The sequence below is a fragment of the Salmo trutta genome, chromosome 10 (genome assembly GCF_901001165.1).
Source record: "Salmo trutta chromosome 10, fSalTru1.1, whole genome shotgun sequence".
Taxonomy (NCBI): Eukaryota; Metazoa; Chordata; class Actinopteri; order Salmoniformes; family Salmonidae; genus Salmo; species Salmo trutta.
The window spans coordinates 9,913,178-9,984,115 of record NC_042966.1 but is presented as its reverse complement, the minus strand read 5'-3'; the positions used below and the strand labels follow the sequence as shown (position 1 = coordinate 9,984,115).

The following is a 70,938-nucleotide window of genomic DNA, read 5'->3' as shown; positions in this document are numbered from 1 at the left end:
CAATGCAGTTTAGCAAACTCCAGGCGTTTACATTTGTTGGTTGCTCTCACAAGCCCTTTTTTTCTGGCAAACCTTCCTAAGAGCCTATTGACATGGAGGTGGCATCTAATTGTAGATTTAGAGACTTGGTGACCCCAAGATGCGACCAAATTTGTAATTCTCCATCTGTGGCCCCTGAATTTTTCTTTGCCTCCAGAACGATCTTCCTCATTGTACGTGGGGACAAGATAAACCTGCCTGTTAGAGGAAGCAAGTGTACCACAGTGGTTTTCAACTTCTTAATTATTTCCCTAATAGTGGTAAGTGGTATATTCATTTTTTAGGCTTTAGGTATTTTTTGAACCCATTGCCAATGCCAACATTTATCTATTTTCATTTGTGAGTTCTTTGCCTTTCCCCATGTTGATGGATGACAAATAGATTTTACACGTGTTACCTAATTTGTATACCCCAGTGAAACAGGAAGCAATGGAAGGCCTCAATACTGTTCCTTAAACTGAAATAAACTTAATGCAGATTAAATTTTGTCAGATTTTATTGCTAAGACACTTTAGGGTTGGCAAAAATGTTGACCCTTATCTTTTTATTTATTTTTATTCTTAAACAATCTCTTTATCTGTGCATTTTAATTTTAATAAAATAATAACATTTTCCAACATTTTTGAGCATACAATATAGCTCAGTATTTGTATTATTTATTTTATACTGTCTTTTTTTGCTAATCTTTATCAAGGGTGCCAATAATTTTGGAGGTGACTGTATATACTGTACATCATGTGAGCATCAGACCGGGTTTCAAATACATGTGTATTTGAGTATTTATTATTAAATACTTATTTTCTGTGTATTTTATAATTTTCAAATAATGTGGCTCTATTGGAAGTATTTTCTAATAATTTCCGATATATAGCCTACTATTTTGAAAGTATTTTCAAATACTTTTACCTAGGGTAAATGTATGGGAGTGTATTTGAGACAGGGTATTTCAGTATTTTCAAATACTTTCCAATTATATTTCCAAATACATTCCAATATCCAACAATTTTTTTATGAGAAATATCTAAGTACTTACTTCCAAATGTATTTCAAGTAATTGAAAAAGCATTTGAACCAAGTCTGGTGAGCATATACTGTACCATAGACAAACAGTCTTGTGGCAGCCAGTGTGACAGCAAAAGTTTGCTTGTTATATTCTGGGTGACAGGTCACCTCTCTCTCAGTGGCTGGTTAAAACGATCTGGTGCCACCTCCACTGAGCAAAACCGTGTCTGCACACATTGATAGGATTTTGTGCAAAGAGAAGGACCACAGCGCAAGTAAACACAGATCTGTGCTGTGTGGTCCCTACATCTACCCTGGAGGACACACATATATGTACTCCATGTTTAACTCAGCAAATATACATCTGTGACTGAGTGCCCAAAGTCTCACTCTCTCTCCATAAACTGCCTCAGGTATAAAGGCAGGAGACAGGCCTTTCTCAGATAATCTATGTTTTGGGTTCTAGTGCCCTCTAATGGTAAAGAATGCTCATTCTAACAAGTTGGAACCATAAACTTGCAACACAGCATTGGAGTTTTGATGACACATAGATCCCAAATGGATTATGTCATTGAATTCTACAATGAGCAATAAAACGTTGACCAATGTACTTTTTTAAATTTTCATCTCATAAAAGAGGAGGTTCCATACAGATGCAGTTGGTAGTGTTTTACTGAGCGCTGAGTACTGAGTGAAACACATGGTCTGGCTCATCTGTCATTTTCACCAAAAAGATAAACCCCTAAAAGCAATATTATTATATTATTCACCCCTCCACATCAAGCGTTTCTGCTCCACAAATGAGAGGACAAAAAAAATAATAAACTGTGAGAGGAAAGTGATGCCACATCACAGACTTTGAATGAATTAATTGGAGACTATTCAATCTCTAAAACAAAGAGATTGAATAGCTCACAGTTATGGGAGGACAGCAGCAAGGTAAGATAACCATGATTTTGAAATTCACCTCTATTTAAAATAAATTGATTGTAGCCAAGCCTACATATTCCATCTTCCTCTTAATATGAGACAAAAAAAATCATTCTATATTTTTATGGTGCTTTAAGAAGAAAAGTCTTGATCCAAATATACCTATTTAATAGCAAAACATGTGTCATAACCTGTACAATCAGTCAATACTAGGATACATTACTGAATCCTAAATCTCCTATTTTGAAATGGCCTATGAAACATATTACCCAATAAATTATAGTAAATTAGCCTATTTGCATAAAATAATAAATAGTGAATTAAAAACAGATGTTTTACCATGCAAGCAAAAAGGAAGACTGTTTACAATGTTGTTAAATTCGTACCTCTTCTCAAAACATGACACCTAGTAAGCCTAGACATATAATTTTGACCACTATGGCTTAGACAGGCAGCCCAATTATGATCTTTTTTTTTATCACTAATTGGTCTTTTGACCCATCAGATCAGCTCTGCAAAAAATCTGTTTTGAAAAGATCTGATGCGATCGGTGAAAAAACGATTAGTGGGGAAAAAAAGATCATAACTGAGCTGCATGTTTAAACGCAGCCAATTAGGCTATGCTTATAATGTAGGCAGACTACGTTTACAGTACTAATATTAGTATAAGACCTTGTACTCAACGACATACTTATATTACAGAGGTAGGGGCTACCTGAACTCAAAGCAGTGCTTGCAAAAATGTTCAAATATTTGTCTCTCTTGGGTTCTGATTATTAAAAACAGTTCTGAAATAACTGCCTAAATGTAATTTGGAAATTGAGAGATAAAAGATACGTCAGGCGAGTAAAACTGGTGTGGTATTTCATCCTTTTGTTTTTTGACGGGTTCCTATGGGGAAGAGATCTGAGACCCCTATTGTGTTTGGCACATGCTCGTAAGCACCGGAGTGCATCCGGATGCAGCATATGAGCACCTTTTAATATGCTATCTGTCGTGTATTATTAATGCGGTACACAGGACGGGTTTTCAAACACACTTTCTAAAATAACGTATCAAGGTGCCATGCAGATGTAGCCTACTACAAAGAAAACGCTATGCTCCTGCGAAAATGGAACTTGTTTTCCACTCCCAGATATGTCTCGCACCTGCTCAAATATGTTTACCCCCATTAAATTATGTAACCTATTCCAAGAATTCCGTTGTGAATAACTTTTTTTCAATAGAAAGCATTTCCCTTTCATTTCTAATATCCAATAATCTTTTTTCTTGTGACACTGAACGTTTTGTCCCTCTTTTCTAACGGCAGGTTATGCTATTCAACTGCTTAGTATCGGGCAGCCTATCATTGATCAGGCCAGGGCTACTGTATTCAAAGTATACAACGAATTATCATTTTTATTTCATTAGGGGGAAGAATTGACGTGGTATTTTCAGCAGATATGGGCCTATTGGAAATCAGAACATGGGTCCGAAATGAACTATAAATAAATTCTATAAAACAAACATTCGGCCTAGGTAAGGTGGGTATTCCTCAGAGGCTATTCAGAATTTGAGTGCAAAATACACCCTTGTGTACCAATTGAATCTAATCAGCCTAATATGGATGTCCCCCTTAATCGTGCGTGTGTGTGTGTTTGTGTGTGGCCTATGGGGGGGGGGGGGGGGGGGGGGGGGGGTGACGACACCTCAAAGCTATGATTATCCTGAGTGGCTTGGTTCAGTATTGTTACCTGCTGGGACAGCGGCACAGCCCCTCTAAATAAATTGCAAGTGGCCTTGGGCAATAAGAAGGGCCCTCCTTTGTTCTGCCGCACTATCGAATTAGGAAAATGTGCAGGCAGTCAATCAGACTCATAAGCCTTCACACAACAATGGGGCTGACCTTTGTCAATTTTGTATTTTTTTATTCATGTATTTCATTATCACAAGAAGTCTGCTGGCTGGTCAGGGGCGACGCGATCAATAATTGATAGCGAGCGCAACGGCTGATTTCCCGCCTCTCCTTTGGCGCACTTGTCACTAACTGTTGTCAGAACACATTTGCTTTGAAGACAACTTTGGGGAAGAAAGAAATGGCATCACATGTGATTATACATTTAGGGATTGGTGAAAGTTAGAGATGTGAGGTGTATTGTAAGAGGAGAGATAAAGAGAATTTGAACTTTTTGGTCATGTGTAGGCTAGGCCTAAAAAACGTTGCACGGATCAAACGGCGAAACGTTGTTCTTTATAGGCGACTGAAAGCTTTGGGGCATGGGAGACATGTCACATCAAAACTATAGAGTTTAGAGATGGGGAAACACTTTCAGAGTCCATTTAGGATCTATTCCCACAGGTGAAATTGATGTGAATGTTTGGATAGGAAGAAGTGGGTTTACTATTCAGTTAGCCTGAACCTTGTACCATGGACTAGGCTGTGTTTGGATTGTAGACTAGGCCTTTCCAAGTAGTCTACATGGTTATTTCAGGAAAATTGCATTGTAAGCCTATAATAAAGCTTAGGCCTAAGTCTACCCCCCCCCCCCCCCAAAAAAAACAACACATTGGCTAAAATGTCCACCTATGTGTTGTTTTGGACGAAATCCTCAGGTGAGAAAAGTTAAGCAAAGTCACACTGAGGGGAAAAACAACATGTGAACTACTTTAAATTAAATGACAGCTGCATACATTTGCTCAGCCCCCTCTCCATCTCCTCCTCTGTTCTGTTCTTCCAGTACCATTTCCTCTTTTAATTATCCCCAAGCAAAAAGATGGAGCACATCAGACGCATCGGTAAATCCCGGCTCTGGCACGAGCTCATAGCAGTTCCTGCGTCCGCGTCTGGCAATTCCGATAGAGAGCGCGCGCTGGCAGTGACAGAGAGAGAGAGAGAGGCAGCCTGGAGATTTTTTAACGGAAGAATGGGGAGGATGATCTCTTAGCAAAACAGGTCTTCGCTCTCTTTCCGACGTGGGCGGCTTTGGCTAGCACTGTCTGATCACGCTGCGTTTTCAACACCAGATTAGCGAATTCTGAAGAGAAGACTCCATCAAATTCATACAGCCCCCTTGTTTACACCTCAGCAGAGTCAGCACGGTAGCGTTTTTTTGTTTTTTAAATTACTGCTTAGAAAGGGCCACATTGGAGGCCTACTTAAGTGGTCCTATCTCTGCCTGCAATATTTTGTGGACAGGCTATTGTGATGATTTTTGACAGGGAGTTAAATACATCATGATTTGTAATTTGAAGCCAAATTCATTTTTTTTGTGCAATTCAATGTCTCTTTGTTTTTACTAATCTGTTTTGCAGGATGTTATATGCTCACTTTAATTAGGTATCGACTATGTGGTAAGGCTCTTTCTTTCCCAAGCCTGTAAGATTAAAAAAATTAAGAGTTAACCAGCATTAGGCTGATGTCTGTCAACATTTTGATTTCTCAGAACTGCAGGGTGCAAATCAATCTCCAAGGCCCCTTTCTGACTGTCAGTGGACTAATAGTGTTGTCATCTCCTCTGTGATTAAACATATTGCACTATATGCATGGGCCTCCCGAGTGGCGCAGCGGTCTACAGACGGCTGTATCACAACCGGCCGTGATTGGGAGTCCCATCGGGCGGCGCACAATTGGCCCGGCGTCGTCCGGGTTAGGGGAGGGTTTGGCCGAGGTAGGCCGTCATTGTAAATAAGAATTTGTTCTTAACTGACTTGCCTAGTTAAATAAAGGTTAAATAATAAATATATATGTGATCCTTGGATAAGATAGAGATGCAGATCAACCCTTCCCCCCCCCCTTTCCTCAATGGAAAAACTTCAAATGTGATACTATTGGCTATGCACAGTGTTGTAACAATGTGCAAATAGTTGAACTACAAAAGGGAAGATAAATAAACAGATAAAGATTGGGTATACCCAATGGTGTTTGTGCTTTACTGGTTGCCCTTTTCTTGTGGCAACAGGTAACACATATTGCTGCTGTGATGGCACACTGTGATATTTCAAATAAAATGAAATAACATTTGATTGATAACATGCACGTGTTTAGCAGATGTTATTGCGGGTATAGCGAATTGCTTGTGTTCCTAGCTCCAACAGTGCAGTAATATCTAACAAGAATATCAAAACATTTCACAACAATACACCCAAATCTAAGTAAATGAATGGAATTAATATTTGGATGAGCAGCATAGACTAAGATACAGTAGAATAGTTTAGAATACAGTATATACTGTACATATGACATGAGTAATGCAAAATATGTAAACATTATTAAAGTGACTAGTGTTCCATTATTAAAGTGGCCAGTGATTTCAAGTCTATGTATATAGGGCAGCAGTCTCTAATGTGCTAGTGATGGCTATTTAACAGTCTGATGGCCTTGAGATTGAAAAACAGCTTCTGTCTCTCAGTCCCAGCGTTGATGCACTGACCTCGCCTTCGGGATGACAGCAGGGTGAACAGGCATTAGTTCAGATGGTTGTTGTCCTTGATTATCTTTTTGGCCTTCCAGTGACATCCGGTGCAGTTGCCGTACCAGGTGGTCATACAGCCCGACAGGATGCTCTCAATTGTGCATCGGTAAACGTTTGTGAGGGTTTTAGGTGCCAAGCCACATTTCTTTAGCCTCCTGAGGATGAAGAGGCACTGTCGCACCTTATTCACCACACTGTCTGTGTGGGTGGACCATTTCAGTTTGTCAGTGTTGTGTATGCCGAGGAACTTGAAGCTTTCCACCTTCTCCACTGCGGTCCTGTCAATGTGGATAGGGGGGTGCTACCTCTGCTGTTTCCTGAAGTCCACAATCAGCTCCTTTGTTTTGTTGATGTTGAGTGACCACACTTCCAGGGCCCACACCTACTCCCTGTAGGATGTATTTAACCTAATATATAAGGGAATTTATTGAAATTTGATTTGTTTTTGAATTCTTTGTGGAACTGTGTAATTGGAGGGAAACGTGTCTCTAATATGGTCAAATATTTGTCAGGAGGTTAGGAAGTGCAGCTCATTTTTGCGGGCATTGGGCACATAATCTGTCTTCTCTCGAGAGCCAAGTCTGCCTACGGCTGCCTCTCTCAATACCAAGGCTATGCTCACGAGTTTGTAAATAGTCAAAGCTTTCCTTAATTTTGGGTCAGTCACAGTGGTCAGGTATTTTGACACTGTCTCTCTCTGTTTAGGGCCAAATAGCATTCCAGTTTACACAGTTTTTATTAATTCTTTAATGTGTGAGGTAATTCTCTTTTTGTTTTCTCATGATTTGGTTGGGTCTAATTGTGTTGTTGTCCTGGGGCTCTGTGGATTCCCAGAACAGATTCCCAGAACCATCTTGCTGAGGGGACCCTTCTCTAGGTATATCTCTCTATAGGTTATGGCTTCGTTATGGAAGGTTTGGGAATCGCTGGTTGTAGAATTTAACAGCTCTTTTCTGGATTGCGGGTATCTTCCCAATTTTGCTCTGCGTGTATTATTTGGTGTTTTACGATGTACACAGAGAATGTTTTTGCAGAATTCTGCATGTAGTCTCAATTTGGTGTTTGTCCCATTTTGTGAATTCTTGGTTGGTGAGTGGACCCCAGACCTCACAACCATAGAGGGTAATGAATTATATAACTGATTGAAGTCTTTTTCCAGATCCCAATTTTACGTTCCTTTTGAAGGCCATTCTTGCCTTGTCTCTCAGATCATTCACAGCTTTGTTGAAGTTACCTGTGGTGCTGATGTTTAGGCCAAGGTAGGTATAGTTTTTTTGTGTGCTCTAGTGCAATGGTGTCTAGATGGAATTTGTATTTGTGGTCCTGGGAACTGGACCTTTTTTTGGAACACCATTACTTTGTCTTACTGAGATTCACTGTCAGGGGCTAGGTCTGACAGAATCTGTGCAGAAGATCTGCTGTAGGTGCTGCTGTAAGCCCTCCTTGAATGGGCACAGAAGCACCAGATCATCAGCAAACAGTAGTTATTTGAGTTCAGATTCTAGTAGGGTGAGGCCAGGTGCTGCAGACGGTTCTATTGCCCTCACCAATTCGTTGATACAGTGCCAGTCAAACGTTTGAACACACCTACTCATTCAAGGGTTTTTCTTTATTTTTACTATTTTCTACATTGTAGAATAATTGTGAAGACGTCGAAACTATGAAATAACACATATGGAATCATGTAGGAACCAAATAAGTGTTAAACAAATCAAAATATATGTTATATTTTAGATTCTTCAAAGTAGCCACCCTTTGCCTTGATGACAGCTTTGCACACTCTTGGCATTCTCTCAACCAGATTCATGAGGTAGTTACCTGGAATGCATTTCAATTAACAGGTGTGCCTTGTTAAAATTTTATTTGTGGAATTTCTTTCCTTCTTAATGCGTTTGAGCCAATCAGTTGTATTGTGACAAGCTAGGGGTGGAATACAGAAGATAGGCCTATTTGGTAAAAGACCAAGTCCATATTATGGCAAGAACAGCTCAAATAAGCAAAGAGAAACGACAGTCCATCATTACTTTAAGACAAGCCTAGTTAAATAAAGGTTACATTTAAAATAATATATATTTAAATGAAGGTCAGTCAATACGGAAAATGTCAAGAACTTTGAAAGTTTCTTCAAGTGCAATCACAAAAACCAGCAAGGGCTATGATGAAACTGGCTCTCATGAGGACCGCCACAGGAAAGGAAGACCCAGAGTTACCTCTGCTGCAGATGATAAGTTCATTAGAGTCACCTGCTACTAAATGACACCAACAAGAAGAAGAGACTTGCTTGGGCCAAGAAACACAACCAATGGACATTAGACCAGTGGAAATCTGTCCTTTGGTCTGATGAGTCCAAATTTGAGATTTTTGGTTCCAGCCGCCGTGTCTTTGTGAGACGCAGAGTAGGTGAACGGATGATCTCCGCATGTGTAGTTCCCACCGTGAAGCAAGAGGAGGAGGTGTGATGGTGCTTTGCTGTTGACAATGTCAGTGATTTATTTAGAATTCAAGGCACACTTAACCAGCATGGCTACCACAGCATTCTGCTGCGATACGCTCTCCCATCTGGTTTGCACTTAGTGGTACTATCATTTAATTTTGAACAGGACAATGACCCAACACACCTCCAGGCTGTGTAATGGCTATTTGACCAAGAAGGAGGGTGATGGAGTGCTTCTTCAGATGACCTGGCCTGGCCTCCACAATCACCCGACCTCAACCCAATTCAGAAGGTTTGGGATGAGTCGGACTGCAGAGTGAAGGAAAAGCAGCCAACAAGTGCTCAGCATATCAAGACTGTTGGAAAAGCATTCCTCATGAAGCTGGTTGAGAGAATGCCAAGAGTGTGCAAAGCTGTCAACACATCCGCCACGCTGATCCTCAACACGGGGGCCCCTCAGGGGTGCATGCTCAGTCTCTTCCTGTACTCCCTGTTCACTCATGACTGCACGGCCAGGCACGACTCCAACACCATCATTAAGTTTGCTGATGACACAACAGTGGTGGGCCTGATCACCGACAACGATGAGACGGCCTATAGGGAGGAGGTCAGAGACCTGACTGTGTGGTGCAAGGACAACAACCTCTCCCTCAATGTGATCAAGACAAAGGAGATGATTGTGGACTACAGGAAAAGGAGGACCAGGCACACCCCCATTCTCATCGACGGGGCAGTAGTGGAGCAGGTTGAGAGCATCAAGTTCCTTGGCGTCCACATCACCAACAAACTAACATGGTCAAAGCACACCAAGACAGTCAAAACCTATTCCCCCTCAGGAGACGGAAAATATTTGGTATGGCAACTGCTCGGCCTCCGGACGCAAGGCACTACAGAGGGTAGTGCGTACGGCCCAGTACATAACCGGGGCCAATCTTCCTGCCATCCAGGACCTCTATACTAGGCGGTGTCAGAGGAAGGCCTGAAGAATTGTCATAGACTCCAGCCACCCTAGTCATATGCTGTTCTCTGCTACCGCACAGCAAGTGGTACTGGTGCGCCAAGTCTAGGTCCAAGAGGCTTCTAAACAGCTTCTACCACCAAGCCATAAGACTCCTGAACAGCTAATCAAATGGCTACCCAGACTATTTGCATTGCCTCCCCACTGCTGCTGCTACTCTCTGTTATTATCTATGCATAGCCACTTTAATAACTCTACCAACATGTACATAATTACCTTGACACCGGTGCCCCCGCACATTGACTCTGTACCGGTACCCCCTGTATATAGCCCCGCTATTGTTATTTAATGCTGCTCTTTAATTATTTGTTATTCTTATCTCTTACTTTTTTTTTTAGGTATTTTCTTAAAACTGCATTGTTGGTTAAGGGCTTGTAAGTAAACATTTCACTGTAAGGTACACCTTGATGCCTCTTAAATCACTCTTATTCACCCCCAAAGCCAACTCCTCCTTTGGTCGTCTCTCCTTCCAGTTCTCTGCTGCCAATGACTGGAACGAACTACAAAAATCTCTGAAACTGGAAACACTTATCTCCCTCACTAGCTTTAAGCACCAGCTATCAGAGCAGCTCCCAGATCACTGCACCTGTACATAGCCCATCTATAATTTAGCCCAAACTACTACCTCTTCCCCTACTGTATTTATTTATTTTATTTATTTTGCTCCTTTGCACCATATTATTTATATTTTAACTTTGAACTTTCTTCAAACTACAAATCTACCATTCCAGTGTTTTACTTGCTATACTTTATTTACTTTGCCACCATGGCCTTTTTTGCCTTTACCTCCCTTATCTCACATCATTTGCTCACATTGTATATAGTGTTATTTTATTCTACTGCATCATTGATTGTATGTTGTTTTACTCCTTGTGTAACTCTGTGTTTTTGTATGTTGTCAAACTGCTTTGCTTTATCTTGGCCAGGTCGCAATTGTAAATGAGAACTTGTTCTCAACTTGCCTACCTGGTTAAATAAAGGTGAAATAAAATAAATAAAAATCAAATTTTATTGGTGCACCGAGTATGAGCACTGAATACGTGCCCATTCCCAAAAATGCAGAATAAAAAAAGTACAACAAATATTTGCTAAATAAAAAGGAAATAGTAAGACAAAAACCTTAACGAGGGGGATGGAGGCTATATAAGGTGTGGCCAGGGTTTGTTTGTAGGGGTGTCGACTGTTTGGGCACCAGAGTTTATCCACTCTGTGGTGTTGAGGCCTGGGTCTGAGGTGGTTGTTCTACTGGCTTCTCTGGGGGAGTCGTCTCCTCCTCCTCCCAGAGAAAGCAGGCAGTGGCATATGATGTTGCTTTCCCTTCAGGTTGGGGAGGAGAAGTCTTGTAGTGCTGCTAAAGATGATCATTTGAGAACCTCTGAAGTTAGGTTCCCCTTTGCAAAACACAGGGGCACACAGATGCTGAAATCAGAACTAATGAGTGGAAATGTTGGAAACAGTCCCTGATGGTAAAAATGTTGACAACAACAAAGATGGTGGTGGTTGACTTGCTATGATGATGGGTATGATAATAAATATTCAGACCTATTAGGTTTCAGGAAAGTACTGGATGATGATAGTGGTGGTAACGACAATGATGAAGATGCAGTCCAAAAGCTTTATCAAAAAAACGAAGATGATTGTAACGAGAATGATGAAGAGTCGGTTTAAGACAGTCCTATTATACACCCAAGACCTCAATTTGGTCACATTTTCTACTCTATGTTGCCCAAAAATGTTTAAAAAAACCCACAAAGAAGCCAAACCATCTGATAAATCAGATACAATTACACTGCACGATGTGATAAAAGTATATCAATGAGCTACTTAAGTTGTGGAAAAAGAGAGCTGCTTGAAACATTAAATCTATTGAAGCCTATGGGAATTTCAAGGCAATGATTGATCAAAAAAAGAAAGCTTATCAACATGAGTCACATTTGGTTAGAGAAACTACCAGAGTAGCAGGTTTTTGCCCGGGAACAGAATGGCTGTTGTGTTTCAGAAAGCATTGTCTTTCTGCAGAGTTGAAGCAGAAAGAAGCATACAATTTTAGAGAGAGGACATGGGCTCTTTATCCTCATGAAAGGTTAAAGGATGAGACTGACCTTTCTAGCATCAGCTGGGCTTTGGGAACAGAACACACAAGGGCAACTCTTTCTGGCCTTTTCCCTTCCGCTCTGGGGTATGTTTTACAAGCCAAAGACAGAAGTCCAAAGCACTATTGCTTTTCACATAGACTCAGACACACAACTATGCCCTCCTTTTGACACACACACACACACACACACCACAGAACACTGTTATCTGTACATGGCATCATAGTAGGTCTGCAGGCTATGGAAGCAAAAAGAGAACATATCACTCTAGATTACATCAACACAAGAGCTTGATTCAATCAATACCATCAGAATCACTTACACACACACAGGTCTATGAACAGAACACAACCAAGACTTTGTGACCTGCGATCAGGGAGAGGGAAAACATGAACCCACACTGAAATAAACTCTGATAAACCATTTGCATTTTCATAACATTCTATTATCAACGTTCAATAATCTTTTTCATATCAACCCCACATATTTGTGGAAGATATGGCTTTGTTTTGTTTACTAGAGAGTGCATGAACCGTCTCACCTCCTGTAAACGTTAAAAATTCTGTTGTTCACACTACATACCTAAAGGCCTTTTGTGTGATGTTTCAATGGGTGCATCACTAGGCCATGGCTGAACAAGGGTCTGTGTACAGAAAACATAGAATGGGGCAGCCATAGGGGGTGGATGTTATATATTGTATAGGTAAACTAGCACTTGCGGGAAAAAGATTAGCCTATGGTTTGAGAGACAATGGGAATGGGCAGTGACGTTTAAAAAGGTAACATCTAGTCACTACGACGCAACAGAGCACTCTTGTCAGTAGAAGAGTATAAAAGGCCCTATGACCCTGTTGAAGGCTACGGTGCCAACATCAAGCCCTCCAACCATGGGAAAGGTATGAGCGAACACACATTTCGGTTACTTGTTTGATGACTGCTGATAAAATTATGTAGAGCAACAAATGCTATTAAGGCGTATAGTGAAGCGATTTGGCAAGTAAGCTACGCATACAGTTTATGAAGCTGTCAAAGATTTGTCAAAGATTTGAGTTGTGGAACTAATACCAGTACATGAAAGGACTTGATGCGAGGGACTTTTTCCCCCAAAATTGTATTACTTGGATTATATAAAAAGAAATCCCATCTATACTCCATAGGATAAACCAGGAACGAAAAGAAATGGTCAATTAATCTTAAGGATCGGGAAAAAGGGAACAGGTAACCTCTTTTGATAATGAGGGTAGTTAAGAAGGATCGGACCCTTTTTTTCAATTTTTGCCTAAAATGACATACCCAAATCTAACTGCCTGTAGCTCAGGACCTGAAGCAAGGATATGCATATTATTGATACCATTTGAAAGGAAACACTTTGAAGTTTGTGGAAATATGAAATTAATGTAGGAGAATATAACACATTATATCTAGTAAAAGATAATACAAAACAAAAAAACATGCATTTTCAGAAAAATAATTTTTCTGTCAGCTTTGAAATGCAAGAGAAATGCAATAATATCCCTTACAGGCTGACTACACCGCTCGCATCGCATGCGCGAGCGTTGCAAAATAAATGTTGAAATCTATATTATTTTATTACTGCACCCACACTGCTCGCGCGTGTCAACGAGCGTCTGCATTGTCAAGGGCAAAAATAGAAGTCAGTTCTATTTCTGACGCAGATTGCGCTGCAAGGCCTGCCTCTCCCATCTCCTCATTGGTTTATAGAAGCAGGTACCCATGTGCCATCTCCTCATTGGTTATACCCACGTGGGTGACTGAAAGACGAACGAGGTCGGGGGCGGTAATGCACCTAATTAATGAAAGTTGACAATCGCAATATAAAGTCAAGAGAAGAAAAAGCCTAGGAGGAGAGATGACTAGAAACGATTCGGTTGACCGTTTTATGTGTGGATTAATTGTCGGAGTAGAGGACCTTGTGCATTTCAGGTAAAATAAAAACTCAATGTTTATATCCCAGGACAAATTAGCTAGCAACAGCAAGCTAGCTAAATAGGACAAATTAGCTAGCAAGTGCAAGCTAACTAGCTAAATTGGCATAAAGGTTTAATGCTTTTCGACCTGTCCCCAAATTAATGTAATTGGTTCAGAGTTTGTTTTGATATTTTAACCTGCGTGTCGTGATCGCGTTTAGTGTGGGGGGACAAAATAAATGTATGCACGATGGCGCACGCGTGCAGCCGGTTTGGGTTCCGTGTTAGGGGTTTAGGTGCAATTTAGATTTCGGCCACTAGATGGCAGCAGTGTGTGTGCAAAGTTTTAGACTGTTCCAGTGAAGCATTGCAGTACTGCACAATATTTTCTAAATCTGCCCAAATGTGCCAAATTGGTCAATTGATTCATTTTCAAGTATAGAGAACATACAAAAATGATATGGTCATACAAAAATGATATGGTACAAAGTTTAAGTTTACACACTCCCAGGAATGTCCTACATGATGGATAATTAGCTTACCTACAGAAAAAACACTAACCTTCACACATCTAGATATGGGGGGGTGGGTGTGGGGCCAGAGACAGCAGGGGTTCAAACTGTAGAACCCAGTTCCTACATTTGAATATAAAAATTGATTTTATCAAACAAAACTATGCTACCTTTTATCTCTGGGACCCTCAGGATGACAAATCAGAGCAAGATTACTGAATGTAAGTACATTTACCGTCAGAGGTGAATGTATCAAACCAGTTGCCGTGATAAAATGTTTTGGTTGTTGTGCACTCTCCTCAAACGACAGCATGGCAATTTTGTCACTGTAATAACTACTGTAAATTGGACAGTGCAGTTAGATTAACAAGAATGTAAGCTTTCTGCCCATATAAGACATGTCTATGTTCTGGAAAGTTTGCTGTTACTTACAACGTCATTCTTGTCACATTAGCGCATGTTAGAAACAACTGTCCCAGTATAGGGACACTGATCCCGTAGATCCTTAGATGCAGGGACCCTACCTTTTTTGGCTCAAGAGCACCACTTTCAAAACTACTGGCTGAAATGATACAAAAGTTTGAGAGTGCATCTTTAAAATATTAATGGACAAAAAACTGCTCTCAAATCTCTGATTTGGGGCACTAACCTATGGAGACCATACTAGTACTAGTATAGTAATGTTGGTTTCTAATTTAAACTCAACTGTTGTGCCTTGCATTAACTTTCTCAAAAGTTCAAATAAAGTTGTCTGCGCCACTTACATAGTTTACAGAATATATAAAAGGTGCAGTGAAATGCGTTCCCTATTGGCCGATCAACACCACATCCATGAATACTGCTTTCAGTCAAGTCATTCGCCTTTTACTATCATCATCCTTGACTCAGTCTACCGTAAATTCCGGATGATAAGCCGCAACTTTCTTCCCAGGCTTTGAACCTCGTGGCTTAAACAATGACGCGGCTAATATATGTATTTTTCCCGCTTTCAAATAATAAATAAAAATATTTATACACATTCTGTGACGTGCTCAGTTTTTTGGCGGCATGAAGCTTTCATTAGACCAATGAAATTGCCGAACGGGTTAAGGTCAAACAGCTTTTTTGTTTACTGTTTAGATTAAATCGAGCGCTCTCAAACTTCCCATCATTCTGATTATGGTAGTCATTTTGTCACCCTCATCATGGCAAAGACACTGAGAAATGCATATGATGCAGCTTTCAAGTTGAAGGCGATTGATCTGGCTGTTGGAAAAGGAAATAGAGCTGCTGCACGGGAGCTTGGTCTTAATGAGTCGATGATAAGACGTTGGAAACAGCAGCGTGAGGAAGACAACTAAAGCTTACTGCTAATTTAAATTTTTTTGTTACAAGCCGTGTTACGTTAAAGCCTATTTATTTTTGTTACAAGCCGTGTTTCGTTAAAGCCTGTGTAAAGTTCATTTGGTTCAATGTACCGGTAGGCACCTGCGGCTTATAGACATGTGTGGCTTATTTATGTTCAAAATAATATATATTTTTTAATTCAGTGGGCGCGGCTTATATTCAGGTGCGCTTAATAGTCCGGAAATTACGGTAAATAACTCTCTATATAAACAATTTCATTCATTTCTGTTCTCCATAGATTATTTTTTACGAAGGCCACAACTTCCAGGGCCGCCACTATGAGTGCAACAGCGATTGTGCCGACACCTTCAGGCACTTCAACTCCTGTAACTCTATCAGGGTGACCGGCGGTCACTGGGTGGCCTACGAGAAGCCCAACTTCAATGGCTACCAGTACATCCTGAACCAGGGCGAGTACCCAGACTACCACCACTGGATGGGCTTCAACAACTGCATCCGTTCCTGCCAGATGTTCCCCCCCGTAAGTCAATCAAACTGATAGGGTTAACCCTGCCACACATCAAACAGTGCTTTAGAAATCAGCATCAATCACCAGCCCCTTGATGTCATTGATAGATAAGGAGAGGAGTCAAAGCATGAAAGTCTCCGTGGCGAAGTCCACAAGGAGATCCAGTCATTTTTTAAAGGAATGAGGCCCCCCCCAAAGACTTTTATTCATTGTCATTCCATTCATCATCGCTCAGTGTTTTTGGCAGTTAAGAAAAATATATTATGCTGCTGTTTTGAATAGTTTGACTGAAAATCTGTAGAAATGTATGTATGTTTACCTCTGCTTAGATCACCCAGTGTACAAAACTCTACTACTCCCTTCTTGTCCTCTCTATCCCCTCCGTTCTGTCTCTTCCGCCTTGTCCTCTCTATCCCCTCCGTTCTGTCTCTTCCGCCAACAGTACAGAGGAGCCTACAGGATGAGGATCTACAACAGGCCCGAGATGTCTGGTCACATGATGGAGTTCATGGACGACTGCCCCAATGTGTACGAGCGTTTCCGCCACCGTGACATCTTCTCCTCCAATGTCATGGAAGGTTACTGGGTGTTCTATGAGCACCCCAACTACAGGGGTCGTCAGTACTTCCTCCGCCCCGGCGGGTACAGGGCTTGCAGCGATTGGGGCTGCCACAACCCCATGGTGGGCTCCTTCAGGAGAATGAGGAGTGGCCTGTGAGCTTCTCACCTCTGGACTGTAACAAAGTGATTAAACGTGCTGGTTTTTAAACATGGCTTCTCTGTGTGGTTTTCTTTCTATCTCAAATCATTGGAAAAACCAATAGCAATGTTACCTTGTGTGTTAATAATTAAGTGTCAGCAATTGGCAAGTTTTGGATAAACTGTATGGTTATTAGACAGGGAAATTAGATGCCCTAAAAGTTGGCTGCACCCTCATTAAAGGTTTTCTGCACAAATCAGTTGTGAACAAGCATGCCATAAGCACAACCAAATTACTATACAAAATATACTGTTAAGTATATTATTGATTAACTAACTGATTGACTGAATTAACTGCAAATCAGAAACTCATTGCAACACGCTCAAATCTATTCAAAAGCTGTTTAGGAGGCCATAGTCATTTTCTCCCTCTGGCTGTCTGTCTATACATTGCTAGCCTCCATGCCAATAAAGGCAGATGTGGCAACTCTTATTGTGGGACTTTGGGAAAGTGCAGTTATAGTATTTTCCAGAGAGAGAGAGAGAGAGAGAGAGAGAGAGCTTTTGACAGAGACAAAGAGCTGCTGCTGTGGGCCAGTCCTATAGTTTTCTGTAGTCTGTAGAGCACATTGTGCTGACACGACAAAGCTTTGTGCCACATTTTCAAAGCCCTGATCCCCGCAGTGTCTATAAAGAGGTCCAGTAACGCTCACTACCCAGTCCGGGCCGAACTAAACACAGTCACAATGGGAAAGGTAAGTATGAACACACTATGCGTTTCACAGGGAAATACAGGAATGAGGCTCATTTAACTATTTTCTATGATAAACACCATCAGAATACATGTTTCATATTTGGATTTGCCAGATACTATTATAAATAACTAATTAGCTTGCAATTCATGCAGAAATTAATGGCCATTAATGATAATGGATGGGGATTTTAGGAGATGTTGAATAGAATGTTTCAAAGGCTCAAAGCTCATGTGCAAGTATGAGTGGACAGGACAAAGGAGGGCCGCACAAATGCCTCAAAGGCAGCAATGTCAAATGGCACACTATCCCCCACATAATGCATTTTTAGTCAGGACAAAAGACCTAAGAATATCATTATCAATCATTATTAATAATAATCAACTATATGGGCAAAATAGTGTTTGTTTACTTGGTTGAATCATAACGTTACTGGGGTGAGAGTTGGCACACCTGATTTCTGTTTCTGCTAATTGCACACTGCGGCCTAGCTCTCGAAAACCCTTCTCCATCCGTAGGGTTTTCAGCGGTTACATTCGCCCAACGTTGGCACCGTGTCAACTTCAATTCCGACGTTGTTTAGCGTTCAGAAACGTCAATAATCATCGCTTTCAAACCTTTTCGAAATATATATGCTGCCATGCCCCTTATCTTTCACATCTGCGAGAAATTCTTTTCTAATAATAAAGATACACTCACTGTAGCAGTTTAGCACAGATCCACAAGCTGTGTGCGCCTCCAGCTGATGAACTACAATTCCTCCCAAGTTACACTTACGTGAAATAGACACTTTTCCATACTGAAGTGACTTTTTCATAACAGGTTAACGTAGGAGAATTAACGTAGAAGGTTAGGAGACTGACTTTGAATCAAAGTGGCGCGAAAAGAGCGTGTCCCATACACACAGGTGTTCGGAGCACGCTAGATAGCTAATTAGCTCTCTTTTCCGTAAACAAGTGATATGACATGGAGATATGGCCGTGTGGGAACACTAACCCTAATGGCCCTTTAAAGGTGTGTAGTAATTTATTATTTTTTGTATCATTATTTCTAACTGATATGAAAGATATATTCCTTATGTTTCCAAAACCGTACCACAAGTGACGCGTTTTAACGTTCAGAATGAGCGTCGGGGAACTTAACAAAACTCCCCCAACCAGAAGATACTATATTCAATAGGCGGTTAAGCAGTTAGCATCTATGAATGGGTTAACTGTGGCCCGACAAAACATTTACATTTTGCAACACATTACGTAGATTATTCTTGTATTTTAAAATTAACACTTTTGGTATGTTCACATTTTGTAAATTAACAGATTAATTTAATTCACATTTAGACCTATGTGGACTTCAATAATTGCTAGGCGCCTACTTGTGTAAGTAGCGTGTCTTTTTACATTTTACAAACGTTTTTCACTTGTTCAGTCTTACAGTTAAACTTAAAGGAAAACTCCATGGTATTTGTTTCATTAGCCCATTGTTGACATAGTCCCAAAATGTTTTGCTTGTCAGCGATCAAATTTTCCAGATATATAACGAAACCAGAAGACGGAAGTCATTTGCTCCTCTTGTCGAGTTGTTTTGCTTGCTTTCTGTTGACTTTTAAAAATTATTTTACTAAATTGCTTGCATACTTTCTAGCCTTTCAAAACAATGAACATCAAATGGGTCACGTGGTGATGAGCAGCATCACCTGTGACAGGTGAAGTGCGTGCAACAATGAAGTATCACCTGTGGGCAGGGCTTGGGGCCTCAAGGATGTGTGGTTTTTGGGAGATGAAAATGAGAAGTGGATAATTTATTACTGGTCCAATAACACTCTCTTCTTAGTCACATGTACTAAAAATATATATTATGATGATAAGCTTGGTTTATTTCAATCATACATCATAAATTGTGTATATTGGATTGCAGTTAATGATAAAAATAATTTGAATGAAAATGGAATTCTGTTTTTATTCTGTGATATGTTGTAAAACATTTCCTCAATATGTGTTATCATGCGTGTATCATTTTAAGTTTCCATCTCTCTCTTGTAGATAATCTTCTACGAGGATAAGAACTTCCAGGGCCGGCACTATGAGTGCAGCAGCGACTGTGCTGAGATGCACAACCACTTCAGCCGCTGTAACTCCATAAAGGTGGAAAGTGGCTGTTGGGTGGCCTACGAGAAGCCCAACTACACTGGCTACCAATACATGCTGAACAAGGGCGAGTACCCCGACTACCAGCGATGGGCTGGCTTCAACGACTGCATCCGCTCCTGCCGTATGGTGCCCCCTGTGAGTGTACTACATCAGGTGTCCTCAGTCCCACATAGTTTTCAGTCCCTTGAGTTGAGGGCCGCAGTATCTACAGATTTTTTTCTATCTTAGCATTTACTGTCATTACTTGTTCGAGAATCTTACCGACATTTGGCTGAGGCTATGACAAATAGATTCACAAATTTGTTAAAAATTCACTATTTTGAACACCTTGTTTTAAAACACGGTACATTTCTTCTTCACAAACTTCATGGTTGAAGTTATGTTTCATTCTCTTTATGGAACATTTACATTACCATCTATATATTGTTTGTCAAGTCAACAGTATAATTTACTATATCCATTCTCCATTTCGTCTGTCTTCTTCTTTCCCAGTATCATGGAAACTACAGGATGAAGATCTACGAGCGCTCTGACTTCGGGGGTCAGAACATGGAGGTGATGGAGGACTGCCCCGACCTTCACGAGCGCTTCCACAGCCGAGACATCTCCTCCGCCAACGTCATGGAGGGTTACTGGATCCTCCACGAACACCCCCACTACAGGGGTCGTCAGTACTTCCTTCGTCCTGGCGAGTACAGGAGGCACAGCGAGTGGGGAAGCTCCAGCCCCACCATCGGCTCCCTGAGACGGGTCACCGAGACCCCCTGAAGGTCAACTGAGACCCCCTCATCCTCCCTTAATGCAACCCTATTATAAATCCTGTACCCCTACCCTTTATTGCTAGCACTGTTTGACTGTTGTGTATCTACTGTGGTCTTCTGACCCTGAAATCACATTAACGTGATTGGGGGTTTTGGACCAGTTGGTGTTGGGTCTTTGCTGCTTTGCTTAGACTGGGAAAGTAGACCTCGGGGCCCAGGCGATGCTCGTATGGTAACAGTGATGGACTCTCTGGCTTTTGTTGTTACAGAGCAGAATGATGTGCTTTGCCAGCCCTCAACCTCCTGTTCTATTAGAAGCAAAATAAATGAAAACTTGATCAAAGTCAACCAAAGGGCCTTTTTTGTTATTAACCTCTGCAACATCGGTGTCCCTAAACCGGGACAGTTGTTGCTCAATATGCGATAATGTGACTAGAAAACTGAGTAAACAACAGCAAACTTTCCGGGACATAGACATGCCTTATATGGGCAGAGAGCTTAAATTCTTATTAATCTAACTGCAGTGTCCAATTTACAGTAGCTATTACAGCCAAAAAAGACCATGCTATTGTTTGAGGATAGTGCACAACAACAAAACACAACAAAACACATGCAAATGGTTTGATAGATTCACCTCTGAAGGTCCCAGAGATAAAATGTAGTTTTGTTTGAAAAAAAACTATTTTTATATTCAAATGTAGGAACTGGGTTCTACAGTTTGACCCCACCTCTGTCTCTGGCTCCACACCCAATTCCGCACATTTGGGCAAACTCCTGGCAGATATTGTGTAGCGATGTAATTGTTCACTGAAACTTTTCTAAATGACACCTAGGATCCTATCTCAATGTATGGCTTTCTTTTGCATTTCAAAGATGATGGAACAAATATATAGAAAACATGTTTTTTTTGTTTGTATTATCTTTTACCAGATCTAATGTGTTATTCTCTTACATTAATTTCACATTTCCACAAACTTCAAAGTGTTTCCTTTCAAATGGTATCAAGAATATGCATATCCTTGCTTCAGGTCCTGAGCTACAGGCAGTTAGATTTGGTTATGTCATTTTAGGCGAAAATTGAGAAAAGGGTCCGATCCTTCTAAACTACCCTCATTATCAAAAGAGGTTACAGGAACACACTTTTATGCATACTTTTGTTAGCGGTAATTCTTTGGAGTTTCAAACATTAGCCATGGAGTTGGATAGCCACAGAGGGAAATGCACCAAGGTCCAACTCGACCAGTTTCTGCAGACTGATGAGATCTTCCCCCCCTCATACACAAAGCAAAATGATCATGGAAACTGATATTATTCTTTGAAGCCGGTTATTAAAGAACAAAAAAAAGGCTATATGAGGATAGTCTTGTAGGAGTTTTTATGAGATCACATGGTGCCGAGCAGGCGCTTGGGGTTCATGAAAGAAGCCCGTATTAGACCCACATCACAGGGATAGCGCCAACTCAAAGAGGAAGAGTCAAAGTGTCCTGGTACTAGCCCCGAGCATCAAGCCCTCTCAGAACCAAAAAAACAAAACCACGTTTGCATCCCTGCTCATGCATTTTTCATCAGCCAGAGATACGAAACCCTTTCAGAAATAAATATCAATTATTGAAATTGTTAATTAGACGCCCATAATTGGCAAAGATACACATGAATAAATAACTTTGACCGTTAATTATTGATTCCAAAAAAATGTGAAGCTCAGCAGGGAACACTTTTGAGAGTCTCTTAAGATCAAGCAAAATAAGAAATATGAGTTTTGGCCTTGAGTAATGTTCAATTAAAGGACTGTTGACTTTGCTGTAAAAGTCCGGTCATTTGCCCTGCGTCCTCTGATATACGTGGACTCCAATCCCCACGGTCATCAGTGTGTCAACAGTGTGCAACATGGGATTTGGCTCTGCCTAAACGGAGAAACGTCAGAGAAAAGATGACAGGAGATTCACAGGGTGCTTGACGTCTGTCGTAAATGGAAGTTCATGTCGGAGGATATGATGATGCAGTGATCTCAATCTAGTATCAGCCATGTACATTATGTACTGTATGTGTTCCAGTATATTTACCTCTATATGGTAATGAAATAAACACGTATAGGAACCTACTAGGCCAAAAGCTACATGATCTCTCATCGAATAGGCCTAAAGCTGCATGATCCCTCAATTGGCCATTCTAGACCGGCTTAATATTCAACATCCATGTATCAGACTCTCTACCTCTGCAAGTCATTCTTCGCATTACAAATATCAAGCTCCTTCCAAAGAAAGAGTACAAAAACAGTGAGATCTGAGTAGACCCTGTCTATTCTTCGTCTATGAACCCTTTGTATTTGTGATGGGAGGCTGATTGAAGGGTAAGTAGTGCGTTTTGGAGGATGAATTCTTTATCTGCGAGTAGAAAAATCACAGAAGAATATACTCTGTGATTCCATTATTAGTCTCAGTTCTTTCCCGCTTTCTTTCCTGATAGCTGGATAATTAAACCTCTATAGTATTGTCTTCAATCTTCCATGCCCCACTTACAGCAAAGTCCTATTCCCAGATGAGAACCATTAAAAAGTATTTTTAGACGTTTGTTTTCAGATCAGTATGACTTCTTTGGTGCTAATTTGATATTTGTGGAAGTAGAAAGAGTGGTGGTATGCATGTAAAATCCCATACAAAATAAATCCAATTCATATTCAACAAAAACTTTTATTCTACAATACGGTCTATGAATTACAAAAAACCTGAACTGATCTGTGGAGTGCGTTACTTGACATCAGATATAAAGCTCATAGGCTGGAATGTTACAACGGCACTGTATCTTAAGGCAGTAGTCCCTTGGATGAGATGGGAAGCAGCTTGTCAATTACTGCTCTTGTGTTTGACAGAGGCTCTGGGCACTGTAAATTCCACATTAATAGACAGCATGAAAAAAGCAGGAGAATAAATCATCTGCATTCAAAAGAAGGACATAAAGTCTTATACATAAAATCTAACTTGAAGGCTTACGAATCAGATCGGGTCAATTTCTTATTCATCAATCTCATATTTTTATGACAAAAGACATTTAAGACTTAAATATTGTTTATCCAGTGGTTCATCACTAGTCATTTAACCGCATATAAATAAGGATTGCAGTAGTAATGTTAACAGCAATTCCTACAATTTTTGGCCATGAAGACCTATACTTCAAGCACTATATAAAATGACACATCAGTACCTTTCCCAAATTAGGTTTAGTCTTAAACCTAGCATAAAAACTGGTTTGGTTGTGCAATTGTATCACTTCTAATTAGAGTAAATGTAAACGTTAGTCTCTTGTGTGAGACCAAATCAATACTTTCAGGGTAAGGGTCTGACCTGATTGAGCAGCCACTCGTAAGTGTACAGCACAACAGACCAATCAAAAGGAACTAAAACCAAGAGGGGAAACCTCTTGATAGTGATAATAACGCTGATGTAAAATAGCTTAAGCAACGATTCCCATTAGGTGTGTGTCCTGCAGAGCGTATACGTAACTAACCCATCCCTATTGTGTATAATATTTTCTAGACCAATTAAGGCCTGAACCAAGGATGTGAGACCTTCTACAGTCCAACAGGGTCAATGTTACCTATAATGAGTGGATTCACTGCTTGGTCACAGGCAGGGCCCATGAACAAGCAGTGACTGGAATACTGAGTGAGGTAAACCCCGCAATTAAACTTTTGAGAGCAGAGGTAGATTTAAAATCGATGTAAACTCTGATCCAGACTGAATGAATAAGACAATGAGAGTGTTTTTTTTGGTACCAGGGGATTGCTTTGCTCTCGGGGAAGTGGTTGAGCGTGTCTCTTGTTCGGAGGTCCTCTGTCAGTCCTCACGCTGGGCAGCCATCTGTCTGGGCTGTGGCTGTGTGACTGGCAGGTTCTCGTGGAGGTACTTCAAGGTGCCGTGTTCAGAAAAGTCCGCTGCAGTGTGACCGTCTCCTCTCAGAACCCACTTGGTGGTGAGGAGACCCTCAAGGCCCACAGGGCCCCGGGCATGGATACGAGCTGTACTGATGCCCACCTCAGCACCTAGAGGGAGTGAGACAGGGAGTGAGTGAGATAGTTGAACAGGAAGTCAGTGATAAAAAATTTAAAAAACTATGCATACCCAGTCCGAAGCGGTATCCATCTGCGAATCGTGAACTGGTGTTCCAAAACACACAAGCACTGTCCAGCTGCTGCAGGAACTGCTCTGCTGTGTCCTCTGTAAGAATCATCATCACAGCTACCATCAGTCATCATCTCTCATCATCTCTCAGCTATATTTCCTCTATTACACACAACAGATCATTCAATTTAGATCGACATATTATACAATCTGTGGCCACTAGATGGTAGAACAAAGACAGAAAATGCTCTGTCCTCTGCACGGAACCAACTAGAAATCCATCTATAATTCAACCTATCTTAGATATTGTCAGTAAAGTACTCCATCAAAATGTATTATAAAACTTGAGGGGAAAATAACATTCAAGAAGAATATCAATCATATCACTACATATAAATTAATAACAAAGATCCCTTAGCAAAACCTATTTTACATTCAAATCAGTTCTGTCCTCTTCAAAGTAGTCTCATGGGGAGGTTTTACACGAAGCCAAAAAATGCTGTCATTACTTATTAGAGAAAGAGAGGAAGAAAGGGACAAGGGGGGAAAAGAGAGATGGACAGGTCTCTCTTGAAAGAGAGATTTTGTCTCTCTCACCCAGACTAACTTGGGTGAATCAAGGTGAAGACAAAAGAGAAAGAGAGAAACTTCTCACAACTATTACATAACCAGACAGTCATAGCTACCGTTTTCAGTAACAATGACGTCGGTGTGGGAGCTGCCATATCTGTGGATATGGTCTATAGCCTCCTGCATGCTGTCCACCACCTCGATGCAGCACTCCAGATCCCCGTATTCTGTCCTCAGAGACTTGACCTCCGATGGGCTAAAGGTCAGGTAGGAGGCGAACCTGGGGCCAGCGTGGATCTTCACCTAAAAGGGTCACATTGGGAAGGGGGGGTCATCATTACATACGGCGATCGGTCAATTAATCAAATCGGGGAGTTTGCGTGGATCTAGGGTTGCGAAGGGAGGGTATATTACCGGTAACTTTTAAAGTTTACCAGTAAACTACACAGAATTTTCACAACATGACAAAGAATAAGATTACTTTAAATTAACAAAAAAATAGAATGACAAAGCTGTAAAACATGATCCTAAATATAGCCCATCAACTTAGTGAATACCATTGGTGTTTAATATGAGGGTTTCAGCATGAAATATCCTTTATATTTTAACATGCTTTCATTTATTTTACGATGTCAATATGTCTGTTGTAAATGTTTAGACGCCAAACCGTTGGCAGTTGTGAAAAGTCAGTAGTTGGAAGAGTTGCAGAAATAATTGCAAATTATGTCATTGTTGATGAGATTATTTTGTCATTAATCAGGCTATTTTCTCTTTAACCATATGAGCTATCTGCTAGAGAGACTCTTAGGCAATATGGACACAGTTATACAGATCAAGAAAAAATATGAATAGATTTTTTTTCAAAGTTAAGAGTATAAATTACCAAAGTTTCCATAGATTGCCATAGATAGATCTGTCATAGCGAATCACAACAAAAGTTTTAGTGATACTTGGAAGTCATTTTGTTATGATTATCATCAATTGGATTGTAAAATGTTCGTTTTTGTGAATTGGGTTTTAGCATAAACCGTTAACAATGAGACATGAAAAACGCAGTTAATCAACATGTGTAAACCCATCCACCTCAGTGAAAGAAAAGAAATATTTGATTTGAAGTTGTAGTCAAATGTAACCAACCATTCCACCAAACAAGCAGCCAGTCGGTCATTACTGTGTCTTATTTAGCCAAGTGATTTGAACCTGTATTTAAGAGGAGATGAAGAGGAGGATAATATCACTTGTTTATGTCAATGTGTCTGTAACTGCGTATTTGAGTGTGTGTGGTCTTACCCGTTCGGTGCGGAGCATGTCTATGATCTGGTCAAACAGAGTGGTCCTGAGGATATCCCTGTGCACCAACAGCGTTTCCATAGCATTGCAGGCCGCAGGGTAGTCACATTTAGAGTCTCTGACTGGAGAGAGAAAACGTCAATCAATCACACCTTCTCCTTCATTGGTAGTAAATGAAAATGTGTGTGTGTGACAGGTGTGTCTGCGTGTATTGTCCCACTGACCGATCTTGATGACCTTGTCGATGGTGGCCTCCGAGTCAACGTAGACGTGGCAGATGCCCTCACTGTGGCCCAGCACTGGGATGCTCTTGGCTGCTCTCTGAATGTTCCTGACCAGCTGAGACGAGCCTCGCGGGATGATCAGGTCTATCATCTTATCTAGTCTGCACAGGTCCTCCACCTCCTCACGGGTATTCACCTGGGACATGCAAAATAAACCCTACTGCATTCTGGGATTTCATTTTCTTTAGGGGGAATACACTGTGCTACGTTGATTTCAATTCTCCGCTGAGTACGTACAGGACAGCACTCACCTTAGGAAAGGAGGAATGAAAGGATTCTTTTGGATGGTGTCTGACTATATTTACTACTGGCAGAATAACACAGAATTCGCCCATACCTAGTGTTCTACGATTTCAGTATAAATTATGGTATTTAAATATCTTCCATGATGTTTTTCTTAAATGGGCTGTTTTTTCCCCAGCTATGATTACCAGTTGTACAGCCTCTTTGACCCCGTGGATGTCCAGTGCTTCCTGGGTCAGCTCATGTAAGACGCGGTTGGTGTTGGCTGCTTCCTTACCCCCCTTCGCCAGCAGAGCATTACCGCTGGCTATGGCTAGAGCTGATACCTACACACACAAATGAGAATAGCCTTTTACCCACAGAATTGCATAACCACCAGCATGAACACCACACCATCTTACCAAAAGATAGACGAGCCCAAAAGCACACACAAACCCATTACCTGTGGTAAGCAGTCGGGGCGGGCCTCGAAGATGACCAGCAGTACTCCTATAGGCACAGTGATCTGCTCCAGCTCTAAGTTGTGGGCTACTCTGGTCCTACGCAGCACTCTGCCCACGCTGTCCTGAGAGGCCACGGCTATCTGTCTCAGCCCTATAGCCAGGCTATTTAGCTTGGCCGGGGACAGGCTCAGACGATTGAGCAGGGCTGACGACAACTGGCCTGATAGGGGGATGGAGAACACAAAGAAATTAGATGTAGTTGAAAACCCCTGACTATCCCTTCAACTACTCAAGCGCTGCTCTTATACACCTTCAAATGCAACAGCACCCTCAAATGCTCAACATCCTATCATAGTCACACAACGGGATGTTGGTAAGTAAAACGTCCCTACGAGTAGGACCTGTTTTGACAAACACCATCGATTCAATCAGAGAGATAAGACGGACGTGACGGGAATAGTCACCCGCATTGGCTGCTAGGTCCATGTCCGTCTTGTTGGCAGCAAGGATCTCCTCCTTCTTCTCAACCAGCAGGTCTGCCAGGTGACAGATGATCACGCCTCTCTGGGGTGGGAACGATTCATTAAAGATTCAACTAACTGCAGACACACATGGGATCACGTATACTATATAACTGTGTATGAGTGTCTGACCTGGTCCGGGTGCAGGGCTGCCAGGGTTCTGCCGGAGTTCCGGGCCATCTCAGTCTGCTGCTCCACGGTGGGGCCTGGAGATGGTCACGTTACCGCGGATGAGCACAGACGACAGATACAAAACAGCAAAAGGGACCATTGGACATCAGCACGCGTGATCATAATCCTAATCGTCTTCATTAGAAGAACTACAATCACCATGATCCTCACCATTATGCTCATTGTTGTCATAATCATCATCATTCTAATAACCTTCATCGTCGGTGTCCGTCCCAAAGAGATGACCCCGGTAGAACTCACCGGCAGGTTTGACCTCGGAGAAGAAGGTGCCCACTTTCTTGCCCTCCACAATGTCAGTGATCACGTGACCTGTCACCTTGGGGTGGGTGCCGTTGGCGATGACTACTGACGTGCCCCCCTGTAAGGCCCACAGGGCAGCCTTTACCTGGGGGTAGAGGTGGGAATACACGTAGGCTATTTGAATTCCCCACTCGTTTCTCGAGTAAGGATTTGGCCCCCAATGGAACGACTTGCACTGCGGGTTGATGCCAAATATCACTCTGACACACAGAGTTCCAAAGTCTGTAACTAATTATGAAGACTTTCTTAAAACCTGATTACAGATGTGTAGTCCTCAACTCTTACATATAGTCCTCAACTCTTACATGTATTGAACGACACAGTTTTCTAATCTACGCGTGTCTTTGTAATTACCTTTGCCTCCATGCCTCCTAAACCCACCCTGGATTTTGTCCCATAGGTGATCGACTGCTGGTCACCAGGGTAGAAGATGTCAATGAGTTTGGCGTCATCCGATCCAGGAGGGCTGTCGTACAGTCCTACAAGAGATAGGAGGTAACTATGGTTACATGATTGTTTCCTTTGGTGCTAGCCTAACTTGCACAAAGATTACCTCCCTGTCCAATCCATCAGTGAATGCCAAATACAACCAGGGTCGTGTTTATTATGGTACGTAACGGAAGACATTTAAAAAAAGGTTCTGACAGAAAACAAAAATGAGTGTTTCCTATTGTACAAGTCCAGGTAGTCACGGCCAGTTTAAGTCCGTTTTCTTCCATTCAGTGCCGAGTGAACACAACCAAAAAGACCTGAGGGGTATACCCACGAAGTAGGATAAACAACCAGAAATAACTACTGATTTCTGGTTCATTAAGAAAGCTAAACTTGGATACGTGTTTTTAGTTGAGTCAATAAGACCATGCCCATTTCAAAGCTTACTGTATCTTTCAACAACAAAAAAAGTTAAGTTATTTCATAATATTTAGGCAAGTTAGCTGGCTAACTCCTTGATCCTACTTTGCAGTATACCCCTCTGTAGTTCCCCCTCTTACAGTAATGCTCCTAAATTACCGCGTATTGTTTTGAGCCAGAGTGCAGGCAGATGGCGCGTTACCTAATGGGTGTTAATGTGTTGCTGTGTGAGCAATCTACCTTCCACGTCAGAGAGAGCGATGAGCAGGTCTGCCTTCATCTCCACGGCCAGGCGTGCAGCCAGACTGTCATTGTCCTTTATACTGATGACCTGACGTGGAGGAAAACACACCGACTTAGTCTCACAGAAAGACATCGAAATTGACGGGGTAAAAGTAATTGAGTGTTGTGTCAGTCGAAATTGCGGTCAGCGTAAAAGAAAATGTATTTTATTATAAAGTGAAGCACCGCTAGATTGGCAATCGTTGATATTGGCTTTCCTACTGTGTGGGTTAGCAAAGCTACTGGCACTACAATCTTTAGTTTAGTACTAGTGTGTTTTTCTACACCGGAAGAACTTGCTTGTTCCGCCTAAGCTTGCGGAAGGAGAAAAGAAGCATGCGTCTACCTCCAGGAGTGAGACCAGACAGCCATGCTTTTAGGTCCAGTCAGCTACCATATAGAAAGGAATTACCTTCTCCCATCTCCCCAGCCCTCCCTGCACGCACATCCTTTGGGGGGGGAAAGGAGGTGTAGCGGGCAGGTAGAGCGAGCCGGTGAAGAGTACCAGCCGTATGGTAGTATGCTAGCTGCTAACACTACACCGCTATACACACCCCTCGCCCCTGTCCTGCCCCCTCCGGACCCCCCTGTGCTCTGTACCCACGTTTACCCCCTGGAGGTCGCTGTTGGGCTCAGGCGGGGGCACCACGGCGTCGTTGGTGTTGATGATTGGCACAATGTTCATGCGGAGCAGCTCCTGTAATGTGCTGTTTAGGTTCTGCCGCTTCTGGTCGTCATGGAAGTCCAAGTTGGTGACCAGGACCTGGGATTAAATCAGAGCAAATCCTGTTTCGATTCAATACAACTTTATAGAGAGGTAATTGTGCCGGGTAACAGTGCGAATTCAAATACATAGAGAAAGTGTGCATACCTGTGCAGTGCATGTGCTGTACTGCGTGAACATGGCCTCATACAGGGCCATCAGGCCACTCTGTCCGGCTGCCGCACAGGCCCGCGCCTCCAGAACTGGTACTGACTGAAACCGACAGATAGATAGATTGAGAGAGAGAGAGGAATGATATGAATAGATTTTTTTATAATAAAGTTGATTTCACCATATTTTGGAGCAGTTTGTATAATACTTGGGCCCGTATCCACAGTCTCTCAGAAAGGAGTGCTAATCTTTCCATGTAAGCTTATTCACTATGATCGAAAAGGCAAAAACTGATCCTAGATCAGCACTCCTTTTCAGAGGCTTTGTGGATAATGGGCATTGGTCTCACCATGTCTTTGAGCTGGTTCTGTCCAGAGTGCAGGGCCTGTCTGACACTTTGGGACAGCAGGATCTCGTGCCTCAGTCTCTGCTTGCCGAAGGCCACCGCCCCGCTGGTGACGATCATCATCTCTCTGCCCTGGTTCTGTAGCATGGCCACCTGCAACACAAACTATCTCAGTGACCCACATTTAAAGCCTCTCAAGTAGCCTTGCAACAACGAATAAACTACAGTAAGCAGACAACTGTTAAAATACAAGCTTTAAGCCATGTCTTGAGTGAAGGTCCTGTTCCCCCGTCAGCCTTTTTACCTTTGACCTTCCTCACCTGCTCCACGACGGAGGCCAGCCTTCCCAGCGCCAGGCCACACTCGTCACCCCGGGTTACCACGGCGCTTCCCAGTTTGACCACAATCCTCTTGGCCTGGCGGAGCTCCCCACGATGAGCAAAGGAGTTACCGTTGGCACGCGCCAGGGACACTGAAAGAATACAAGTTACTACCCTGCCTTACGGTGGTGCCAATCTGAAGCACTGGTCGAGCGCTTTTTAAAATGTATCCTTATTGCCTCCCTTGGTTAACTTATGGCAATGTTCATAAACACTGTGCCTAACCAGCATTAGCGCACACACACATCAGTACATCTCCTACCAGTAAGATCCTGTGGTAAGTGTGTGTGTGCCGGGTTCGGTTTTGTTCCATCATTGATTATATAAAGAGTTAGACAAACAGAGCAACCAGGACCCCCTCACCCCCCCCCTAAATTCCCTGGTATCCACGGAGATGAAAAACGCAGGGTGCAAACTGCCACATCAGCACGGCAACCCGGCAAAGCCATCGCTGACTGCACACATCTCTCCACTAAAGTGCAGTCAACCGCGTGTGTGAGTGAGTGTGAGAGTCAAAGTCTGGGGTAACAGAAACAAAGAGAGAGGATGGCCAGAAAGGGATATGCCTCCATTATCTTGATGCAATCAATCTTGTTTATCCTGCACCAGGAGGATAAACAAGCATGCACATGTATGCAAGATGATAGCATTAAACGATTAGGACTTGATCAATTTAGGGAACTAGGCTATCCTTCTTGCTTGAGAGAAGAAACCAAACAAATACATCACTGGCTTGTGGTCCCATATTAAGGCTTACATATGCTATGCAGTTATCATGCCATTACTAAAATCCCAATCTACAGAAACTATTGAAATTGAAAAAAAAAAAATCACTGGAATAATAACCTACTATTTTCTAAATGTATCCTACATAGATATCTATACCGCTCCTCAATGACTGGTGTAGCCTACTGTATGTATGCATGTAGGCCTGTATTATGTGTGTGGGTGTGTGAATGTATGCATGTTTGCCAGTCCCACTTGCCTTGTGTCAGTGGTTTAGCAAGACGAGGGCAGATGATGGTGCTTTTAATCCTAGGGCCCAAGGGGAGCCCAGCGCACAGAGACAGCCTCTGTAGCAGCATGGTCAACTGACCCGCACTTCCAACAGCTAGAGAGGAGAGAGAATCATTTAATCACTATCAAATCTTCAATGTTCCATGTTCTCATTTCTTGAACTTGAAGAATTCAAATCACAACTCAACATTTAAGTCACAAAAGGATGACATTTTATTGTAGGCCGTCATTGTAAATAAGAATTTGTTCTTAACTGACTTGCATAATTAAATAAAATGTTTTTATATATATATATATATATATATATATATATATATATATATATATATATATATATATATATATATATATATATATATATATATATATATATATATATAAATGAATAAGAGAGAGAGAGAGAGAGAGAGAGAGAGAGAGAGAGAGAGAGAGAGAGAGAGAGAGAATGGCATAAGGTCAGTATTTTTGCATGTGGATAAAGAACAGAAAAACTCACAGTAATACTTGCTTATCCTCCAAGTCCTGTTTGTCTGTTATGCAGCCACGTCTATCAAGCCCATCTCGTTTAAAAAAGGACTACTCTCCAACCTTTCTATTCCACGTTCCATACAGTATAAACATGGCCTGCCCTCAACCAATAGGAGAGCTGAAGCCAGTCTAAATCACAGAAACTCCTCCCTTTCATGTGCTTTATGTTGCTGATGAAACTATCCCTGCCCCTTGCAGGATCACTTATTATGTCCCCCTTATTGGGGAAAAAAAAGGCAGAGCAACTCATGTCGGTCTCTTCTCAAGAATGACAGATGATATGTTTTGTTTGAACTATCACCCACTCAAAGCTGTCATTGTCAACAACTTGTCACTGAGCAGCTCAAGGCAGACTGATCTGTATCATGCTCGGACAGCAGAGGCTCCGGCACCACCACATGGCTGTTCCAGCATAAGCCGCTACCGTTAGCTAGCTAGCGTTAGCTAGCTACTTACTATACAGGTCAGGTGGCTATGTGTGCGTTCACTCACTCACCACCAGAATTCGTTGCAAATTCTTGCAAAACTTCACCCGCGACAACACACTCAGACGTTACCGGTGTTCTCTTCTCTTTCGGGCCGTGATAGTGAGGGAAGCAATGACAGTTGGGGGGGTAAACAGAACGAATAGCTGGGCGTAAACGGAAGTTACAGAGCCATACACCTAGCGCAGTGATTGGTCAGGAATCAGCTGTAGGCAACGACTGGGCGCGTTCCAGGTTATCTTCATTTTAACCACCATCCCCTCACACGTTTTAATTTTTACCCTAGCACTACACAGCTGTTTCAATTAACCAACTCATCATCAAGCTTTGATTATTTAAACCAAATCAAATTGTATTAATCACATGCGCCGAATACAGCAGGTGTAGACCTTACAGTGAAATGCTTACTTACAAGTCACTAACCAACAATGCAGTTTAAAAAAATTCAAAAATAAATAAAAGTAACAAGTAGTTAAAGAGCAACAGTAAAATAACAATAGCGAGACTATATACAGGGGGTACCGGTACAGAGTCAATGTGCAGGGGCACCGGTTGGTCGAGGTAATATGTGCATGTAGGTAGAATTATTAAAGTGACTATGCATAGATAATAAAAGAGAGTAGCAGTGGTGTAAAAGAGGGGGGGGGGGGGAGCAATGCAAATAGTCTGGGTAGCCATTTCGTTAGATGTTCAGGAGTCTTATGGCTTGGGGGTAGAAGCTGTTTAGAAGCCTCTTGGACCTAGACGTGGTGCTCCGGTACTGCTTGCCGTGCTGTAGCAGAGAGAACAGTCTGACTAGGGTGACTGGAGTCTGACCATTTTTAGGGCCTTCCTCTGACACCGCCTGGTATAGAGGTCCTGGATGGCAAGGAGGCTTGGCCCCAATGATGTATTGAGCCGTACGCACTACCCTCTGTAGTGCCTTGCGGTCGGAGGCCGAGCAGTTGCCATACGAGGCAGTGATGCAACCAGTCAGGATGCTCTCGATGGTGCAGATGTAGAACCTTTTGAGAATCTGAGGACCCATGCCAAATCTTTTCAGTCTCCTGAGGGGGAATAGGTTTTGTCGTGCCCTCTTCACGACTGTCTTGGTGTGCTTGGACTATGTTAGTTTGTTGGTGATGTGGACACCAAGGAACTTGAATCTCTCAACCTCCTCCACTACAGCCCCATCGATGAGAATGGGGGTTTGCCTGGTCCTGCTTTTCCTGTAGTCCACAATCATCTCCTTTGTCTTGATAACGTTGAGGGAGATGTTGTTGTCCTGGCACCACACGGCGGCAGGTCTCTGACCTATAGGCTATAGGCTGTCTCGTCATTGTCGGTGATCAGGCCTACAACTATTGTGTCATCAGCAAACTTAATGATGGTGTTGGAGTCGTGCCTGGCCGTACAGTCATGAGTGAACAGGGAGTACAGACTGAGCACGCACCCCTGAGGGGCCCCGTGTTGAGGATCAGCATGGCAGATGTGTTGTTACCTACCCTTACCACCTGGGGGCAGCCCGTCAGGAAGTCCAGGATCCAGTTGCAGAGGGAGGCGTTTAGTCCCAGGGTCCTTAGCTTATTGATGATCTTTGAGGGCACTGTGGTGTTGAACGCTGAGCTGTAGTCAATGAACAGCATTCTCACATAGGTGTTCCTTTTGTCCAGGTGGGAAAGGGCAGTGTGGAGTGCAATAGAGATTGCATCATCTGTGGATCTGTTAGGGCGGTATGCAGATTGAAGTGGGTCTAGGGTTTCTGGTATAATGGTGTTGATGTGAGCCATGACCAGCCTTTCAAAGCACTTCATGGCTACAGACGTGAATGCTACGGATCGACGTCCCCGGTGCACTTATTGATGAAGCCAATGGTGTATTCCTCAATGCCATTGGAAGAATCCCGGAACATATTCCAGTCTGTGCTAGCAAAACAGTCCTGTATCTTGGCATCTGCTTCATCTGACCACTTTTTTATTGACCGAGTCATTGGTGCTTCTGCTTTAATTTTTGCTTGTAAGCAAGAACCAGGAGGATAGAATTATGGTCAGATTTGCCAAATGGAGGGCGAGGGAGAGCTATGTACGTGTCTCTGTGTGTGGAGTAAAGGTAGTCTTGAGATTTCTTCCCCTCTGGTTGCACATTTAACATGCTGATAGACATTTGGTAAAACAGATATGTTTCCCTGCAGTCCCCCGGCCAGTAGGAGCACCGCCTCTGGATGAGTATTTTCCTGTTTGCTTATGGCGAAATAAAGCTCATTGAGCGCAGTCTTAGTGCCAGCATCGGTCTGTGGTGGTATGTAGACAGCTACGAAAAATACAGATGAAAACTCTAGGTAGATAGTGTGATCTACAGCTTATCATGAGATACTCTACCTCAGGTGAGAAAAACCTTGACTTCCTTAGATATCGTGCACCAGCTGTTGTTTACATATATGCATATTCTGCCACCCCTTGTCTTACCAGATGCGGCTGTTCTATCCTGCCGATACAGCGTATAACCAGCCAGCTGTATGTTGATAATGTCTTCGTTCAGCCACGACTCCGTGAAGCATACCGTGTTTAATGTCCTGTTGGTAGTTTAATCTTCCTTGTAGGTCGTGAATTTTATTTTCCAATGATTGCACGTTAGCTAGAAGAATTGAAGGCAGTGGGAGTTTATTCGATCGCCTACAACTTCTCAGAAGGCAGCCGACCTCTGTCCTCTTTTTCCTCCGTCATCTCTTCACACAAATGACAGGGATTTGGGCCTGTCCCCGGGAAAGCAGTATGTCGTTCACGTCGGACTCGTTAAAGGAAAAGAAGCTTCTGCCAGTTCGTGGTGAGTAATCACTGTTCTGATGTCCAGAAGTTCTTCTCTGTCATAAGAGACGGTAGCAGCAACATTATGTACAAAATAATAATTTAAAATAAAGTTGCGAACAACGCAAAAAAACGAACATAAAAACCCAATCGGTTAGGAGCATGTAAAACATCAACCATCTTCTCTGGCACATCCAGGGTGGAATCAGCTGTGCATTGCTAGGGCAAAAACCAAAAGTTGCACTCAGGGAGGGGCCCAGGACCGAGTTTGGGCAACCCTGAGCTACACTATTGACAAAGATATTTAGCAATCATTTTATTTGATTGATGTTTCTGAGAAGTCAATTCTCCACAGTTGAGAGAGCTGATCGTTGTGTGCAGCGCGACTGATGTAAACACGACCCTGGAACAGGCCCTTGGTCATAAGGTGCGAATGTCATGTGATAACCGTTGTTGGAAAAAAAAAAAACAGAAATCACTACAGATTGCAAAATACTCCAGCGTCGCTTCGAATGAAAGATTATTTAACTAGTTTGAGCTTTTACATCGCACACTAACGAAGGTAAATAACACATGTAATTAATGTTGTCTGGCGTTACGCCTTAACCATTTTATTTTATGCTTATTAACTTGCTATGCTAGCTAGCGACAACTGTCAGCTCTGTCGTTCATTGTTTTGATCAGCTAATAATGATGGACTTGTTTTCTTGCCTCTATCTTTAGACTATATGAAGACTATGCATTGCAGTTCCCAACTTGAATAACACATCTGAAGATATTCTCTCATCTGCCCTCTTGCTCTTCTCAGATTCTCTGAACACAATGGTACGAGATTCTTTAAATCAATAGATTTTAAAGTTTGGTTTAGACGAAATTAAAACAATTGTAACTAGCTTACTTGTTTACTAGTTAACTAAATTAGCTACATTGAGATGAGATGAATGTGATGAAAATCCACATAACATTCATGCTATATAATTTTTCTGGTGTGTGATAGTAGGTCCCCAGACCCCTTCAATGGTCATGTTGCTCCCCTATGGTCATTCCCCATACGTCAAGTCTTTACTCTGCCTCCACCCCAATAGCCATTTATTTATTCTCCATCGCCAGTTATGTATACAGTGCTATTTTATATTGTTTTATTTTCATTGTATTTCCCTTAGTCCTTCATTGTGTATCCCTTAGTCCTGCATGTTGGAGCTCCAAGCCTGAGATTTTCACTGTACCCTGCAATCACACCTGCAACCTGGTACAGTTGAAGTCGGAAGTTTAAATACACTTAGGTTGGAGTCCTTAACTCGTTTTTCAACCACTCCACAAATTTCTTGTTAATAACAAACTATGGTTTTGGCAAGTCGGTTAGGACATCTACTTTGTGCATGACACAAGACATTTTTCCAACAATTGTTTACAGACAGATTATTTCACTGTATCACAATTCCAGTGGGTCAGAAGTTTACATGCGCTAAGTTAACTGCGCCTTTAAACAGCTTGGAATATTCCATAAAATTATGGCATGGCTTTAAAAGCTTCTGATAGGCTAATTGACATCATTTGAGTCAATTGGAGGTGTACCTGTGGATGTATTTCAAGGCCTACCTTCAAACCCAGTGCCTCTTTGCTTGACATCATGGGAAAATCAAAAGAAATCAGCCAAGACCTCAGAAAAAGAATTGTAGACCTCCACAAGTCTGGTTCATCCTTGGGAGCAAACAATAGTACATCTGTACAAACAATAGTACGCAAGTATAAACACCATGGGACCACACAGCCGTCATACCACTCAGGAAGGAGACGGGTTCTGTCTCCTAGAGATGAATGTACTTTGGTGCGAAAAGTGCAAATCAATCCCAGAACAACAGCAAAGGACCATGTGAAGATGCTGGAGGAAACAGGTAAAAAAAAAGTATCTATATCCACAGTAAAACGAGTCCTATATCAACATAACCTGAAAGGCCGCTCAGCAAGGAAGAAACCACTGTTCCAAACCCGCCATAAAAATGCCAGACTACTGTTTGCAACTGCACATGGGGACAAAGATTGTAATTTTGGGAGAAATGTCCTCTGGTCTGATGAAACACAAATAGAATTGTTTGGCCATAATGACCATCGTTATGTTTGGAGGGAAAAGGGGGAGGCATGCAAGCCGAAGAACACCATCCCAACCGTGAAGCACGGGGGTGGCAGTATCATGTTGTGGGGGTGCTTTGCTGCAAGAGGGACTGGTGCACTTCACAAAATAGATGGCATCATGAGGTAGGAAAATTGTGTGGATATATTGAAGCAACATCTCAAGACATCAGTCAGGAAGATTAAAGCTTAGTCGCAAATGGGTCTTCCAAATGGACAATGACCCCAAGCATATTTCCAAAGTTGTGGCAAAATCCCTTAAGGACAACAAAGTTAAGGTATTGGAGTGGCCATCACAAAGCCCTGACCTCAATCCCATAGAACATTTGTGGGCAGAACTGAAAAAGTGTGTGTGAGCAAAGAGGCCTACAAACCTGAGTCAGTTACACCAGCTCTGTCAGGAGGAATGGGCCAAAAATCACCCAACTTATTGTGGGAAGCTTGTGGAAGGGTACCCAAAACGTTTGACCCAAGTTAAACAATTTAAAGGCAATTCTACCAAATACTAATTGAGTGTATGTAAACTTCTTACCCACTGGGCATGTGAAAGAAATAAAAGCTGAAATAAATCATTCTCTCTACTATTATTCTGACATTTCACATTCTTAAAATAAAGTGGTGATCCTAACTGACCTAAGACAAGGAATTTTTACTTGGATTAAATGTCAGGAATTGTGAAAAACTGAGTTTAAATGTATTTGGCTAAGGTGTATGTAAACTTCCGACTTCAGCTGTACACGTGACTATTAAACACTCTGAATCAGAGTGAAGTAGGCCATTTTCAGGTTAATACATCCACAGATAACAAACTAGATATGAACGTTTTGTGCTATGTAGATATAAAGACCTAGATTGGAGATTACATTTTCAGTGTGATGCAGTATGTATAAATATTTGCTTTGAAAGTACACAAACCACAGAGTAAATATATGGAGTTATGAATACATTTCTACATTCCTAGGCTGGGCAAACTCGTCTACCGTGTCTAGGCCTACTGCTGAAACAATGGTTCACCATGTGCACAACGTTATTCATCACCACCACCTATTTACGTAGCAGAATAAGTCAAATATACAACCGAGTGAGGATGACTTAAAGACATTTCTCATTGTGTTTGTTAATTTGTTATAGGGCCAGCAATGATGGAGAGCATTTGTTTGCTACTTTTTATGCTCTTAACATTTTTTGAACTTATCCTTGTTTTAGCCTTTTAGATCATAGCCTGATTTTTTTTTTTTAACCCGTCATTTGTATTTTTCTATTTATTCAAATAAATTCAACATTTTTGAAGTTAAACTGTACCGGGCTTCAAGAAACCTTTTTATGTGCACGGGGTAATAGCCAACTTCGTCAACATTTTTTACATTTTTTTTTGTCATTTAGCAGACGCTCTTATCCAGAGCGACTTACAGTAGTGAATGCATACATTTCATTTCATGCATTTTTTTATTTTTTATTTTTGTACTGGCCCCCCGTGGGAATCGAACCCACAACTCTGGCGTTGCAAACACCATGCTCTACCAACTGAGCCACAGGGGAGACTCAACAACGCGAGCACACGGTCTTAGGTTTTCTTAACCCCTTTTCTCAAAACTGTGCAGATAGGGGTGGTGTGTCTGGCCCTCCTAGGCCTGACCTCAGCCCTGATTTGTCCCGATGGTGGGATGTGTGACGACGAGAACACCTGCTGCAAGACCCCCAGCGGTGGATATGGCTGCTGTCCATTACCAAATGTAAGAGATTAGTCCCCGGTCGTCTGAAGTTTGTATGTGAGTGATTGCTTGGTTAAATGAGGTATTGCAGGACAGGGTGTCGATCCAGCTGACCCTGCTTTGAACTGGTAGTGTGAAAATGCTTATTCATCACCATAGTGTGAAAGAACAAAGATCATTTTATCGCCATAGCCCAGCAACACCATCATCAGCAACACAGTGTTTTGATGGTATTGCTAATTCTGTGGGGGTTCTAGTCATTCGAATGTTGTAACACTGCTATAAAATGGACTGTTTTACTGCCCACTCATGACTTTTTCAAAGATCACACTGTCTTAAACCCCGTCTCCAGGCTGAGTGCTGTTCCGACCACCTGCATTGCTGCTATGAGGGGACAGTGTGTGACTTAGTCCACTCCAAGTGCCTCAATAAAACAGTCTCTCTGCCGTGGGTCAGAAGAGTCCCCGCACAGCACATCATCAGCCCTCTGGTAAAGAGAATGCAACATGTATTCTCCGTATCTCTGTGTATTATAAACTATAGTGTCTGTTTTGTTTAATATAGATTATATTTCTTAATGATTCTTGTAAGCCTTTTCAACAATGTTATTTAACTGTAGTTGCGTGAATGGGATGTATGTGTCAACCCAACCCTCGTTGGTATGCATTGCCTGTCTCTCCGTTTAGATGGTGGAGGGAGTGAGGGCAGTTATTTGTCCCGACGGCGAGTCGGAGTGTCCGGACGACACCACCTGCTGTCAACTCCCAGAAGGCTCCTGGGGCTGCTGTCCGCTGGCCAAGGTACGTTACACACTTGTCCCTTATTCTTTATCTGGAAGTCCTCTGAGTGCAATTTTGACAGTCTTAAATTGCAGCGACGTCTGTAGGTGACGTGAATAATACAGTCGAGGTTTGCATATTTTAGCTCTTGTCAAAATGAGGATCTTTGCGTTTAACTTGCCTCGGATCCATCGCCAATGGTTGTACAATGTTCACCCGGAACCACCACTGTAATGTGTTGCAAAGATCTTTCACATGATTCTGCGACTGTCGACAATGCACGCTAAAATACCCCAGCGACCCTTTTGAGAGAATTGATTCATCCGCTCAAGTCCCTCTAGTCTTCTCGAGCGTCATAAAATAACATGTTAAGTTTCAATGCCCCTTATGCTTGGCTTCAGCTGTTAACAGAGCATACATATGCGTAGAAAGTGACCTGACCTGACTACTAGGCAACAGATTAAACATAGTTAAGGAAGTGAGTCACCGTGACCGCTGGAGGTGTTTTTCACTAAGTGGAATCAAGGGTTTAATGAGTTAGCTACATTCAGTTAATACAGAATACGTTTGACTTTTTTTACAGTACTTGCAAAAGTGGGCTCACTTTGTGAAATTCTCGCTCTGTCTCAGAATTGTTATTGTAAATATGTGATTGTAATGCTTAACACGAGGGGCAAAATGCTACTTACTGTATTGAAACTGCTTACCCTGTCCCAGGTGGCATATGTAGTTGACTTGGGTATGGATACACAGTGTTGTGGCAAATATCAGAAAGAACTGTTAATTTACTTTATTACAAGCTGCAGCAAGGGAGACTCACTCCAGACACATCTAAAGTAGGACTGCATAAACCTTTGTTCATAGACACTCCCTAGAACTGTAGTGTATCTCTTGCAGAAACTGTTTGTGTTCCCACAGCACCTGCTCTCAAACACACACTATTCTGGGCTTTCTGCCAATTACCCTCCCTACATCATGTTATCGCTTGGTTCTTCTGATAGTTCTGCAAAGCTGGTTACCCTCAAGTTACCGATCATAGGCATTTTACTATTCAGCAAAAGTTAATGTTATTGTTCAGATTAAGAATGAACATGAGCATGAATATATGATTTACCATAAGCATAGAGTAAATATTCCTCAACAACAGATGGGCGGTAGGCCTATTTCTGTCATGTATTTCAATTCCTTTTTGAGGATCTATTTTTTTGGGACATTTTGTATTTGAAGGCGTTGGAATAAGTCAATATGTAATTTGTAACACGATACTTCAGAGAATGGTACTTTGTATTTTTGAAGTACTCTACGTTTTATAGCAATTCACAGTTTTGTGGTCCCATATCACCCACATTTTCTGCATTGGTATCAGAAAGAGGGGTGAAAGTAAGCCGGTACCGTCCGGTACATAATAGTGGGGGTACGCCGTACCGATTTATTTTACTAGGCAAGCCCATTAAGAACAAATTCTTATTTATAATGACTGCCTACCAAAAGACCTCCTATGGGGGCTGGGATTGAAAAATGTAATATAGGACAAAACACGCATCACGACAAGAGACACCACACACTACATAAAGCGAGACCGAAGACGACAACACAACATGGCAGCAGCACAAAACTTGGAACAAACATTATGGGGCACAGAGAACCACACAGGAAGTAGAGCCAACAATACATCACGCGAGCAGCAAAAACTGAGTAAGTGTCCATGATTGAGTCTTTGAATGAAGAGAACTGTCCATTTGAGTTTTTTTTGCAGCTCGTTCCAGTCGCTAGCTGCAGCGAAGTGAAAAGTGGAGACACAGGGACGTGTGTGCTTTGGAGACCTTTTAACAGATTGTGACTGGCAGAACGGGTGTTGTATGCGGAGGATGAGGGCTACAGTAGATATCTCAGATGGGGGAGTGAGGCCTAACAGGGTTTTATAAATAAACATCAACCAGTGGGTCTTGCAACAGGTATACAGAGATGGCCAGTTTACAGAGGAGTATAAAGTGCAGTGATGTGTCCTATAAGGAACATTGGTGACAAATCTGATAGCCAAATGGTAAAGGACATCTAGCCGCTCGAAAGCACCTACCGATCTATAAATTACATCTCCGTAATCTAGCATGGGTAGGACGGCCATCTGAATCAGGGTTAGTTTGGCAGCTGGGGTGAAAGAGGAACGATTACTATAGAGGAAACCAAGTCTAGATTTAACCTTAGCCTGCAGCTTTGATATGTGCTGAGAGAAGGACAGTACCGTCTAGCCATACTCCCAAGTACTTGTATGAGGACTACCTCAAGCTCTAAACCCTCAGATATAGCAATTAGTGTTTAACACACAATCCGGGGAGGGGCCAGCTGATTATAAGACTGTATCATCTGCGTATAAATGGATGAAAGCTTCCTAATGCCTGAGCTATGTTGATGTAAATTGAGAAGAGCGTGGGGCCTAGGATCGAGCCTTGGGGTACTGACTATACACTGCACTCTGACTCTGAGTGGTAGTTAGCAAACCAGGCGCAAAGACCCCTCAGAGACACCAATACTCCTTAGCCTGCCCGCAAGAATGGAATGGTCTACCGTATCAAAAGCTTTGGCCAAGTCAATAAAAATAACAGCACATTGCTTAGAATCAAGGTTGCAGTGACACATCCAAAACGTGAGCGGAGACCAGATTGCATACCAGAGAGAATACAATAGACATCAAGAAAGCCAGTCAGTTGATTATTGACATGTTTTTCCAACACTTTTAATAAGCAGGGCAAAATAAAATTGGCCTATAACAGTTAGGATCAGCTTGATCTCCCCGTTTTTAAATAAAGGACCACCGTGGCTGCCTTCCAAGCAATGGGAACCTCGCCAGAGAGGAGAGAGAGGCTTGGTGAGGATAGGGTCAGCAACCTTAAAGAAGAAAGGATCTAAACCATCTCATCCAGATTTTTTGGGGGGTCGAGTGTAAGGAGCTCCTTTAGCACCTCGGTGACTACCTGCAGGGACGAACTTTGTAGCGGGGCAGGGGGAAAAGAGGGAGGCGCATCGGGGCTAGTTGCATTACAATGTGTGGGAGATGAGGAAATGTTGGACGGGCAATGAGGCATGGCTGAGTCGAATAGGAATCCTGACTGTGGTGATTTTAAAGAGCTCATTCATGTGCTCCTTGCAACAACCACATCATCAACGTTATGTTGAGCCTATGACGACAATTAAACAAAGATGCCAAGAACTGTAATCTATTTATCATTACCGCATGTCACCCGCATGAAACATTTCCAAAATGGACTTGAAAACGTGTGAAATACGATCCATAATGCGGTGTGTTTCGACGATAACAAGGCAGAGATGAGTGACGGAGGCGTGCGCGGACAGTGGACGCATCAACCCTGGTTTCAGATGTAGGCCAAATGAATGACAAGACTTCCTGGTGTCTTGTCACAGACGTCTATTTTCATTCGTCAAATGGCGGGTGCACTGTATGGATTCAATCATTTATTTTAGAGTGGGCAAACGTGCGCAGGTAGTCAGGCTTTCAGGAGGAGCCTGCTGAAGTGTTTGTTTGACAATCAGATGACAACACAACCGGTTATGTTAATGCGATTATTTAAAAGGTAATAAACAACACATTTTTACTGTTATGCCCACAGAGATCCGATTAAATGAAGAGGGATTCTATATGTAAATCTATGTTTGGTATTGCACACGAGAGTGCACACACAGGGGGTACCGTACTGGGAATAAATTAATACTTCCACCCCTGATCAGAAGTCTTATGGCACTATTGTGTGAAGACATGAGAGGTGTTGGCGGAAGACCTTGAAAAGAAAGTTGAAGCACAAGGATGCGCTTCCAGAGTGAGGATATTTCAGTGAATTTGTTCCAAAAGGGGGAAGTGAACTCGAGAAGTGAGTCCTGTGCCTGAACTTTCTTTCACACACACTGTTGCGCCTTCATCGCACCTCTGATTACGTCATGGTAATGCACACAATATCTAATTTCTAACACCAATTCTGCCCAAATAATTTTTTTTTGGGGGGGGGGGTAATCGGTGGCCACAAAGCTCTGAAGACTTTATTTTGTAATGAGATGCATTAAAATGTATCTTTGCCATCTCTGCATAATACACAACAAAAACGAATGGCAGAGTTGGTGTGCTATTTAATAACCCTATTCTGAAGCATTCTAAACTTTTGTTTTCTGTTCTCTCTCAAGGCAGTGTGCTGTGAGGACAAGATGCACTGCTGTCCAGAGGGCACCAAGTGTGACCTAGCCCACTCCAAGTGTGTGTCTCCCACCCTGGAGACCTTTGCCATGAGGAAAAAGGGGCCTGCAATGAAGAAGCAGACGGGTACTGAAGGAACAGACAGAAATAAACAACAAGATCATCGTGAAGTTGTTGTTGAATTATGTTCCAGGCTGGTCTCCTTTAGGGCAAACAATGGGATTTAAAAAAATAAATAATTTAATGCTACAAATGAAAAATATATTTTATATTGGAAAAGTCCACAGTTTATTCCTTTTCAGTCTGTTGCCTTCGGTTTGGTGCCTAATGAACACAACACCGTTCTCTTATTAATATTTATTTTCCCCATGTGTCTGTCTGTTCCTGGTGGTTGGATAAGCAGTGACCTGCCCAGGTGGTATGAGCAGATGCCCAGACGGAACCACCTGTTGCCTGCTGACCATTGGCGACTATGGCTGCTGCCCCTACCTGGAGGTGAGTGGAACTGGGGCAGTACAGAAGACCCTGGGTCACAAAATCTCAAGCATTTTATTCAGCTGTGTATTGCACGATATGTGTTGCACACTGTCTGTGTGAGATACATGTGACGGACAGTTCTTAGTCTAAGAGTGTTTCAACATGAGGAAAGGGTAGCTAAAGAGAAATGGGGACATAAAGAGGTTGAGCATTTCAAAACTGATGAACTACGTGTTTAATCAACGTGTGTTCTGTACAGGCTGTGTGCTGTACCGACAAACTCCACTGTTGCCCGGGCAATACAACCTGTGACCTGGAGCATGATGTATGCACTTCCCCCAACACACAGACCCCACTGGCTAAGAAGACCCCTGCCGTCCCCAACGATGGTGAGGCACCAACTGTTAATGCAAAATGATGCGACTAGGTTCCAGTTGAACAACGTTTACGTCACTATTTCCACAGTACATAGTTGCCATCGCACTCAGGCCAGGTCCATCTACAGTGAGACTACTGTGCATGCGTACTAATAATAGTGATGGCACCGTAATAACAGAAATATAGAGATACTTAAAACATGAACATAACAATCTCCAACTTTTCTACGGGATCGGTGTCACCCAGGACGGTTGAGCTAACGTGCGCTAATGTGATTAGCATGAAGTTGTAAGTAACAAGAACATTTCCCAGGATATAGACATGTCTTATATGGACAGAAAGCTTACATTCTTGTTAATTTAACTGCACTGTCCAATTTACAGTGAAAAAATACCATGCTATTGTTTGAAGAGAGTGCACAACAACAAAACTTTTGTCACCGCAACTGGCTTGATACATTCACCTCTGACGGTAAATAATGTACTTACATTCAGTAATCTTGCTCTGATTTGTCATCCTGAGGGTCCCAGAGAGAAAATGTAGCATACTTTTGTTTGATAAAATCAATTTTTATATTCAATTGTAGGAACTGGGTTCTATAGTTTGAACACCTGCTGTCTCTGGCCCCACACCCACCCCCCATATCTAGATGTGTTAAGGTTAGTGTTTTTTCTGTAGGGCAGCTAATTATCCATCATGTATGACATTCCTGGGTGTGTGTAAACTATATAAAAAAAAATATTATCATATAGTTTTTGTATGTTCTCTATAGTTATGTACTTTAAAATATATCAATTGACCAATTTGGCACATTTGGGCAGACTTGATACAACATTTTCAACAGTAATACAACGGTTCATTGGATCAGTCTAAAACTTTGCACATACACTGCTGCCATCTAGTGGCCAAAATCTAAATTGTGTCTAGACTCCTAAATGATAATGGCCTTTCTCTTGCATTTCAAAGATGTTTTATTATTATTATTTTTTTTTTTGGACAATGCATGGTTTTTTTATCTTACCAGATCTGTGTTATATTCTCTACATTAATTTCACATTTCCACATACTTCAAAGTGTTTCCTTTCAAATGGTATCAAGAATATGCATATCCTTGCGTCAGGTCCTGAGCTACAGGCAGGCATGTCATTTTAGGCGAAAATTTAAAAAAAGGGTCCGATCCTTTAGAGGCTTAGACAAATAAAACAGCAACAAAATAATGAAATGTCCCAAGTTTTATTGAAGTTACCCATTACAAATGGGTTGTGTGTAGGGCTGTTGCCTACACAACACATTTCACACATTATTTAGTATATGTAAAGACAAGATTTAAATCAAGACTAGTCTGATGGGTGACAACATTACTTGAATGAATGATGCCCAGCATAAGAAACAAAGCCTGTTTTTCCCGCCACTTTTTCGAGTCGCACACCTCATGTTACCTAGCCCATAGGCCTATGTTTTGATAAGGTTTGTATCACAACTAAAGTGGCCAAATAAGTTCTTTAAAATGTAAGCACATTAATCAGCTTTACAAGGGGTGTAAAGCCTAACTGGCATACATAAGCAGAGTGTGAGCTTCAAGTTTGGGAAGATAATTTTCACCATACAAAATGCACCTTTATAATAAAAGCATTACATGCATAATTGCATTTGCAGTCAATTATGTTTTTTCCCGCGCTTATAGCCTCCTACCAAGTGTGCATTGCTGCGCTTATAATGTGAAGAAATAGCCTAATAGTTTATCAACATTTTAAGCTAAACGTTCTTATCTATTGCGTCTGCCACATTGCGTAAAAACGTTTTGGGGATGCTAGTGGTTGTATTAATTTGGGAACTATCGCACAACTGTCCCAGACTATTTTTGGAATATTTATTTCTTGCACAGAATAGAATAGGTCAACTTGAATACTATGGGGGACAGTAGATTGATATAGGTTAGTGCTTATGTTGTTCGTTAGGCCTACTCATTTTGTAGGCTGACGACATGTAAATGTGGACAGTTCTTCCAATATCTTCAATATGCACCTCAGAGTTGGATAAGGACGTGCACAGTTGTGTCCCCGACGTGTCTCTTGATTTGTAGCCTGCGAGAAAGACCCGATCACGTGATGGAGAGCCATGTGAGTGAGAGGTGATTCGGAGCGCTCAGCACAATGGCCACTGGCAGCAAAAGGCATGGCTTTTTTCCCCGGATGCATTACAGCCACACAAAGGGGATGCTGCCGTGAATGAGTGACTGGTGTAGTGTGTGTACAGCCTGCGCAAAAAAAACAAAGCAGAGCTCATGCCTTTTTTAAAACTACTTTTTTCAAATCATCGTTAGTCGCATCATGCAGCCTTACAATGTATGTATTAAAAAATCGAAACACATAGCCCAACATTTGTAGAACAACTAAAGTTACATGAATAACTCTAAATTAAACGCTCAACACAGAATAGCCGTATGTGCGCACTCCCTCAAATCGTTTGGCGAAAATATCCTTTCTATTTTATTCAGCTTTGTTCAATTGCATTCTTCATACAATAAAATAATGCCACGGAATTCTAAGCATATCTTGTCTGCTAAATGAACTAGTGTAGCTCACAGCGATTTGACATAGCCAGATCAGGACCTAACATAAGGACAACTCCGAGTATGTTCTTCTGAAATAGACTACATTTTCTTCATTGCATGCTTCTTTAGACCTGTCTAAAATAAATAATATATTTATTGTGAAGGTGTAGACTATATTACATGGATTTATTAGACTTTTAGTGGCTTGTAGGCTGTGTGTGGAAGCCTGGAGATGCTAAATGTGTTGATGTTAATTAACGGTCAGTTACCGTGAGACACAGTTATTGGCTTGACAGTCACCGGCTGACAATTGTGACCAGAATTTGTGTGCGACGGTTAACCATTTTGTATTACTCAAGCTGCAACTTTCCATTACGGAGCACAATACCGGATGCTCCCTTTTTAGTCAGTCAGCAAGCTGTTCCTTTTGTGGCCGACCACAGAATCCGCTGGATTCTCTGCTTCAAATACCGTTGTTAATGCTACTAATCTCGAGACGAAGCCTTTTCTCTGTGACAGACTTGGTTGGCTTCACAGCATCAACTAAGAAGTAGTTGTCAGTGACACAAACTACAGGTAGAATGTGCTGTATTGTCTCACCAGTGGTAAGCTCTGAGAACAGAGTTGCCAGAAAGATGGCATTGTCAATTACATCTAAAAGAGCAAGAGTTTCTCAGGCAAGTTTGCTTCGGACAATCCTTCTGATCCTTTTTGACTGCCAACAGAAAGGTGAGAATCTTCTTCCTCCTCCTCCTATTAACACGATTTAGATGTCCACCTTGTGTGTCTCCATCTGTAAGGTTCCCTAGCGAAGCATCACTGAAGACAACTAGTTTCAGAGTCATCTTTTGAAACATGCTGAAACTTTAGTCACTTGATGTGATTTCAGTTTACAAACTACTTTCTTTGCCTCATGAATGATTTGTACAGTGGTGTGTTTTGTGTTGGATGCCAAGTTGTAGCCATCTAACATTTTAAATCAGGTCTACTTTGTTGCATCAGTATTTTTCCATCAACTATAATAAACTCTATGCCAACATAACAAAAACTATCATGCTCCTCACGGCCGACCTGAAAAACAACTGAGGTGTGGAATCACAGTTGCAGCAAAGGTCTGTGAGCCACCCCAGATGAAGTCATCAACATGACAGAGAAGTACTCCAGTCACACTGCAGTCTTGATCAAGCCTATAGAAGACTGCAGGATCCACTTGTGACATTTTTCCACCTGTATTCAGCATTGTTGCCTTGACTTTGTTGTACCAGTAGAGTGATGCATCTATGCACCTGCCAGGTCATACACACACACTTTTTTGTTTTGTTTTCAGTGTTCCTTCGCTCTTAGCTTCAGGCGGCGGTCGGATCTGAATATCCCTTGACAGCTCTGTTCCCTGCAAAAATTCAGATTTTATGTCTACAGAATGAAGTTTCCATTTTCTTCTGGCAGATCGCTGTCAGCAGCAATCTGAGTGACTCAGGTATATGTCGGTGAGTCTTTTGGGAGTTGTTTAGCAGCCAGCTCCTCAACCTCTAGCCACTAGATGTGCTTTTGGCACTATTCAAGTTAATGATTCTTTAAGAGTACACACCCGCTTTGTTGAGACACATTTTTGGCCAATGTCTCAAATCAAACTATTTGTCACGTGCCGAATACAACAAGTGTAGATCTTACCGTGAAATGCTTACTTACAAGCCCTTAACCAACAGTGCAGTTCAAGAAAGAGTTTAAAAAAATATTTACCAAATAAACTAAAGTAACACAATAATGAGGTTCTTTACAGGGGGTACCAGTACCAAGTCCGTGTGAGGGGGTACAGGTTAGAGGTAATTTGTACATGTAGGTAGGGGTGAAGTGACTATGCATAGATAAAACAGCGAGTGGCATTAGTGTACAAAAGAAATGGGGGGGGGGGGGGGGGGTCAATGTAATAGTCCGGTGGCCATGTGATTTAGTTGCTCAGCAGTCTTATGTCTTAGGGGTAGAAGCTGTTAAGGAGCCTTTTGGTCCTAGACTTGGCGCTCCGGTACCGCTTGCCATGCGGTAGCAGAGAAAACAGTCTGACTTGGGTGACTGGAGTCTCTGACAATTTTATAGGCCTTCCTCTGACACCTCCTATTATATAGGTCCTGGATGGCAGGAAGCTTGGCCTTAGTGATGTACTGGGCTGTACGCACTACCCTCTGTAGCGAGTTACGGTCAGATGCCGAGCAGTTGCCATACCAGGCGGTGATGCAACCGGTCAGGATGCTCTCGATGGTGCAGCTGTAGAACTTTTTGAGGATATGTTGACCCATGCCACATCTTTTCAGTCTCCTGAGGGGGAAAATGTTTTGTCATGCCCTCTTCACGACTGTCTTGGTGTGTTTGGACCATGATAGATCGTTGGTGATGTGGACACCAAGGAACTTAACTCTCGACCCGCTCCACTACAGCTCCATTGATGTTAATGGGGGGCCTGTTCGGCCCACCTTTCCTGGAGTCCACGATCAGCTCCTTTGTCTTGCTCACATTGAGGGAGAGGTTGTTGTCCTGGCACCACACTGCCAGTTCTCTGACCTCCTCCCTATAGGCTGTCTCATCATTGTCGGAGATCAGGCATAACACTGTTGTGTCGTCAGCAAACTTAATGATGGTGTTGGAGTTGTGTTTGGCCTCGCAGTCGTGGGTGAACAGGGAGTACAGGAGGGGACTAAGTACACACCCCCAAGGGGCCCCAGTGTTGAGGATCAGCGTGGCAGACGTGTTGTTGTCTACCCTTGCCACCTGGGGGTGGCCCGTCAGGAAGTCCAGGATCCAGTTGCAGAGGGAGGTGTTTAGTCCCAGGGTCCTTAGCTTAGTGATGAGCTTCGTGGGCACTATGGTGTTGAACGCTGAGCTGTAGTCAATGAACAGCATTCTCACATAGGTGTTCCTTTTGTCCAGGTGGTAAAGGGCAGTGTGGAGTGCGATTGCGTCATCTGTGGATCTGTTGGGGCGGTATGCGAATTGGAGTGGGTCTAGGTAATCCTGGAGGATGCTGTTGATGTGAGCCATGACCAGCCTTTCTAAGCATTTCATGGCTACCGATGTGAGTGCTGCGGGGCGGTAATAATTTAGGCAGGTTACCTTCGCTTCCTTGGGTACAGGGACTATGGTGGTCTGCTTGAAACATGTTGGTATTACAGACTCAGTCAGGTAGAGGTTGAAAATGTCAGTGAAGACACTTGCCAGTTGGTCCGTGCATGCTTTGAGTACATGTCTTGGTAATCCATCTGGCCCCGCGGCTTTGTGAATGTTGACCTGTTTTGCTCACATCGGCTATCGAGAGCATTATCACACAGGTGCTTTCGTGCATGCTTCAGTTTTGCTTGCCTCGAAGAGAGCATAAAAGGCATTTAGCTCGTCTGGTAGGCCTGCATCACTGGGCAGCTCGCGTCTGGGTTTCCCTTTGTAGTCCGTAATAGCCTTCAAGCCTTGCCACATCTGATGAGCATCAGAGCCGGTGTAGTAGTATTCAATCTTAATCCTGTATTGACGCTTTGCTTGTTTAATGGTTTGTCTGAGGGCATAGCAGAATTATTTTAATTTTTTTTATAGGCGTCCGGATTAGTGTCCCGCTCTTTGAAAGTGCCAGCTCTAGCCTTTAGCTCGATGCGGATGTTGCCTGTAATCCATGGCTTCTGGTTGGGGTATGTACGTACGGTCACTGTGGGGACTATGACTAAGGTGGTATACTCCAATGCCATTGGATGAATCCCGGAACATATTCCAGTCTGTGCTAGCAAAACAGTAGTGTAGCATCCGCGTCATCTGACCTCTTCCGTATTGAGCGAGTCACTGGTACTTCCTGCTTTCGTTTTTGCTTGTAAGCAGGAATCAGGAGGATAGAATTATGGTCAGTTTTGCCAAATGGAGGGCGAGGAATAGCTTTGAATGCATCTCTGTGGGTGGTGTAAAGGTGGTCTAGTTTTATTTCTTTTTTGTAATACTTTTTTCCCCCTCTGGTTACACGTGTGACATGCTGGTAAAAATGAGGTAAACTGATTTAAGTTTGCCTGCATTAAAGTCCCCATCCACTAGAAGCGCTGCTTCTGGATGAGCATTTTCTTCTTTGCTTATGGCCTTATAGAGTTGGTTGAGTGCTGTCTTCGTGCCAGCTTCATTTTGTGGTGGTAAATAGACGGCTATGAATAATACAGATGAGAACTCTCTTGGTAGATAGTGTGGTCTACAGCTTATCATAAGGTACTCTACCTCAGGCGAGCAATACCTCGAGACTCCTTTAATATTAGACATCGGGCACCAGCTGTTATTGGCAAAAAGACACACACCCCCACCCCTCGTCTTACCAGACGTAGCTTCTCTGTTCTGCCGGTGCATGGAAAATCCCTCCAGCTCCATTATCTGTGTCGTCGTTCAGCCACGACTTGGTGAAACACAAGATATTACAGTTCTTAATGTCCCGTTGGTAGAATAATCGTAGGTCGATTTTATTTATTTTTTTCTCCAATGTTAGCAAGTAGAATTGATGGCAGTGGGAGTTTACTCGCTCGCCTACGGATTCTCAAAAAGCAGCCCGATCTGCGTCCTCTTTTCCTCCGTCTTTTCTTCACCCAAATTACGGGGATCTGGGCCTGTTCCCTGGATAGCAGTATATCTTTCTCGTCGGACTCGTTAAAGAAAAAGCTTCTTCTAGTTCGTGGTGAGTAATCCCAGTTCTGATGTCCAGAAGTGACGGTAGCAGCAACATTATGTACAAAATAAGTTACAAACTACGCAAAAAAAAAAGAACAAAATAGCACAATTGGTTACGGGCATGTAAAACATCCGCTATCCTCTTCGGCGCCATCTTTCCGCCATCTTTGACTTCCTAAAACACTAACATTTTCCTCCAATTACTGAGCTTATGTAGTTTAACTGAGTCAAATGACAAGTCCTTTGTTTCAAGAACATCATCATTTTAAATCTCATTCTGTTTTTCTCGATTTTCCATTGGTTCAATGAGATTACAAGTGATAGGTCAGCTGACCCTGTTGACCCAGAAAGTGTAGCTGGAAAGGTTGCTGGATTGAATCCCCGAGCTGACAAGGTAACAATATGTCGTTCTGCTCCCGAGCAAGGCAGTTAACCCACTGTACCCCGGGCACCGATGATGTCGATATTATGGCAGCCCCCCCACACCTCTCTGATTCAGAAGGGATGTTTTAAATGCGGAAGACTAATTTCAGTTGAATGCATTGTTGTACAACTGACTCGGTATCCCCTTTTTTTAAGGGGGGGGGGGGGGGGTTCAGAGTACTGCAAGTTGTACCAGTTCTGGTGTTTTCCTTTTGACTTTTCCTGCTTGTCCAATGACGGTTGCTGTGTGTGGAATAACACTTTCTCTGTCCCTGTATTTAAGTTTGTCGAGTTTTCAGATTGGAACAACCATGTGGCTGTTGAACATTTTCCTAATTTGAACCCTCAACAGTATTACCTTTGCCATGGTTGAAGGTCTCTGCTCCATTTCCTGTGTCAGTTTGTGTCCATATCATTGGATGCAACATCAGGTAGGTTTGTCTTTTTAATGTCATTTTCAGTAGGAGGCTGATTCTCTGCAACAGCCCCTCCATCTTGTTGATCATTTACTTTCTGCAATCTTGAGTGATGCACCCTGACATTGGTGCCTCCGTGACTCAAAAATATCACCACACTATCTTGGCCAATGACTACTCCTGGTCCTTTCCACTCATGACAGTCAACTCGTTTGTAGTACACTTTGTTTCCAGTGTCGTACTTCTCATCGGTTGGTCGAAGCTGTTTACACAGAGCCCTGCGAATTCTCTCTGAACACTCTGCTTCAGTGAACGCTTTTTTTTTGCTGCATGTAGTGCTGAAAGGTGCAGTCCCACCCATGCACTTTCAACATGATATCTGCGAGTGTTTTGATTGTCTCTCCAGAAGTCCATTGCTCCATGGACTGTATGCAGCAGTTGTCTTTACTTCCATGTTGAATTTCTCTGCCATTTCTCTTAGTTCCTTATTATTGAATTCTCCTCCATTGTCACTGTACAATTTATGGGAAGGGCCAGGCACACTTATCCAGGAATGAATGAAATGCTGGATGATTTCACTGGGTTTCTTTGTATTCACAATGCTTCCGACACTGAAGCGTGTGAAGTGGTCGACTATGTGAAGGTGCCACACACTTGGTCCGAGCTCATGTAGATCTACAGCCACTGTTTCATTGTACTTGGAAGCCAGTGGCAAACCAACAGTTTAGGTTTGCTGTATATTTCTGGCATGTCTCACAACTTAACTATCTGCCATAGAATGTAAATACACTCTTCATTATTCCCAGAACTGCTGAGTAATTTCTAAAGTCTCAACTGTAGCATGTCAAAACTGTTTGAAGTTAATACTTTGTTGTTCCTCTGTGTTCATGTTCTCTGGGACTGTCAATCTCCATGTGCTCTGTGTCTGTCAGAATCTCATTTTTACATGGACTCCGATGTCTTTGTCTAAAATGTTTACACAATAGTAGCCTGAGGTAGTAAGTTCAAGGGTCACTGGTTGTTTAAACATCACTTCCTTGTCATTTTTTATGTCTAGTACAGCCCCTGCCTTCTTGAGGGAAGCTTTGCTTAATAAATCAATTCAAAGTTTGTCACGTGCGCCGAATACAACCGGTGTGGACCTTACAGTGAAATGCTTACTTACAGGCTCTAACCAACAGTGCAAAAAAAGTATTAGGTGAACAATAGATAAATAAAGAAATAAAGGGTGAAAAATAACAGTAACAAGGCTATATACAGTAGCGAGGCTACGTACAGACACCGGTTAGTCAGGCTGATTGAGGTAGTATGTAGATATGGTTAAAGTGACTATGCATATATGATGAACAGAGAGTAGCAGTAGCGTAAAGAGGGGTTGGTGGGTGGCGGGACACAATGCAGATAGACCGGTTAGCCAATGTGCAGGCGCACTGGTTGGTCGGGCCAACTGAGGTAGTATGTACATGAATGTATAGTTAAAGTGACTATGCATATATGATAAACAGAGAGTAGAAGCAGTGTAAAAGAGGGATTGGGTTGGGGGGGGGCACACAATGTAAATAGTCCGGGTAGCCATTTGATTACCTGTTCAGGAGTCTTATGGCTTGGGGGTAAAAACTGTTGAGAAGCCTTTTTGTCCTAGACTTGGCACTCCGGTACTGCTTACCATGCGGTAGTAGAGAGAATAGTCTGTGGCTGGGGTCTTTGACAATTTTCAGGGCCTTCCTCTGACACTGCCTGGTGTAGAGGTCCTGGATGGCAGGCAGCTTAGCCCCAGTGATGTACTGGGCCGTACGCACTACCCTCTGTAGTGCCTTGCGGTCAGAGGCCGAGCAATTGCCATACCAGGCAGTGATGTAACCAGTCAGGATAGTAAGGGGATATCTGCAGGGACCACCTATGTTTCAATGTGACTCTTAGTCTGACCCATTTTTGCTGGTATCTTGACTCTGTTGGTAGAATGGACGATTCTCCCATATCCACATGTGAACGCTATGTTGCTTGGTGTGTCAATCATATTTTGTACTCCTTTCATATTTAGTTCACTGACATAGCTAGCAAGGCATTTTGCACCACACACTGCTTGTACATGCAGTATCAATCATAGCAGATCCTAAGGATTCAACTATAAAGAAATCTGTATTAGAAGCAGATTTGTTTGAAAACAGTAATGTTACACTGCTGTATCTGTTTACATTGTCCTCTGTTAGTTTAACTTGTTCATTTTTATGAGGACAGTCTTTAACCCAATGGTAAGTGCTTTGACAAATAGAAAATGTTGAGCTCCTTCCATGCCTGTCCAGTGGATTTGCGCCGGGCAATGGCGCCCTCGACCGGTTGTCTTGAGAACGTGACTTGTTGGCACCTTTTTTTCTCTGCTGCTCAGTGTAATATGCCGCGTCACTCACTTGCATTCCATCTGTTATTTGCGCGGCAGACGTCTTTTCACCCAAAAGTATCTTTAGTGCCGACTTCATTGATGCAACTGTCAGCACAGTACAAGCAGTCAAAGCCAACTCTTTCTCCCTACCGTCCAGGTAGTATTTAGCAACTTGAAAACGAACACTGTATCCGGGAGAACCATGTCTTACTTGCGCATCCTATTGTACCTCTGTTCGAAAGCAATTATGTAGTCCGTCATTGCAACTGAAATGTCTCCAGTAACACTGCCCGTTTTTAATATTCTATGTTCTTTAAGAAGCACAGACCCAGTGCTCTGATCAAAGTTCACACACCGTCATCCTTGTTCAAATCCTCCAGGGATATCTCCAGGGATATTTCCAGTGCTGTATCTCTCGCTCTTCCCACGAGCGATAATACCACCGCAAGTGCTTGCTTTTTGTTGTCCAGGTTAGTAACCCGTGTCCGGATTCAAATGACATTTTTTCCAACTTGCATACAACCTCTTCTTGTCGAAGAGAGGTGTCAGATTGTAGTTATTAACCATCCTCTGCTACCAATGTTAACTCGGTGACACAACGACAAGGTTCCAGTTTAACGAGGGTTACTTCACCGTATTTCCACAGTACATAGTTGCCATCGCACTCAGGCCAGGTCCATCTACAGTGAGACTACTGCGCAGGCGTACTATTAAGAGTGATACCACCTTGATAACAAATATATGGATTCTTTTTTTTATTTAACCAGGTAGGCCAGTTGAGAACAGGTTCTCATTTACAGCTGTGACTTGGCCAAGATAAAGCAAAGCAGTGTGACAACAACAGAGTTACACATGGGGTAAACAAACGTACAGTCAATAACACAATAGAAAAATCGATGTACAGTGTGTGCAAATGTAGGGAGGTAAGGCAATAAATAGGCCATGGAGGTGAAATAATTACAATTCAGCATTAAAACATGAACTTAACACCAACCGCTTCTAACCCCTGGCTACTGAATGTTGCTAGTTGATTTTGTAGTGTAAACCTGTAATTTTCCAGCTGAATCGGTGGTTATGCAGTCTTGTAGTCCTCTAAGAAAATAATAAGAATTCTGTTGAGATTTATTTTTTATGTGCATCTCTTTTTAGTGGATTGCCCAGACAAGGTGTCATCGTGTCCTGATGAGACCACTTGCTGCCTGCTGGGGGATAGGAGCTATGGCTGCTGCCCTATGCCAAGTGTGAGTCATCTGCTCTCAACCCAATAACTTACCACACATCCATATTCAGCTGCCAGGAAATATCAGCTCCTGTAGGATTCAGCTGTATCAAGTCCCCTCTTGCTCTCCTCAGGCTGTGTGTTGTCCAGACCACATCCACTGTTGTCCTGAGGGAACCACCTGTGACCTGGAACAGAGCACCTGTGTTTCTGAACACGGCCAAACTTCCATGGCTGTCAAATTCCCCGCCACATTGACCACGACGTCCCTACAGAGCACAGGTCAGAGACAACGTTACACATCAAACGTTGGCGCATGATGTTAACATCGATTTGCAACAGACTCCGTGGGAATATTCCAGATGAAAAGTTGCATAGTGACAGAAGTGTGATGTCCATACATTAACATGTGAATGTGTGTGTGCTCTGTGGCCTTCAGTCAATGCTGTACCCTGCAACGAATCTGTGGCCTGCGCTGATGGAACCACGTGCTGTAAATTACTAAATGGAGAATGGGCCTGCTGCCCCCTACCCAAGGTACTGTAAACAATATGTGTGTGTCAGTGATAATTCCTGTCACACTTGACAGTAGTGCTCAGCCCTTGAGACCCTGACCTGAGTTAAGTGCTGCTCTTTTTTTACGGTCAGTGGTGTTAAATTTGTCTTGTAGCATTACAGATATGAGAACAGAAACGCTGTATACACTGTAGACGCCTCCTGAGCCCCCCCTCCACCACTAATTCCTCTGACTTCCCCCTAGGCTGTGTGTTGTGATGACCACCTCCACTGCTGCCCCCACGGGACCGTCTGTAACCTGGCAGAGAGTACGTGTGATGACCCCTCTTCGGGCTCTGCCCTGGTACCCATGCTGGACAAGGTGCCCGCCTTTAGCCATGTGTCGCAGGAGGAGCCGCTGCCCAACAGCATATGTGACAAATCCACGTCGTGCCCGGGCAAATCCACGTGCTGCAAGACCACCACAGGAAACTGGGCGTGCTGCCCCCTGCCCAATGTATGAACATTTCCACATTTACCCCTCCACTGACTTATTTTCCAAGTCCAGTCCTTGTTAAGGGTCTAACCTTTTAGTTCACTTTAGGTAACTTTACCTCCGGTTGTAATTGATTAAATGACGTCCATGTTAAATTCTATTCCTAAAGTAACTGGACTTGAATTGATTAATTGGGAAAACACTACTGTCCCTGTACAGTCACTCCAAGTAGTGCTAATTTGATACACTTATGAATAGTCCTTGTTTCCAATCATGAGTCATTTTAATTAAATCCGAGGCAAGTAACCATCACGTTCATAGCCTAAAGGTAGCCTAGCTGTTATATCATGTAATAACTCTGTGCGTTCTCTGTGGCCCTCAGGCTGTGTGTTGCGATGACCACCTCCACTGCTGCCCCCACGGCACTGTGTGTAACCTGGAGGCCAGTAGCTGCGATGACCCCTCAGGCTTCAACATGCCGTGGGTCACCAAGGTGCCAGCACTCACCACCCAGGCACAACTGGCCACTGAGAAGTGTGACGAACAGACCATGTGCCCCGGGGGCACCACCTGCTGCAGACAGAACTCAGGACAGTGGGCATGCTGTCCTCTACCTCATGTGAGTTAACTTTTCCCCCCATCTGGTGGTTTCAATAACGATCTTACCATTCAATCGGCGACAGATTTTCATGTGAATATTCTCATAAAAACAATATGAGCATTTTCCCACCAGAGATGTTTCCATCAAATGGACTTGTTGCAGATAAAAGGCTGTGTGTGGTGACGTAGTACGCATAAAATACATTTTTGGGGTTAAATTCCCATTTACCCCCCCCAAAAAAACGATGTATGTATATGTTAAATGGGTTTCCATTGCATTTAACTATTTTGGTTTTCTTACAAAAAAAGTGTTTTTATATAGCGAGTGTGCCCACTCTGGTAATGGCACGTCCGTTCCAGTCAACAGCGCCCAGATACACGTATAGCCCACGTGAGATTTATTATGGACGAAAGAGCGCAATCATTTTTGTTTGTCAAACGGCAGCCAAGCATCGATGATCATGTCACCAGAATAAGACCCTCCAATATTTATTGGAAAGGAGCATCAAGCTCATCACCGTGCACTTTCAGCACCCTGTGAAGTTTCTCATAACTTATTTAATCTGTAGCCTAATAAACTGCATTCTTTTCTCGACGAGTCGTAAGCGGGAGGACCACACACGTCATCGCCTGACTCCCAAGTTTACTCTGACATGATGGTTATTACATCAATATTTGCACATGCGTTTCCACAGATTTCATTTCTCGTATAATTCATTTTACGGACACAAAAAGATCCCACCTTGTCTAGCGTATTTTGTTACGTCGACATTTGGGAAGTTTACTGAAAAATTCATTATCCACCGGGCCTGTCATGACATTTTATGTGCTTTACTCTCATAAAAAGGTTGGATGGAAACCTGGTTAATGAATCCATTCGTAGACTGAGATGAATTGAAGAGTTGTGTATAATTCTGAAGGAACGTTTGTTTTACGGCTTGAGACTGGCTCTTGGTGTGTGTTACAGAAAGCATATCTTATGTTTTTGCAATTTAGGACACCATATACTGTAGATCAGGGCCCATATTCATAAATCTTCTTAGCCACAGGAGGCTGCTGAGGGGAGGACGGCTCCTGATAATGGCCGGAGTGAATGGAATGCCATCAAACGCATGGTTTCCATGTGTTTGATGTATTTGATACCGTTCTGCTCTAGCCATTACCACAAGCCCGTCCTCCCCAATTAAGGTGCCACAAACCTCCTGTGGGCTCAGCACGCCTCTTTGTGAATACCGGCCTCGATTTTTGGTGATTGCAAAACAAGGGCTCTTAACTCTTAAGTTAGGATTTGAAATAATGTTATTGTTGCCCTTTAGGCGGTGTGCTGCGACGACCACGAGCACTGCTGCCCTAAAGGCTACACGTGTAACGTGGCCGAGCAGACCTGTGACAAAGCTGGGACCCTCAGCTTGCCCTGGGTCCCCAAGGTGCAAGCCCTGCTTCTGCACAGAGTGCTTCCTCAAGCCAGTGCCCCCTCCTTCCCCCTAGCCAAGAACATGTGTGACCCCCACACCAGCTGTCCCAAATATACCACCTGCTGCTTCATGAACAAGTCTGGCAAGTGGGGTTGCTGCCCCCTGCCAAAGGTAAGAAGGCTACTCTGGGGACTTTGGCCGTGGCAACTTTTCAAGATATTATTATTATTATTATTATTTATGATGAACAAAGCAATGGCAATGTAACAGAAAATTTGCAGCTGAAAATGCTAAAAATTGTTAATTGTTACTTACTCCTCTTTGCTCCTTGTGGAGCATAAGGCTGGCTGAAATGACATGGTGAAGTCGTGATTTATACACTAGTAATCTCTGTATGACCTCTCTGTAAATGGTCTGCTCCTCCCCAGGCGGTGTGCTGTGCCAACGGAGACCACTGCTGCCCCAGCGGCTACAGCTGTGATGTCCACAAGACCTCCTGCACTAAGGGCCCCCTGACCATTCCCTGGTACCGCAAAGAGAAGGCCCTGACTGAGGGAGCCATGTTGAAAGACGTAAAGTGTGACGACAAGAGCAGCTGTGCCTCGGGGGCCACCTGCTGCAAGCTGCCCACAGGCGAATGGGGCTGCTGTCCCCTGGTCAAGGTGCGTCGCCATTGACTTTCTGTGATAATGGATTGGATTTATATACAGTGCATTCGTACAGTATTCAGAACCGTTGAGATTTTCCACATTGTTGCGTTACTGCCTTATTCTAAAATGGATTCAATTGTTTTTTTCCCCCCTCAATCTACAGACAATTTTATTTATTTTACTTTTAGCAAATTTATAACAACATTTAATATCACATTGACATAAGTATTCAGTCCCTTTACTCAGTACTTTGTTGAAGCAGCGATTTAAATCCTTGAGTCTTTTTGGTTGTGACGCTACAAGCTTGGCACACCTGTATTTGGGGAGTTTCTCCCATTCTTCCTTGCAGATCCTCTCAAGCACTGTCAGGTTGGATGGGGAGTGTCGCTGCACAGCTATTTTTCAGGTCTCTCCAGAGATGTTAGATCAGGTTCAAGTCCAGGCTCTGGCTGGGCCACTCAAGGACATTCATAGACTTGTCCTGAAGCCACTCCTGTGTTGTCTTGGCTGTGTGCTTAGGGTCATTGTCCTGTTGGAAGGTGAAACTTCGCCCCAGTCTGAGGTACTGAGTGCTCTGAACCAGATTTTCATCAAGGATCTCTCTGTACTTTGCTCCCTGTTCATCTTTGCCTCGATCCTGACTAGTCTCGCAGTCCCTGCCGCTGAAAAACATCCCCAACAGCATGATGCTGCTGCCACCATGCTTCACCGTAGGGATGGTGCCAGGTTTTCTCCAGACGTGAAGCTTGGCATTCAGGCCAAAGAGTTGAATCTTGGTTTCATCAGACCAGAGAATCTTGTTTCTCATAGGCCGCTTGGATTCTCAGACTATCATGTGCCTTTTATTGAGGAGTGGCTTCTGTCTGGCTACTCTACCATAAAGGCCTGATTGGTGGAGTGCTGCAGAGATGGTTGTCCTTTTGGAAGGTTCTCCCATCTCTACAGAGGAACTCTAGAGAACACAGTGGCCTCCATCATTCTTAAATGGATAAAGTTTGGAACCACCAAGACTCTTCTTAGAGCTGGCCGCCTGGCCAAACTGAGCAATTGGGGAGAAGAGCCTTGGTCAGGGAGGTGACCAAAAACTTGATGGTCACTCTGACAGAGCTCTTCTCCCCAATTGCTCAGTTTGGCCGGGCGGCCAGTTCTAAGAAGAGTCTTGGTGGTTCCAAACTTTGTCAATTTAAGAATGATGGAGGCCACTGTGTTCTTGGGGAACTTCAATGCTACAGAAATGTTTTGGTACCCTTCCCCAGATCTGTGCCTCGACACAATCCTGTCTCGGAGCTCTACGGACAATTCCTACGACGTCATGGCTTGGTTTTTGCTCAGACATGCACTGTCAACTGTGGACCTTTTTATATAGACAAGTGTGTGCCTTTCCAAATCATGTCCGATCAATTGAATTTACCACAGGTGGACTCCCAAGTTGTAGAAACATCTCAAGGATGATCAATGGAAACCGGATGCACCTGAGCTCAATTTCGAGTCTCATAGCAAAGGGAATACTTACTGTAAATATGGTATGTTTTTTTTTTTTTTTTTTTATATAATTTTGCAAAAAAATCTAAACCTGTTATTGCTTTGTCGTTATGGGGTATTGTGTGTAGATTGATGAGGAAAATTTGAATCCATTTTGGAGTAAGGCTGTAATGTAACAACATGTGGAAAAAGGGGTCTGACTACTTTCTGAATTCCCCGTTTCGCCTCACAGACGCATCTTGTTGACTCTCTCCTTCTCGCCCCCAATCCACAGGCTGTTTGCTGTACAGACCATGAGCACTGCTGCCCCCAGGGCTACAGCTGCAACATGCAGACTGGGACCTGTGAGAAACTGGTAGAGGCTATACTCCTCAGTACGGTGCCCCTGACAAAGGTAGCAGAGTCCCAGCAGAGGGCAGCAGAGATGAGTATAGATGTGAAGTGTGACAGCACTGGAGAGTACAGCTGTCCCAAACTGGAAACCTGCTGCAAGACCTCACCCACAGAATGGTCCTGCTGCCCTGCACCAAAGGTAGTGAAACTGCTACTTGGAATGAAAATCCTAACTTGAAATATGGAATTTTGATGTAGATGGGAAATGTGTGTACATTTGACAAGTTGAGATGTTCTTAAATCAACTCCATATTTGGTACATAAAGGAAATGTAGCCTTTAAAAACAAAACATTTGGCTGAGGCTGCGCGACCAGATTGAACTGCCCCGTCCTCCGGGACACCTCTTCCCCGTCCTCCGGGACACCTCTTCCCCATATATAAACAACCTTAAAACGTTCTGTACATTTGTTACTTTACCCACATTTTTTTTTTTTTACATAGCAGCTGCTACCCCTCCCTTCATAATGTAGAAGTACTATTTCGTGAGTGACTTTTAGAGCAGATGGTGTGAATAAGCTAGCCTGTCTGTATTTTGTTTCAATCAAACCACAGTGGTGTGCAATGAGTTTTAGCTGCATGAGAGAGAAAATCAGCACATGAGCACACTCCTCCTAAAATCTCATAAGGAATTGCCTGATGTCTTTAGTCTAACATAAGAGTTATGCCACGCTGTGATATTGGTATTTTATATTCATTTGTCATTAAGTGATCTTGTGAGATATTGATTCAACTTTGCTCCAATTTATTTAAACCAGTAACATTCGAAGAAGTGGCATGGCGTCGTTCCGTTCCGTGCTCCTGCCTATGTGACAATGTACGTAGTCTACATGTAACGTTTAGCCTACCCTGTCTACACGTTGCATTGAGGCAAAGCCATCTGCATTTCAACCATAACTAACATGCAACTTATTACGCTTCTCAATGATCATGCAACACTGCCCGATTTGATGGCCAGCACATCATTTGAAATTCACCAGAGTAGCCTTTGGGCGAACCTTTCCGCGCAAGTAGGCGGCGTTTGACAACATTTAAGTGATCAGTCTGCCGCACAGAGTACATTGTGTGTGTGTGTGTGGGCAGTAAATTAGATGTGTGTGTGGTTATAGTTACAACAGACGAAGTTTGTACAACGCGGTTTCAATGAGAGGGGGCAGTCATGCGGGGGAGAATAAGACACAAGTTCAAGGCCAACTGCGGTACTGCAGACATTGTTGCCAGAAAAAAGGATCCCCCGTTTATAGTGAATGGAAAAACGTCAATCTTCGTGGTCAATTGTATAAATAAAAAATATCCACCATATGCATGAACTGATTATTTTAAAATCGCACACAGAAAAGGTTATACCATTTGGCATTCACACTTTTTCAGCAGGGATACTTTTTTCCCCGTCAGAATTGCTCGGGACCCAATTCTTTTTTTTTTCATGACCCCACACCAAATATGACAATCTTAAAATCATTACATTTCTATTGTTACATCAACAAATACTTCAATTCATTACATTCATCTCTTATCAAAATGGAAAGAAACCAATAAATACATTTACTCTTCACATATTTTTCAAACAAAATTTGTCCCATACAATCTGTACTCTAAATTTTTGGGTTAAAATTTTTTCTTTCTTCAGTTCCCCCAACTTTGAATACAAGGCTGTTATACCGATAATTGAGTTGCTCATGGCATCCTGCAGTACCCTAGTCGGCCTTCAACTTGAGTTACTCAATGAGGGGGCAGGACTGAGCTAGCCTGCAACTTCTCTTCCTGGAGTAGCTCAAACTGCGCATGTTAGGTTTCCATGAGACATCGTCTTAACCAACTTCATTTGGCTTTAATGCGCTATTGAATCTTCACATAGGAATGACTGATGTCACTTGATCAATGGCTTTGTCCACTCATGTATACAGTCATTGCTTACACAAGACAGACGTCCAATCATCACGGCGGGGTGAGTGAGAACAGGAAGGGAGGGGGAAGCTGCAGCAGCTATGTAAAACAATTGTGCATAAAGTAGTAAATGCACGCACGGTTGTTTAGCCAATCAGGAAGAGGCGTCTGAGAGTTTGGTGATGCTGTAAAAAAAAAATAATATATATATATATATATACTCAAATGCCCCCATTACTTCCATTGATTGTTAGGTTGTGGTGGCTAAAGTTAGTTGAAGTTTGTGGTGGCTGTTTTAAAGAACATAACCATGGATTATTTTCTACTGACCCATAGACTGCTTTCAGAGTGAGGAATCATCTAACATCGAGTTGTAAAATCCAGAACTAATCCTTTAAACTCGCTTTCTCTTCACAGGCCATATGCTGCACGGACACCAGGCACTGCTGCCCCATGGGATACACATGTGACCTGGAGCGGGGAGGCTGCTCCCAGCAGGCTGAGTTGACCTGGGACATGTTCTACAGCCATGACAAAAAGAAAGACTTTGTTCCGTTTTGACATTGAGCTAAATCGGAAAGCACTGATCTGGACTCTGAGCCAATCAGGATGCAGCACTGATCTGATGTTCCTCACTCCAGCACACAACCTAACCTGCAGAACATTCCATAAGAGGAACAAACAACCTTATGGACACTGGACAAGGGACAGGAGATTTATTTTGTATGTTTTTTTGTGTAAGTGATTTGATTTGGTTCAATTGGGGTAGAACAGGAAATAGAAGTAGAGAATTCAGCATCTCCATCCAATGCCCATCCCAAAGTTTTTTTTAATTTTACTTTTAATTTTATTTTAAAGCAGCTAGCTTGTAGGTTTGTCTCCAATGTCTTTACGCTTGTTACTACTGCCCCATATGCCATTTTCTCTATGCAAATGAGAAAGATGAATGTATTAGTCTCTTGGAACAAGAATTATCATTCTCCAGAATAAGCCTGCTTTAAGATGTATCAAAAATGTATTTTATTCCAAACTCTTTCAAGAACACAGCTACATAGTATAAGAGAGCTGATTTTTCATGTTTCGTTGCTGCAGGCACAACCTAGCATTAGTAAGTGAGCGTTAGTATATCGTTCTTTCTGGAAGCACTACAGAGCCATTGATCAGCTGACAGTGTTACTTTGATTGAACTTTTTGCTCGATTAAAAAAAAAAAAAATGTATGTTTTGCCCTCTGGCCTGGGTTCATCACTTTCTGTGAACATCAAAATGGTCCAGCCTCTGACAGTTTTCTGTCATTAAAATAAAAAATACTGTCACTCACCCCTTAAGTCATAGCTGTTTTTTCTTGATGTCATAATACCAATTGTTGATAAACTTTTCATTTTCAGTATAGGAATTATTGGTAAACCCCAGTTTAATGATTTCTACATGCAATTTGTGGTGCTTGAACAGGTGATGGGGAAGTGAATCCAGTACATAGGAATTGTACGATTTGGTTAGTACAATGTTAGTTGATAACAAAATTGATACTAAGCACTCTGTTCTACCAGCCGTAGTAATGCTAACCAGTAATAATACTTTGAAAGTCAATGCAAACAATACCAGTGAGCACATATCTCTCATCCCATTCCCGACTAACGGCCCAAATTTGTATCTGTACTCTATATTTTTTTTTTTTTTTTTTTTTACATGAATGTCATGTTTCTTGGTTAATTATAGTTTCTTTATCAAATATTTTATCTTTTGAAGGGGAGTTCTGTGTTAGTGTATGCCACTGAGGTGAAATAAAATTGTTTTAGAGATCAGTTTTTGTTCTTCGGTAGGGAAAACCATTTTGTGTTGAGCTGCACTATAGTACAATAATAAACAATGGATGAGTCATGTTTTTGTCTGAACCTGGGAGCCTATGGTTTATGGATATACCCTAGGAAAGGATGCTGAACTTCCTATGCACTTCTGCCCTCGCCCTTTCACCCCTCAGAAGTTATGTACTTGTCTGTGAGTCTCACCTTATCATAGAGGGGTCATACTCAGGGCCCCTGAGTGGTGCAGTGGTCTAGAGGCATCACTATAGACCCTGGTTCGATTCCAGGCTGTATCACAACCGGACGTGATTGGGAGTCCCATAGGGCGGCACACAATTGGCCCAGCATCGTTAGGGTTTGGCCATCATTGTAAATAATAATTTGTTCTTAACTGACTTGCCTAGTTAAATGAAATATTAGTGTGTATCCCAAACTGTTTGGACGCTACAGACATAAGTTGGCAGATCGGTGGTACTGAGTCCCATGGGAGTTGTAGAGCAAAACTGATTTTTGGGATGTTTTGGTCTGCCAAACACCACTTTTAGCTCTGCTATCCTTCACCGCAAATGAGGAAGGCTGAAATCGGCGGATGCGCTGGATTGAGACGCAGCCCATGCAACAACAAAAAACCCATCTAGCTTATTAAAGAGCCACTGAACCCGCTGATTGGCATGTTTCTTTTGCTAATAACATTTTTTAAATCTCAGGTTTGGTGCAGTATTTCGCAAGTGAAAAATGTGCAAAGTGTTGTCTTATGTAAACAGGCTGCTGGGCAGGTCTAACAGTCCATGCGATTGGATAGAGTGCAATCACCGCAGCTGTTCACCCCATGTTAGTGGGGATATGTACAGTGCCTTCAGAAAGTATTCAAACCCATTGACTTTTTCCACATTTTGTTTGGTTGCAGCCTTATTCTAAAATGGAATAAAATGTTTATTTTCCTCATCAATATACAGACAATACCCCATAATGACAAAGCAAAAACAGTTTTGATATTTTTGCTAATTTATTAAAAATAAACATATTTACATAAGTATTCACACCCTTTACTCAGTAATTTGTGGCACCTTCGGCAGCAATTACAGCCTCGAGTCCTCTTGGGTATGACGTTACAAGCTTGGCACACCTGTATTTGGGGAGTGTCTCCCATTCTCTGCAGATCCTCTCAAGCTCTGTCAGGTTGGATGGGGAGCGTTGCTGCACCGCTATTTTCAGGTCTCGCCAGAGATGTTCAATCGGGTTCAAGTCCGGGCTCTGGCTGGGCCACTCAAGGATATTCAGAGACTTGTCCCGAAGCCACTCCTGCATTGTCTTGGCTGTGTGCTTAGGGTCGTTGTCCTGTTGGAAGCTGAAGCTTCGCCCCAGTCTGAGGTCCTGAGCACTCTGGATCAGGTTTTCATCTTTGCCTCAATCCTGACTAGTCTCCCAGTCCCTGCCACTGAAAAACATCCCCACAGCATGATGCTGCCACCACCATGGGGATGGTGCCAGGTTTCCTCCAGACATGACACTTAGCATTCAGGCCAAAAATAGTTCAATCTTGGTTTCATCAGACCAGAGAATCTTGTTTCTCATGGTCTGAGAGTCTTTAGGTGCCTTTTGGCAAACTCCAAAACGGACTTTCATGTGCATTTTACTGAGGAGTGGCTTCCGTCTGGCCACTCTACCATAAAGGCCTGATTGATGGAGTGCTGCAGAGATGGTTGTCTTTCTGGAAGGTTCTCCCATCTCCACAGAGGAACCCTACAGCTCTGTCAGAGTGACCATCGGGTTCTTGGTCACCTCCCTGACCAAGGCCCTTCTCCCCCGATTGCTCAGTTTGGCTGGGCAGCCAGCTCTAGGAAGAGTCTTGGTGATTCCAGACTTCTTCCATTTAAGAATGGTGGAAGCCACTGTGTTCTTGGGGAACTTCAATGCTGTAGACATTTTTTTGGTACCCTTCCCCAGATCTGTGCCTCGACACAATCCTGTCTCGGAGCTCTACAGACAATTCCTTCGACCTCATGGCTTGGTTTTTGCTCTGACATGCACTGTCAAATATGGGACCTTATATAGACAGGTGTGTGCCTTTCCAAATCATGTTCAATCAATTGAATTTACCACAGGTGGACTCCAATGAAGTTGTAGAAACGTCGCAAGGATGATCAATGAAAACCGGATGCACAAGAGCTCAATTTAGAGTCTCATAGCAAAGGGTCTGAATACTTAAGGTATTTTTGTATTTCTATTTTAAAACATTTGCAAAAATGTCTAAAAACCTGTTTTCACTTTGATTATGGGGTATTGTGTGTAGATTGCTAAGGATGTTTATGTATTTAATCCATTTTAGAATAAAGCTGTAATGTAACAATGTGGAAAAAGTAAAAGGGGTCTGAATACTTTCCGAAGGCATCCTCAAATAAAAACCCAACCCGCTCGGATGTTCCAAACTTCGTTTTAGACGAGACTGACTTTATGACCAAAATCATCCTATTTTCACTTTGTAGTAAATTTTGACACTAGAATAACTGTTTCTGACTCATATCGATCCCACATAGGCCATTTTCAAAGGGATTCGTTGCTTTAGAAAGGCAGTTGGTCTTTTAGTATTACGCTAATTAGATTTCCACAGGGCACGGACATCGACTCTAGGGGTTTTAACTCCAATGACCCACCATGGGCCCTTTGGCCTTTTGGCTTTACAACCCTCTGTTGTATTCTGCCACATGGCACCATTGTAAAGAGCCACAGTCTGTACGGTTTCCAGTCATTTCAGTTCATGATTTTTAAAGTGAAGAATATGATTGATACATTTTGTACCTTAATGAGAGAAGTACAACTGTACAACCTTATCCTGAATGGTTAGAAACATAATTCAATTTGACTGCCACGGAGATGGACTCCTGATAACGGACATTTTCCAAGTCTAAACAAAGCCTTTTGCAAGTACATAGACAGATCCCAGGGCACTCAAACAGAACTCGGATGAAACTCGTTGACCTGTTTATGTGTGCTCCTCCTGAGCGCCTCTTCATTGGTTTGTTTCCGTTCAGATGTTGCCAGAGAAAATGTCTCATGGGTGGTCTGTGCTTTTTCATGACACCCCCTCTGGCATGTTGCTAACTCCCATGGGAATTCTGAGGATCAGAATTTGTTGGATGGGATGGGAAGCTTTAATGAACCAGTGCTAACTACCCGATTTGTATGAAAAGTTTAACTTCACTCTACCATAACTTTTACCAGCTTCACTTACTCCGCTTAAATGTTTTATTGGACTAAATTCCACTTTTTGATCAATCAGACTCAATACTACTATTCTACCTTCACGCTCCATTGTGATTCTTACTTTGTTGTTTATTTATTGATGTTATATTCATGTTATACCTATGTATTTCATGCCATAGGTATCAATACAACATATCTTCGAAGGTGATTGTACAACAGAATGAAATGAGGACAGAGATTGGAGGCCAGTTTGATATAGGGAGGTGTATGTATGTGTTTGTTTATGTATTTAACCCCAAATTAAAAAACAGACTACCTGCTTAGTCAAAAGACACATTGAAGAAAATAATATTATGACAGTAAAACTGCTAGACTCAAGACAGTACCGAGCCTAGAGGAGTACAGTAACAGTAGTGTGTTTCTGGGGTTCGGGCCGGGGGTGGAAGTTCTCATAACTCTCACAGATGGCCTGTCAGCAGAAAGCTGGTTGGTTACACTTGGAACACAGCACACACAAACATACACAGAATCCCACACACATTCACAGAACAGACACAAGTAGCTAAGTCCAACTGGCCAAAGTACTCCGTCGGTCTCTACTAATACAAAGAGAACTTCTCACAGAATTTTACCCCCAAAAAATATGGGGGATTGGACATGATGCAGTCAACTACATAGATGGAAGCTACAACCTAACTGCAATATTAAAGCTGATCTACCCACTAAAAAAATAAATACAAAAATAGAAAAGGAGCAGCTGCTTTGCCTTTCCGGCAGGTTGGATTACTACCTATGTGTTTTATTGTCATTAAAACCTATAACGACACAGGACGAGACCCAGATGCAGACACAGGAGGCAGATGGTTCGAGTCTCTGATACGTATTCATAGACAAGGGGCAGGCAAGAGGCAGGTCGAGGACAGGCAGACGTTTGTAAACCAGGTCTGAGTCAGATGGCTACAGGACGGCAGGCAGGCTCGAGGTCAGGCAGACGTTTGTAAACCAGGTCAGAGTCAGATGGCTACAGGACGGCAGGCAGGCT

General features: G+C 42.6%; 4 protein-coding genes and 1 non-coding gene across 8 annotated transcripts; 3 read left to right on the top strand and 2 right to left on the bottom strand.

Annotated features, from left to right (window-relative positions):
- Positions 1-12,793: 12,793 nt before the first annotated feature.
- LOC115200840 (gamma-crystallin M2) lies at positions 12,794-17,035 on the top strand. The gene is made up of 3 exons (XM_029763966.1): positions 12,794-12,863; positions 16,032-16,274; positions 16,705-17,035. The coding sequence occupies exons 1-3, from the start codon at positions 12,810-12,812 to the stop codon at positions 16,978-16,980; spliced, it is 573 nt and encodes a 190-aa protein (XP_029619826.1). The 5' UTR covers positions 12,794-12,809; the 3' UTR covers positions 16,981-17,035.
- A 657-nt stretch (positions 17,036-17,692) lies between these two features.
- On the top strand, positions 17,693-20,969 carry LOC115201080 (gamma-crystallin M2-like). Its single transcript, XM_029764324.1, has 3 exons — positions 17,693-17,716; positions 19,753-19,995; positions 20,353-20,969. The coding sequence occupies exons 1-3, from the start codon at positions 17,708-17,710 to the stop codon at positions 20,626-20,628; spliced, it is 528 nt and encodes a 175-aa protein (XP_029620184.1). The 5' UTR covers positions 17,693-17,707; the 3' UTR covers positions 20,629-20,969.
- Positions 20,970-23,291: 2,322 nt separating this feature from the next.
- LOC115201079 (delta-1-pyrroline-5-carboxylate synthase) lies at positions 23,292-33,485 on the bottom strand. 3 transcript variants are annotated; one of them, XM_029764322.1, is made up of 18 exons: positions 32,830-33,485; positions 32,302-32,427; positions 31,257-31,408; positions 30,940-31,089; positions 30,588-30,692; positions 30,321-30,479; positions 29,675-29,765; positions 28,937-29,061; positions 28,523-28,667; positions 28,223-28,296; positions 28,034-28,133; positions 27,569-27,789; positions 27,315-27,452; positions 26,824-27,019; positions 26,600-26,721; positions 25,426-25,612; positions 24,740-24,835; positions 23,292-24,660 (listed from the first exon to the last, which is right to left on the bottom strand). In XM_029764322.1, the coding sequence occupies exons 2-18, from the start codon at positions 32,399-32,401 to the stop codon at positions 24,455-24,457; spliced, it is 2,367 nt and encodes a 788-aa protein (XP_029620182.1). In that variant the 5' UTR covers positions 32,402-32,427; positions 32,830-33,485; the 3' UTR covers positions 23,292-24,454. The 3 variants fall into 3 exon arrangements, with proteins under 3 accessions (XP_029620182.1, XP_029620181.1, XP_029620183.1); XM_029764321.1 differs by having other exon boundaries at positions 33,358-33,485; XM_029764323.1 differs by having other exon boundaries at positions 30,327-30,479; positions 33,358-33,485.
- On the bottom strand, positions 27,090-27,220 carry LOC115201800 (small nucleolar RNA SNORA15). The gene has a single exon (XR_003879831.1). It is a non-coding gene; the product is annotated as a small nucleolar RNA SNORA15 (small nucleolar RNA).
- A 3,069-nt stretch (positions 33,486-36,554) lies between the features above and the next one.
- On the top strand, positions 36,555-66,782 carry grnb (granulin b). 2 transcript variants are annotated; one of them, XM_029764320.1, is made up of 17 exons: positions 36,555-36,691; positions 36,853-36,954; positions 39,861-39,992; positions 40,324-40,461; positions 40,658-40,771; positions 44,942-45,077; positions 45,355-45,446; positions 45,688-45,817; positions 57,403-57,494; positions 57,607-57,754; positions 57,912-58,009; positions 58,233-58,484; positions 58,846-59,082; positions 60,380-60,649; positions 60,907-61,140; positions 62,885-63,142; positions 65,306-66,782. In XM_029764320.1, exons 2-17 carry the CDS (start codon positions 36,952-36,954, stop codon positions 65,447-65,449), a joined length of 2,478 nt encoding a protein of 825 aa, XP_029620180.1. In that variant the 5' UTR covers positions 36,555-36,691; positions 36,853-36,951; the 3' UTR covers positions 65,450-66,782. The 2 variants fall into 2 exon arrangements, with proteins under 2 accessions (XP_029620180.1, XP_029620179.1); XM_029764319.1 differs by having other exon boundaries at positions 45,352-45,446.
- The last annotated feature ends 4,156 nt before the right edge of the window (positions 66,783-70,938 follow it).

What these genes read in the sequence shown, in the direction of transcription:
- LOC115200840 (XM_029763966.1), top strand. Translation starts at nt 12,810, where the DNA reads ATGACCCTGTTGAAGGCTACGGTGCCAACATCAAGCCCTCCAACCATG. An exon ending in GCCCTCCAACCATGGGAAAG is followed by an intron (nt 12,864 to 16,031) that starts GTATGAGCGAAC and finishes TGTTCTCCATAG; the next exon opens with ATTATTTTTTACGAAGGCCA. An exon ending in CCTGCCAGATGTTCCCCCCC is followed by an intron (nt 16,275 to 16,704) that starts GTAAGTCAATCA and finishes TTCCGCCAACAG; the next exon opens with TACAGAGGAGCCTACAGGAT.
- LOC115201080 (XM_029764324.1), top strand. An exon ending in CCTGCCGTATGGTGCCCCCT is followed by an intron (nt 19,996 to 20,352) that starts GTGAGTGTACTA and finishes CTTCTTTCCCAG; the next exon opens with TATCATGGAAACTACAGGAT.
- LOC115201079 (XM_029764322.1), bottom strand. Translation starts at nt 32,401, where the DNA reads ATGCTGCTACAGAGGCTGTCTCTGTGCGCTGGGCTCCCCTTGGGCCCT. An exon ending in TGCTAAACCACTGACACAAG is followed by an intron (nt 31,409 to 32,301) that starts GCAAGTGGGACT and finishes GTATTCTTTCAG; the next exon opens with TGTCCCTGGCGCGTGCCAAC. An exon ending in CGTCATTGTTACTGAAAACG is followed by an intron (nt 24,836 to 25,425) that starts GTAGCTATGACT and finishes TGATTCTTACAG; the next exon opens with AGGACACAGCAGAGCAGTTC.
- grnb (XM_029764319.1), top strand. An exon ending in TGCAATGAAGAAGCAGACGG is followed by an intron (nt 45,078 to 45,351) that starts GTACTGAAGGAA and finishes TGGTTGGATAAG; the next exon opens with CAGTGACCTGCCCAGGTGGT. An exon ending in GTTGCTGCCCCCTGCCAAAG is followed by an intron (nt 60,650 to 60,906) that starts GTAAGAAGGCTA and finishes GCTCCTCCCCAG; the next exon opens with GCGGTGTGCTGTGCCAACGG.